Source organism: Pinus tabuliformis, chromosome 5_2, assembly GCF_031772625.1.
Source record: "Pinus tabuliformis cultivar Carrire ecotype Pingquan chromosome 5_2, CPIR1, whole genome shotgun sequence".
NCBI classification, from domain to species: domain Eukaryota; kingdom Viridiplantae; phylum Streptophyta; class Pinopsida; order Pinales; family Pinaceae; genus Pinus; species Pinus tabuliformis.
In genome coordinates, this window is record NC_142306.1 from 390658520 (window position 1) to 390730608 (window position 72089).

Below are 72089 nucleotides of genomic sequence, written 5' to 3' on the forward strand. Positions count from 1 at the left end.
TTGTCAAAGTTATGTCAGGGATGGTCTCACTATATCATCCGTTCACCTTTGTTTATTTCGGTAGACATTGCCAAAGAAGTGTTTTGTTTGCGCTGTGAATAGAACAATCTTTGGGTAACCTGTAAGAGGTTTACCCTTCCTGATAAAACAAATGTTTTGTCAGCTCGAATAGAGGGTGACCTTGAAACTCTGTTTTATACCTGGGGGCATGCAAGCCTTTTGGCGTGCAAGCGAAGAGCGACTATTTATTTTTTAAATTTTTAGGACCTCTAACCCTTTAAACCCGTAGGATTAGTCGTTTCCTAACTTGCATAAAGAAACGATGTGGGGCAAAACTCTAAAAATTGTCGTTTTTATATGAGACATTCTTATCATATGACTGGATTGATCGAGCAGTGTTTACCGCGAGGTTCAAGCTCGTTAAAAAATAAACCCGGACCGAGCAAATGTTTCCACCCGCGTTTAAGCTCGTTAAAAAATGAACTATTCCCCGGTAAATAACCACCGTGAATGTAGTACTTCAGCCATTAAAGCCTTGGTCGTGTTTGCACCGTCACCTCCACTTTTTCATTGGCCGATCATTCACCTCCATTTGATTGTTTACCCATTTTGAGGAACAGCTGCAAAGAGTGATTTCACTAGCCATCCTTGTGACACTACCGTGATTGGAAAATTCCAAACCTTACCTGGAATCAGCTGCTACCCATTTTATCACTCGTTCCTCAAAAGACGAGTCTTCTTTAAGCTCTTTTCAACCGACTCGTAAAATATGAAAAGATTGCCGAGTCCTTGGCCTTCCAGCTTGTTAAAGGGACAGGAAGTGCTATCCCTCCTCTAGATTTTAATCTTTTTGGACCTGAGGGATTATTGCACAAAAAGATCGAGCGCTTGTTTTGTTCGGCTCGTTAAAACTATCGAAAATTCATCCCTTCTGTATTGTTTTATACTTTTTCGGACTTAAGGGATTAGATGACAAAAAAGGAATTTTGGAGTTACCTTTACGTACCTTTTCAGACTCTCTAAAAATGAAAAGGACCGAGTTATCTTTGTCGTTAAACTCGTTAAAAAGATTAATAGCGACAAACTTGTCTTTAGACGAGAACGAGTTCCACTATCGCTAGGCTCGTTAAAACATAGCGATGGGTTTGCCCGAAGGGCAAATTATAGAACAAGCATATGTTATCCTCCTCAAGCTTGACAAAAATAAAGAGGTACTAGTCAGCAATGACTGGGGAAAAATTGGGAAGAAAACTCAAAGAATCTTTGTTGGTAGCAAGTCGCTCTTGAACATGACACTTCCACTCCGTGTCCGAGTCGGGTTGGGTTGTTTCATTCACCGGTCACATCACCATGGTCACGCCATACCATCCACATTTGGGGTTAATGATACCAATCCATCACATAAGTGTCGCCGACATGTTCAAGAGAAGTCATCCAGAGAAGTCACATGTGTCCCACCCACTACCATACATTATACTCCATTCTTTCATGACCTCCATCTTGAACCGTATATCATCAGATTGTTTTCACCTCCATCAAAATCATTTGCTCCGTTCCGTGTCATTGATGTGGGATTCATTAAGGCCCTCCTTTGACGGATCACTTCTTGTCGACATCAGCTCATTATCCAAGAAGTTGGTCTAGGAACACCCCATTCATTACTTTGAAGCTTGCATGCCTCAATGGCAAGTTTCTCACTTCCGGCGACAGGTTTACATCAATGGCCTTCGACCGAAAGATTTTGCGTGGTGTTCGATGCCAAGTCCTTTATTCACACCACGTGAATTGTACTGTAGTACCTTGAGGATCATTATCATTATCGGTGATTCATCTCGCGCTTGTTAACAGTTTACATCATTGACTGGTAATCAAGCGATGTCTTTCCATGTTCGACTTCAGAACATTTCTCGCATGGATCGACTTGTACTTCGAGTGAAGATTGGACGAGATTGAAGACCCCGGATCTAGTTTCATCCATCCGGGCTGCGATATATATTCAGGAAAATAAAGACATTAAAATGTACAACATTGCAGCACAGATAATCATCCTACCAAAAGGATGATGGCTCTATCAGAATCATCAGTCTACACTCAGACAATTGTCTGTCCTATGTACATGAAAATGAATTTATAAAGTTGAGCATGGGAATGCCCGCCTCAGCTAGATCATGAAAAACAGTATGAATATAATGTATTGTATTGTATCTTATTATAGGTCTCCTCCCAGCATTGAAAGAACTTCGAATCCTCATAATAAAGCATTTCACCCGATTAACGGCCCCATACTTTAGGGGGCAACTGTTATAGACATTTTTGTGCCTTGCAGCTCCAAGCATGAAATGTCCATAAACCAAGGGCTCCTAAGTCCCTAAAAGTGTTGTTCCAACCCCTAAAGGAACAAGGTCAGCAAATTACAGCTTCTCCCAGAAGTTCTCCACCAGAAACTGCTCAGAATCAGTCAAATCAGGATCATTTCAGCTGCTCCACTGGCTAGCTGCGTTGCATAGCACCTAAATACACTAGCTGGGTGCATTGCAACGCACCTAAATGCACTATCAGGGTGCGTTGAGCGGGAAATGACAAATGGAAGTGCCATTCCGCGAGGTGGAAAGACAATGGAAGCTTCCAGAATCTTCTCCTATGACACTTGCCTCACTAAGTTCGACCAAGGATGAGTAAGAGGCTTTCAGTCTCCAAGTGGAAGCAAGAACTGACAGAGAGAAGACACTAATCAAATCACAGGCTGACTCATCCTCCTTGCATACATCTATATATGGATCCCTCATCCTCGAGATCCAGAGGCTGGAATTTTGTACATTGCAAGGAATTGCTGTTGGTTTTGAGATAGATATTAGAGTATTGGGTGATTTATGCTTTGTTGGAGGTGAAGAAGGGGCTTCTTTGCTGGGAGGTTGATGCTGGATCAGGAATCATCGGTTGTAACTCCTCCTGGATCTTCTTGTTATATCAATAAAACTATTTGAGTTTTTCCTACATGTTTGTGTATCATTGATGCTTGTTACATTTGTATGTTTAGCTTAAATCTGATCCTAAGCTTTTTTTGAATATAGATCCATGTCTTTGTGTAGTTTTCTCCTTCTGTGATCTTACAGGAACTTGGTGAAGCTGGGCAAGTAAGGGAGCAGGTAGCTGGAAGTTGTCAAAGAAGAGAGGGATTGGATCAAAGGATTAGCGCAAGACACAGGTCAGTTCTTTCTATCCCCCTCTATCTTTAATTCATAAAGGAAATACAAAAGTAGTTTTCTCTGTTTGTTTCTAAGGCAGCTGTCACACCTTAGTGGGATAGAGCAGTTCTAAATAGACACTTTTCCCGGTAACACTCTCTGGCCCAGTGTCAGTCTCTCTGGCCCAATGTTGGCCTCTCTGCATCAGCCTCTGGACCCTCTCTGTCTCACATGCTGGCTCTCTCTGGCTTTCTGTGGCCTCTGGATGGCTCTATGAGGCCTTTAGCTAGCTTTGCGTCAACCTCTCCTGGATTTTGCACTGATCCTCTCGGTACTAACTCTGATCTCTGCTATGTATTCACTGCCCCTCAGCTGCAACTCTGATCACTCACTCAATTTCCTTAGCAAACCCTGCTCCAGAAAATTGAGTTCTTGATCTCTCTCGGTGTGTTCTCCAACTGACCCTCAAGCCTCCTCTTATACTTTTCTCATTGGTCCATCAACTACTGAGATTAAATCTCTAATCAATGACTAATATTATATTTGGCTTGATCCATGACTTTTGGACCTAGTTTTATATTAATACCCATTAATATTTTATTTTTCCTAAGTTTAGACTTAAGAACTCCATTAAAAATATTAATTATTGTAATATATCCCAAACCGGTTAGAATCTGCCCAAACCATTTTTGGGTCTTGGATATCTCATGTGATTTAGCTTCTCCACCAATTTTCGTAGCTAGAGCGCATCCGATGCTACCCCAAATCAACACTCCATCTTAGCGAGGATTGTGCTCTAGTAATACTCCTGACTGAGTATCACCTTGATGATTCAACATCGGTCCCTGTGCTGATGCTAAGCCTCCCCACCCAACATCCTCTGAATTGCTACATCATGTACTACTGCCCATGACCCTGCCACTACCACTGCTGCATCTGAACGACAGCTCCCTCTACATTCATGCTGCTACCCATGGCATTGCCACTGCCACTACTGCTTTTGCAGTGCATGCCTTCTCATCATGCTGCCCATAGCATTGCCACTGCTAACCGCTGCACTGCAACTCAGTTCTGAGAAGTAAGTAACTGATCCTCCCAACTCTGACATCATTGTCAGGCTAGAAACACTCCCGATGTTGAAGCTCCCCCTATCACTCACAAGTTCTCCCTCTACTGACCTCTGCGTTGCTACAAAAACTCCATGCATCTTGCATTGTTGCCTTACACTGTCCCGGGACTCCTAGACTGTAACACCCTCTGTCATTCCATCCACATCCATCTCCACCGACATCCTCCAGTCCTGCTACTTCTTTCAGGGCTCCCATAGCAAGGTATAATCCAAGAGGTTGGGTACCTCAAGGATCTTGCCCCTCATTGTCTGTAGTCCGTCTGACTAGAGATCGATGTCTCCCCAGTTCATCTCAAGTGATGCATGAGCACTCATGGCATAGTCGTCATTTGTCTCCACTTCTTTCTCCACCCTCGCTGGCATTGCCTTGGTCTCAAAAGCCTCTCCCTTGCTTTTCTTCCTTGGATGCTGGTTCACATAGTGACCTAGTTCCCCACAGTGGAAGCACTTGACCTTGGAGAGGTCCTTCTTCTTCTGTTTCTCCTGCTTTCCCACAGATGCTAGAGCAACATCCTCCTCTTCCTCCTTCTTGATTATGACCCCTTTACTGCTACTCCCTACCTTGGTCAGCGGTCTAATCTCTTCTTGACGAAGAGCTGCCCAGAGTTCCTCCCATTCCGGAAGGTTCGACCTGCCTAGTAAGATCTGGACAAATACCTCCCAGTCCTCTGAGATTGCATCCAGTGCAGTCCTCACCAACATATCCTCATCCAGCATGGCCCCTATGGAAGTCAGCTGGTCCCAGATTTATGTCAATCACCCAAGGAAGATATCTATCTACTCTCCCATTTGCATCTGGTATGACAAGAGCTAATTTTCTAGAAGCATCTTCCTCTGCACGAAAGTACGCTGATACAACTTCTTCAGGGCATCCCACATCTCATTTTCCGTACCCTTCTCAGGATTATGTGGTACCACATGATCCTTGACCCCATCAAGGATGATGCACTTAGCCCTAGCCATTGCTTCTTCGTACTTATCATTTTCAGCCGGGTCAAATGGGATCACTAACGTTTTCAAGGTGAAGTGCTTGATGCAATACTTGTCTAGAATGGGCAAGATCCTGGCCTTCCAGACTACGAAGTTGGAAGCTCTGTCCAGTCTATCCTGATCTCTCAGCCCATTCACTATCATTTCACTGCTTCTCTTTTGAATCTTTTGAGTCTCTCAACTTCCCATCTGGAAGTTCTCGGTTTGACTCCGTTTGAGTCTTGATTTCCATCCTAGAAACCCCTCTACCAATGTCGAGATGCCCCACTCCAATTGTTTGTACAATTGCACCACTGATCCAAATTTCTTGGCTAGAAATACTCAACAACAATTCCCTCCTCCTTGGTCTTGCCCTATTAGGTATTGTTCTGACCACAATACCGCACCAGCTTCACTTCGCAACTTACCCACATCCTCCTATGCCTCAACAATTTGAAGGTCTGAGCCTCTAGGCTCCGCGCAATCCTAGCACCGGTAAAATACGCACCTCCTGGCCACAGTGTCAATCCTTCCTGGTTGAGAAAAATGATTGGGCACTGCGTAGGTCAGGTCTGCTCCTCTCTGCCACTACGCTAATCCTCCTCCTGACTCAAACTGATGACATAGACACTTTGCGTCACCCCTTCCTTGCTGCTTTTTGCTAAGAACAACTTCTGTCATTTGGGACAACCATGTTTTGCTGCTACTTCTCTTCTCTGTTAATGCCTTCAATTATCCTATGATCTGCAACCATGCTCTAATACCATGTCGGAATTTCTAAGTTTAACCCGTTAGAAATTCTTTCGATACTATCTGATTTATTTCTTCCTACTTGTTCAATTAATTAACAAGTTATTTACCATGTAAATACTGAAAATAAATACAAGTACAGTATCAACACATAAAGATCATCAACTGAAAGTAAACAAGCACACAAGTGACACTATTGTTTTTGGACTAAAGTCCTCATAAAAATCCAATGCGGGAAAACCGGTGCAGCTATTTAGAGGGTTTTCTTATTATGAAGTTTCAGAATACAACCTGGGTGCCAGAAATGGCTCACCCAACAGAGAATGCCCTCGACAGTAGTACCTCTCAGTCAGAGAGAAATATTCTTGCTAAATCACCGGATGAACGATCCCACAGCAACAATGCAACTTCTGCTGCTCTTCGTCACTCTGATAGGGAATGCGTCACCCTATCCAGGTCTCCAGCTCCAGTCTGTCTCACGAAAAAATCTTCCAATGCTGCCTCCAAGCCCTGTGTCAGCCTCTCTAGTCCAACGTTAGTCTCTCTGGCCTAGCGTTAGCCTCTCTGGGCTCAGCGTTAGCCTCTGGAGCCTCTGCATCTCACACGCTGGCCCTCTTTGGCTCTGTGTGGCCTCTGGCTGGCTTTGCGTGGCCTCTAGTTGGCTTTGCGTGGCCTCTAGCTGGCTCTGTGTCAACCTCTCCCAAATTTTGCGTTGATCCTCCCAGTACTAACTCTGCCTATCTACTATGTATTCACTACCCCTCAGCTGCAACTCTGATAACTCATTCAATTTCCTTAGCAAACCCTGCCCCAGAAAATCGAGTTCTTAATCTCTCTCGGTGTGTTCTCCAACTGACCTTCAAGCCTCCTCTTATACTTTTCTCGTTGGTCCATCAACGACCAAGATTAAATCTCTAATCAATGGCTAAGATTAGATTTGGCTTGATCCATGACTTTTGGACCCAGTTTTATATTAATACCCATTAATATTTTATTTTTCCTAGGTTTATACTTAAGAACTCCATTAAAAATATTAATTATTTTAATATCTCCTAAACTGGTTAGAATCTGCCCAAACCATTTCTGGGTCTTGGAGGTCTCATGTGCTTTAGCTTCTCCACCAATTTTCATGGCTAGAGCACATATGATGCTACCCCAAATAAACAGTCATATGTACATTTGTCAGATAGTCATGAATGGTAGTAACGTGTGGTTATATGCGTTGTTGTTGTTGTTATATGATAGTTAGCTTGATGATTATATTGATAAGTATGTTATATTTTAACTTATTGAAGATGGTTATGGTTAAAATATTTAGGTATGAGTTGACTTATTTGTGACATTGTGTTGTACTAATCTAGACTGACTATGCATATGCGATTGATATTTATGAATGACAATTGTTAATGAGCTTATGATGTGAACATGTTAGCTAGTTACTATTATGGATATCATGACCTTATTTATGTTTAAGTTGATGTGTTGTGAAGTTATATCGTGTTAATCTAGATTGATTGTGCAAACAAAATAACCTCCCCTGAGATACATCAAGGTATGAGCTTGCTTATGTCGTCTATCTATTGTTTGAATGTTTGATTACTTGCATGATATGAGTATGTGTCTATAAGATTGCATGAATGAATGGTCTTGTGTTAAGATGGTTGTACTAACACAATATGTGTTGAGACAATTGATATGTACTTGAGTGTAAGTAGGTGATAGTTGTAGCATTATGTATTATGAATGATGAATGCGAGTTTATTTTTGATTATGACCTGATTGTTCACCTTGTTAAAGGTTGATTTCAAATTAATATACATGATGTCTTGATATTTGGAACATGTGGCTGACATGTGTCGGCATTTGTAGGGTAACATGCTTGCTATTAGCATGACAAGTTAAACATTGATTTGTTTATATAACTAATAGTTGGGTGATGTGACAACGCATGATAAGACTCAATTGCAACAAGGGAAAGGGTAAAATAAAGGAATTGGGTAAGAATTCCTCTAACTATGTTTGGAAACTGCAACTCCAAACGAATGAGTGCTTTGCATACATGAATGCTTCTTAAGCTTGAATTTGTCTGACATTCTGTGGATATATGCTATATTCGTGAACATATATTTGACAGGTATAACAATTGGTTTCCATCTATGGTCGAATTCCTCAAGGAATTGGAGTTCCCTGAGAGGTGTACGTGTTCAGTTACAAGGCAACGTTCTTAGCACAGCAAGGTAAGGTAACCATTATATTTCTATGTTTATTTATGCACTAACTGTTATGTGTTTATGGCAACATGATGCAGGGGATTGCATAGCAAAGAGGTTGCCATGAAATCTTGAAGAAGGCTCAGATTGAGCTTTCCTTGGGAGGGCATGGGGATTGAGTCGTGTTTGTTGCTGGTCTTGTGCTCTTGGTCTTTTGTGATTTGTTGCGCTTGATTGTGGCTTTGTTTATGTCTAGTGTATGGCCATACCACTTTGTTTGTGGTTTTGTATTTCTATTGGTCTTTCATGGATTTCTTCTTGTTTGTTTCTTCTTCTTGCCTCTTATGTTTGAGGGTCTTGGGAATTGGTTTGGGAAATAGGAAATTTGATGGATCTCGGGGAGAGCTTAATGAATTCCAACAGGTAAGGTAAGACTTGGATGAAGCTTGGTGCATGTGTAAGGGTAGCTGAAGGCAAGAATATGAAAATTAGTTGGATTGGTTGGGTCAATTGATGTAAATAGATGATGGCAGGAAAATCATGAGAAAGGTAACAAGAAAGGTGAAGTAAATGGATTTGAGGCATCAAATTCCTTGGCTATGTTGGGAATGATTTTTCTCAATGTTGTGCATGAATAAAGGGAGTTATCTTAGCCTTGAACTTATGATATTTGGTAATTATGTTGTGATCATGATTATGTTGATGTCTATATATGTATACATGTATGTCATTGTCTGACAGGGTCGTTAGGGAACATTCTTGTGGAGGAATGATTTCTTATGCAGGTGAATAACATGAAGAGGTTCTTGCTTATGAGGAATCAAGTGGGAAGAGTAACCTTGAAAAATCTATAAAGTTAGTATCATGTGGATATGAATTGAATTTATGTGTTTATACTATGTCTAAGTTTACGTTATGGACAGGTAATGCTAAGAGATACATCAACACAATGAAAACAACGCGATCCGCGACATGATAGGATACACATGTATGGCAGAGAGACACTGAAAGCAAGGTTGCTTGGTAGAGACAGTGTGGTTTTGTATGTGCAGTGCTACTGTTGTGTATATGTAGTGCATATTGTATATTTAGTGATTATACCTATGGTGTTGTGTGCCAGCTGTATATATGGTGTTGTGTGCATATTGCATATGCAGTGCTGGGTATAGATGGTGCTATGTACATGTTGGATATGTGGTGTTGTGTACATATTGTACTGTGCGCATGATGGATATGTAGTATTATGTTCATGTTTGATATGCGGTGCTATGTACATATGGTTCTATGTACATTTTGTATATGCAGTACTATGTACATATGGTGTTCTGTGCATGTTGTACATGTGGTGTTATGTACATATGGTGTTGTGTGCATGATTGTACATGTGGTGTTGTGTACATGTTGTACATGTGGTGCTATGTGCAAGTGGTGTTGTGTACATGTTGTGCATCTGGCACTGTGTACATGTGATGTCGTGTACTTGTCGTGCATGTGGTGTTGTGTACATGTTGTACAGTTGGTGTGGTGTACATGTGGCACTATGTACATGTTGTGCAGGTGGTGCGGTGTACATGTGATGTTGTGCATGTGGTGTTGTATACAGGTGGTATTGTGTACATCTTGTTGTTGGGCATGGAATCCCCCCCACAACATGTTTTGGGGCTCAAAGCCCAAGTTTTGGTCAAAGATGGTGTAGAACTCCGCGAATTGCGGGCGCAGAGCACGAAGTGTACAATTGAGTCATAGGGTTGTCCGCCCTAAGCTTTGTATTGTAAATTAGTGTAAAGTTGACCTACTGTGGACCATGGGATTGTATAAATAGAGCAAGGCTCTAAGTTGTAAAGTGAGTGATGAATAGCAAGAATAGCAAAGGAATGGTTTGAGATTAGAGTAGAAGTCTAAGTGTCTTGGGTTGTAGTAGTAGGAAGAGGCTTTGCAGCTGAGTGTGCAGAGGCCTAGTAGAGTCCACAGCTGGGTGCGCGGACCCTTGCAGCTGAGTGCGCAGGGCGGAGTCGAGTCTATAATCTTGACAGAAACCTAATAAATAGAAGTTCATTCTTAATTCTGTGTACTTGTTGTGCTTATCTTCTTTATGATTATGATCATTTATGTATCGCGTGCACTGATATAAATGCTGGATATGTTGTAATAACCCTAAATATTACACACATAAGCTATGTAAACGGTTAATAAGCGAGGAACTTGGGTATTATACGGGTCGCACCTCGAGCAGGGCTGCATGGGAGCCGCATCGCAGGTCACGAAGGGATCACAAGTGTGCGCAGTGATAGGTCAGACTGCGGACCTCCAGAAGCCCATCATACATCCCAAGGGTGCGAAATCCTGGTTCTAGCACCCTCCCATACAACTTCGGGTGAGACCTCAGTCTCTGCGGACTATTGCCGAAAGGGCCAGTAGTACCAGGATTTTCTTGGCTAAATCATCTCCAAACCTGGGTCAGGCCCCACTAAACCAAAAAATGGTTCTGTTGCCGAGACCGAGATCTGCATAAAGGATGTCAGATGTCATGCCACTGGAACCCTACAAAGAAAGAAATTGAAGAGTGGTTGGACAAGAAGATTCACGAGTTCGCGGCGCAGGAAAACAAAAATTCGCGAGTATCTAAGGAGCAGTGGTTAGATCGCTACTTGTACACTGAAATCCACAAAATATTCTTTGCATCCTTTCCATCTGAGTTGTATGAGTGGATCTCAAAATTGGTAGACAACCAGGGAAGGTATAGGCTTCACAAACCAATAGTGTGGACTCCGGAACTAGTGCACAGACTAGAAGCCTTAGAAGAGAAGATAGCACGAGCTATGGACCATTGGATCGATTGAATAATAGTAGGATTTATCACTGAGTTCGCGGTAGACACGACCGTCAGCTATAGCATGGCAGAGCGATGTTTTCTCAAGGGACCGCGATGTAAGTATGTTAAATATTTGAACACTTAGATTAAGATGCTATTGTGTGAAAAACGGGTTATGCGAATAAATTAATGTTTGGGACTACGCGGAGAGGAAGGTTCTACAGAAGCAAAAGTAGTGGAGAATTAGAAAACACTCCCTTAATTTCACCCTCATGGGAGAGCGAGGGTGAGCTCGCGAAGGTTTCTTTGAGAAGCGCGGTCAGTTTGATAAGACAACAAATTTTGTGTTTACCAACTCCACCCACACCACCACCCGCTTCACCCCCCTCACCTCCATCTCCACCCACTCCACCTCCACCACCTCTACAGTTCAGTATGGTGAGTGAAATCAAACTACCAGTATTAAGAGGAGTAGGGAGTGAATATTTGGACCAATTCTGGTTTGTAGTAAGAGCAGTATGGGAAGCACAGGGCATCGTGGATGATAATATCAAAAAAGCTACATTAGTGAGCGCACTGTAGGATTGTGCATTAACGTGGTATATCAAGAATTCTAATGACCACCTGAACGCAGGAATTACAGAGATCCAGAATGCATTGAATAGGGAATTTAGTAGGCCAAAATCAGAGACGCAGTCAATCATTGGGTTTAAAGAGATCACGATGCTCCCGGGCGAGACCCCTTGGGATTTGGACCAGGATGAAGCGTTGGAGATGGTAATGAGGTTGCGTGAGACCCCTATATAAGACCCTGGATTGGGAGTCCAACAGATCCACACGCAGCTACATAATCTGTGTCTGGAAATGAAGAGTTTGAAATAGGATAGGGCACCTCAGCTAGAGGCACGTGAGGAAGTATGGTGCATAAAATGCAAAGGCCAAGGCCACGACAAAGATCATTGTTCGGTATTCGCGAACTACTTGGCAGGAGTAGGGCCAATTCCATTAAGACCAAAGGCACAGGCGGGGCCGAGCGTGGCATCTGCATTATGGTGCGTGATCTACCATATAGGAGGAAAACATACCACGGATAATTGTCACCTGTTGCAGAAGTATACGCAAACGTCCTAGCATTTGTTTTGTAATTTCTGCAGGTTGGTAGGCCATGACGAATGCACCTGCCGAAGCTATGAACTAATGATGGACCAGACTTCTGCCTACAAGGTGTAGGCTGAAATGCGAGCCCTCGACCCAAATGCAGGGATGGTGCGCGCTGGGTTTCAGGGGCGTGGTCATGGTCGAGGTGGAATGGGACCAGGAAGGGGTCGTGATCAGGTAATTTGCTACAATTGCGGAGGGCCAGGACATTATGCCCGCGATTGTATGAACCCGACTAGGATATGATGTTGGTACTATATTTAGTTTGATCATGAGGCAGAATATTGCCCTTTGATGATAGCAAAGATGCGCGAAAAGGGGGTACTCTAGCCCCCTCTGACCCAGAATTTACAAATGATGAGGTCTGAACTCCGCGTGGAAGACCCGAATGTAAACATGATGCTTAGAAGCGGTATGAAAATGGGAGATGATAAAGGGAAGCAACCAGAAGAAAGTGTTGGGTTCGCAAGGCTCCTACAAAGGAACCCGAGTTTGATTTAGAACGCACGAAGGAGACATTCATGGAAGCTAAGAAGAGCTTGACTGAGGCCTCCACTTCAGGTACTAAGGATCAACTAGAACCAGGGATGGATCCTTCCATGCTCACTACCTTTTTTGAGACATGCATGAAACTGCTACGCGATAGAAAGGAAGTCAAAGGGCTACAGGAACTGATCACTAGGTGTGCGGGGTCAGGAGAACCGCGTGTGGTCTGAAAACTGGGAAAGCATGCGTTGCACACAGGAAGGGAGATGAGGTTGACTGCGCAAATAGGCGAGTACAAAATGGATCAGGTAATCGTGGATCTAGGTACAGACGCGAATGTACTACCAAAGCAAACATGGGAACGCATGGGCAGACCTGTGTTGCAATGGCCCCCTATTCAGTTACGAATGGTGAACCAACATAATATTTTTCCCATGGGAAGATTGATAGGAGTGACAGTCAATATTGAAGGCGTGAGTGCACAGGCAGATTTTGAAGTGATAGAGATTGTCGATGACAGAAATCCCTATCCCGTGCTACTAGGAATAGACTGGGCTATCGATATGAATGGAGTCATAAATATGAAGAAGCGCAAAATGACCTTTGAGAAAAAGTCACTATGCGTAGTAGTACCACTGGATCTAGCCGAAGGAACGCGATACACTGAACTGGTGCGTGATGACGATCTCGACTGTATCTATAAGATCACTGCACAAGGAGAGGATTGGGTGAATCCGACTACGGATGGGAGGATTTCATGGGAGCACGAAAGCTCCTGCACTTTGGATTCAGATGAAGAGATAGAGCGATGGCAGAATCGACTGCACGAAGTAGCAATGCTGAACTGAAACATGATGATCAGATTATTGCGTTGCGTGAAAAAAGAGACAAGGGAGCTGTCGACATATGATGGATTGTCAATGGTGGATGAATTCCTGATCAAATTCAAAAATGCAGGACTAGAGCAGTAGCGGTTCAATGCACTGAAGTGGGCACTGCGCGCAACACCCACATGATGGTGGGGTATGCATCAAGGAACTTTTGAAGACTGGCGCGGATGCAGAAGGATGATGCCCCTACATTTTGGAAAGCCCCAACTTCGAACGAAAGCCAATCGGTTGGGGTGGAACAACTTGCACGCCCACCTTTCCTGATGGGTATAGGCATATGCTGTACAATGCGCACAAGCGCACAGCCTAGAGAATCGGAGAAAACCACAACGGTAGGAAGGACTACGCGCGTTACCAATTCTCCAAGATGAGGCATCCGATAGGGTGTGCGGAGTATTGAACAAGGTTTACCAGATAAAGCGAATTGATTGGCACTTGTGCGTGCTAGCGGTTCGATGGGCTTATAGAACCATGAGAAAAAATCTAAGCGCGAAGATGATTCCAAAGGTGCGGAATGGAGTAGAACCCGAGATTTCTGAAGGGAATACCAAGAAGAATCCACACATAATAGCTCCAACAGTAACATCAACGCGCGAAGACCAGGATGAAGGAATCACACAGCTACGAGAGGACGACCATAGAAGGATTCGAGAAGCCATTCAATGAGGGAACCTTAGGCTTTGTGAACTCGAAGAAGATTGGGTACGATTAAGGAAGAGAAGCATGTTGATGGATGCTGAGATCAAAATACTGGAAAATAGGGTCATGCAAGCATGTCTCGTCAATAAACCAAGGATGACAAGGCAAGATACAGATGGTCATGCCACTACATTGGAAGATTGTCGTCGAGAACTTGTGATTCGGTTATCATTGCTTAGACCACACCTTACCAAACATAGTAATAAGGGAAGCGCACCACATAAGATAAAGCACATAGCGCCAGCTGTCGCAAGGGCAAGTGAGGAGTGTCTATGCGCTATGCTGGAAGGCGAGTTATAGTCTTGCGCAGGTGCGGTGACCACCTAACTAACCGTAGGGAGCACAGTCTCAGCACTCTAGACGGTTGAAAGAGAGTGAAAGACTCTAAATGAGTCTGTTTCGGAACTGCGCGGTAAGGGAGGTGCGTGCAGACTCAGCATGGTACAAGGGTCGCGCCCGTGCATGGGGGGCTGTGCTGCCACGTGGGTAGGCTGGAAAGTAACCATTGATGTCACTGTTCATGACGAGATGTCCAATTTAAGGAAAAAGGGAGCGGGTGGCGGGCAATTAAGATATGAATTAAGAGCTAGATTTGGGACAATCCACTGCCAAGAATGAATTAATGACTCAGAAGTGGGGGGAACAACCGAATTTAAATTCAAAAGCACTATAAAACTCCAAGAACTAACCACGAGACAACACTTGGTTGTTTGAGATTTGAGCAATTGTAGAGTATTGAGCGCTGAGCAACCTTACCATCTTTAAGTACGCGACAGAGCATATCCCGTGCAAACATGATGACTACTACTAGGCTAGGTGTGAGATTTGCCGAAGATACCGCTGAGCCCGGAGATGTGGCGGTTGCGCCAGAAGTTCCAAAATCACCGCGGATGTCGCTGTCGAAGAAAGATAAACAAACTATGGGACCAGTCTGCGTGTCCCCAAGAAACCCATGGTTCGGCAAGATATCAATGGAATAGAAAGGAAAAGCCGTCACTGTTGAATCAAACGAAGAGGAGGAGGACTTACAGGCCCTAATTGATCAAATAGAGATGCTAGACAACGTGGAAGAGGACGTACCACCAATGCCTTCCGCAGTGAAGTTACCCACGTACGTCCCTCTTTGAAAAGGGAAAGTTTGGGTGGACAAAGACCTGGAGGCCACGAAGAGTGCGCTCCAGACCCTGCTACTTCCCGACAGAATTACTTTTGAAGGTCCGCCCCTAGCCCAGGTGCCTACCCTGAAATTCGAAGATTGGGACCTCGCAGACAGCGAGAAGTTCTCACACCTGGCGACGGAAAGCTTGATGAAAGAAAAGTTGGAGGGGCCACTAATCACATTGGAGCCACGAAAATGGTTGCGTGGTGTGGAGAAGGCCGTGTTACTTCATCTATGATGGATACCCCACTTTCACCGTGCGCCCATCACCATTTTCGTCATCAGGCAGCTGCTGTGCTTGGTGCATGATCGGTATTTATGGCTGGAGGAGTGTATTCCCATCACGACGGAGCTTATTCATAGGATTTCTCGACTTCCTTGTGAGGGAAGGGACCCCACAGAGATAGCTGGTAAAGGTAGTGATTTTGTGCTTGCAGAAGCCATGAAAACTAAATACAAGTTGGAAAAGAAGAAGCGTGGCTATGCGATTGCGAGTATCAAGGACAAAGGTGTGCACGTAGCCACCCAGCTCCTGGACAGAAAATTAATGCGGAAGTGCCGTGTCGATGAAGTACCAGCGCCTGTGGTTGCGTTGGCCGAACAGTGCACAGAGGGGGTCCAGTTCAACTGGGTTGAGTTCCTCTGTGAGGAATTTTTGATGAACTGTAAGGAGGCCCAAGAGCATGGTAAGACCTTCCACTACACGTGTTTTCTCTTATCCATATTGTTGGTAGCAAGCGAACTACCAGAAGATAGCCAGTTCCCGCCTATCGACCAAGACCTACCTGAGGCCGCGAAGTATGCTTCGCTCTGGGCCACTAAGGACGCGAAGCGGATTCATGCAACCAAGGTTTTTTGGGTGTTGATGGAGGCGAGCATCCGGATGTGGATCAATAGAAGACCATGGTTGTCTCCCACAGTGTACGCCACTCTGCAGAGATTTGCAGCAGACATGCACAACATTCATGTCTGGGTGCGGAAGGATCCAACAAAGGAATGGACAAAGCTCCCATTCATTGCTACTGACGATGCCATCTTCACAGCGTTGGAAACATGGCCTTCGGAGTGGCGCACCCTAGACTTGGCAGGAATGGAAAGGGCCGCATCTCAACAAAGGAATAAGGACACCAAGCTGCACATCGCATAGCTAGCCAAAAAGAGGTGCTAGGAAAAAGCAATAGCAGAGGCAGCCGCACAGTAGAAGCCGGCCTATCCAGCAGCAGTAGCAGCAGATACAAAAACAACACCAACGGAAGAGGCCAAGGAGGGCCATGACATATCCACAAGACAGGGGGCTGAGGACATACACTTGGCTGAAGAGCACGCAGACCCAGAAACCACATCACAAAAGTTGAAGCAGCCGCGCGTCGTTGAGAAACCGGTCCCTAGATAGAAGGTTAAAGTATCAAGGACATCTACCGACCTGATCACGCTTACAAAAGGTGATCTTTTTGACATCGGTGAAACGGTTTGCGTTGTCACCAAGGATGCGCTCCAAGAGGTGATGATGGCGCAGAACACTATGTTGGGGGTGCTAAGAGCGCAGGTACATGAACTACAAGTGTAACCCCCATAGACAGGAATGATGGCCCCTTATGTCGCCGCAGGTACATCAGAGGTAGAAAAGATGTTGCATGCCCGAATGACCAACACCTTTGTATTCCCCGAAGCTGCGTTAACTACAGCGAACGAAGTTGACCGAGCTATGGTGGGCAGGATTAAGGGACTAAACTTAAATTTGGTTGCCCTTCTACGGGAAGCCTTGTATCAATTACAGGATGGGGTCACAGCCGAGCTCCACGCCAGGAAAGGCCGCGCACTACAGGTCTTGAGTGAAAAAAATATCAATATGGAACAACTCAGCCGACAGCGTGATGAACTGGTTGTGCAGACTCAAGGGCTAGAGTAGGCAGTAGAAAATGCCTGTAGAAATGTCCTAGAATTGGCCGTCCCGACAGATCTACCAGTAGCAGAGCAGATCCATCGATTGATGACGGGATTCCACAAGGCAAAGGAGGAAGTGACAAGGGTACAACTAGACCTCAACCTTCAGATTGCTAAGCTGCGATTAAAGGCACAACCCTCTACACCCCTGGAATTTAGGGAACAATGCGGTTGCACTATTTAGAAAGGGTTGGAGGAAATAGGACAGGCAGTACAGAACTGCACCAATATGTTGGAAGAATCCTTCACGGTCCTCACTTCATTACAGGAGGACCCCAACATACAGCGCTTGGAAACAAAGGCATGGGAGCTTCAAGTACTGTATGACAGTGTGCGCGAAATGGCACAGACAGTCCTGACCCAATGGCTTGTGAAGCTACAACAGAAAAAGGCATTGAAGGAACAGGTGGATGCCACATGGTAGAAAGAGGCAGTCCTGAAAGCGTGCTTCCAGCCTTGGATTGATAAGGCCTTCCTTGTCACTGCAGACATCAAAGGAAAGCTCGCAAGATGAAGGCGATGCATGCCTTAAGATAGGGAGCTGCCCCTGATATCGAGACCTCAGCCGAGAGAGTAGAGCAGATCCAGCAGACTACAGATCAGTGTGCCACGGACCTTAGGGAAGCAAAGGAACGGTTGGAAGGGCTTCGTGCCAAGATCGTCGCACCAGCAGAGTGACTCGAGACGAGTCATGTTGATTGTGTTGGGGGTCTGTTGGGCATGGAATCCCCCCCACAGTAGGTTTTTGGGTTCAAAGCCCAAGTTTTGGTCAAAGATGGTGCAGAACTCCGCGAATTGCGGGCACGGAGCACGAAGTGTACAATTGAGTCATAGGGTTGTCTGCCCTAAGCTTTATATTGTAAATTAGTGTAAAGTCGGCCTACCCATGGTTCGAAAACCATGGGATTGTATAAATAGAGCAAGGCTCTAAGTTGTAAAGTGAGTGATGAATAGCAAGAATAGTGAAGGAATGGTTCAAGCTTAGAGTAGAAGTCTAAGTGTCTTGGGTTGTAGTAGTAGGAAGAGGCTCTGTAGCTGAGTGCGCAGAGGCCTAGTAGAGTCTGCAGCTGAGTGCGCGGACCCCTGCAGCTGAGTGAGCAAGGCGGAGTCGAGGCTGTAATCGGGACAAAAAGCTAATAAAGAGAAGTTGATTCCTAATTTTATGTACTTGTTGTGCTTATCTTCTTTATGCTTATAATCATTTATGTATCGCGCACACTGATATAAATGCTGGATATGATGTAATGACCCTAAATCTTACACACATAAGCTAAGTAAACAGTTAATAAGTGAGGAACTTGGGTATTATACAGGTCGCGCCCCCAGCAGGGCTGCACGAGAGCCGCACCGCAGGTCGCGAAGGGATCGCAAGTGCGCGCATTGATAGGTCAGATCACAGACCTCCAGAAGCCCATCAGACATCCCAAGGGTGCAAAAACCTGGTTCTAGCACCCTCCCATACTACTTCGAGTGAGACCTCAGTCCACGCTCCACAGACTGTTGCTGAAAGGGCCAGTAGTATTGGGATTTGCTTGGCTAAATCACCTTTGAACCTGAGTCAGGCCCCACTAAGCCAACACTTGTACATATGGTACTGGTGTACATGTGGTATTGTGTGCATGTTGTACATGCTGTGTTGCGGGGATGCGGTACTATGTATGCACATTGTGTAATTATGGTATCATGACATGTGTATTCGTTATGTTGTACTATGTGTACGTATGTGTATTGTGTTGTACACCGGATGTGGGAGTATGTATTGTGTTGTGTTGTAAACTTGGTGTACGTGTATGTGTCATGATGTATATTAGGTGTAGGTGTATGTATTGTGTGGTGTTGTATGCTGTGTGTGAATGTATGTGTTGTGATGTACACTATGCGTATGCGTATGTGATTAAAGAGAATCAAAGGCACTGGGTGATTTTTGGGTGTGGCAACTGATCTGGTGTGTGTACAAAAAGAACAAAGGAAGAAGTAAGGATCGATGAAGGATAAGTATTGATATTTTATTTCATTTTTATTATGCATATAATCTATGATTCTGATTTATGATGGTTACATGTGATCTATGATTATGGTTTATGACAATTTTATGTGATTTATGATTTTAATTTATGATGGTTGAGTTTGAGCTAACCGGAAGTGGTATGCTTATACATGATGATTTGATCAAAATACTAGTTTGACTTGTGACAAGAAGTAAATAGGATTGCAAGTGTACCTTATTGACAAACCATCGATGAGGTATGGTTTAAATTTATTTCAATTGATTTTGAGTTTAATGGAAATTATGTGCTTGGTACAGGAAAGCATGAAATTCCCAATTGGGTGGTTGAAATTAACTGCAAGAATTAGCAGCGTCAGTGAAAGGAATTGGAACATGTAGCAATATGATGGTAAAGCACTTCATGAGCAGGGACATTGTGGGACATTGGTACCCAATAGTGTCCATTGATTTCCATGAGCATGTTATGACTGATATGATGGTTTTCAGGTAGGGATATGCCTTGGTTTTTGGACCTTCCAATGTGAGGAAACCTTGCCAAGGGATGGATTGCATAGGATGGGGGTGCTACCAGAACTTGGAAGGTGTGTGACTGCATGGAAGGGGGTGAACGGATTGCTCAAGGGATTGTGTAGTAGAGAAGGGAAGGTCAGGGATGGATTTGTTTTGGTAATTAACATTGCCAGATGGAATTAGATGCACATTGGGAGTGCGCTCTGGAATAATGAGACGATAACTGTTCACTTAGAGGACAAGTGGCACAAGATTGTAGCGCTAGACATTGGATGTAGCTTTGACTTTGGCAGTGGATTCTGGACTTCTTGGGAAGGAGGTGAATCCTGGTATTACTTTGAGGGTGGAAAGGTGAGCCTTTGGATTCCCTTGTTGTGGATGAAGACATCATATCATTTTATTTGCTGGTTGAGAAAATGTGCATATGTATATGTGTATATTATTGTAAATATTGTATCGAGCTAAATTATAAAGCTCCATAAACAATATGATTATTTCTTGGTTGAAGCAAATGTTCAAGAGTATATGTGATTGACATTGTAAATACCGTAATGGGTTGTGTTATAAAGCTCCAGTGAATGGTATGATTGTCATGTTTTTAGCAGGATGTTATTGTAAATACTGCAACGAGCTGTGTTATAAAGCTCCATGGGAAATATGTTTTGTTTTCAGCAGTTTGCTGGTTGTAGGTGTCATTGAAAACTAAGAACGGTGCTCCCCCAAGGCGGAGGGTTTTGTAGCAACCCTAGTTAAAATTTCATGTAAAAAATATAAGACCAAGGTCATGGGACACATATTCCATGCTGAATGGTGGGAAAAACATCTTAATGGGTGTTCATTTCAGTTTATTATGGCTAAGTGGAATTGGCAAAGGTAATGGCAAAGGCTTTGGAAAGGCATGAGGCATTAATTTACATTTTATTTATGAAAATAATGGAAATATGAGAAAAGGAAGTTGAAAGGTCACATGTTGCATGTGAGGACGAAAATGAAGGAAAATAATGGAAATTGAAGAAATTAGAGAACTCAATGATAAAAAGGCTTATGAGGATCAGTTCACAAGCTTTTTCTTAGACTTTTGTCAGTTCGGTTTTGGAGCTCTCATTCTATTCTCTCTCTCATACTTTTGGACACTTAGAGTTTCTTGGAGCACTCTTATAGGAGTGTGTTATACTTGGGATATGGAGCAATAAGGAAAAGAAAAAGTAGGAAAGTAGAAGAGGACATCGGGATCAACAACTACAACAAATTTTTCTTGCAGGTACTGAGTTCCATGTATGATTTCCTTGCTATTTTTGGCATGCATGGCATATGCATGTGGTTATTTGGTTATAATTTGTCGTTGGCATGCAAGATATCCTAGATTGATAGTGGTTTTTCCTAGCCTTGACATTTCTTGGATAGCCATGGTGTTGTGGGTTGTACTTTTGTTTTTTGGTTGGTTTTCATGTTCCTTTGGTTGTGGGTTGAGTTATTAATTTCTAGAAGCCTTGGTTGGACAAACCCTCTAGAATCCCTGTAACAACTTGGCTTGAGTTACTAGTCCTAGCATCCTTTGTTGGAAAAATCCTCTGGAAGCCCTTGGTGGGTTGAGTTACTAGTCCTAGAAGCCCTGGTTGGACAAACACTCTAGAAGCCTGACAATAGCTGCGGGTTGAGTTACTAGTCCTGGAAGCCCTGGTTGGAACAAACGCTCTGGAACCCTGGACAACTTAGGTAGAGAACAATATGGTGATGGTTAGTGATGTCTGACTGTGAGGTGGAATCAACAATTGAGGGTTGAGGTGGTTTGGCCTCTGGAAGCCCTGGATTGGTTTTGATTGATTTGTTTTATGAGATCACACATTTATGCTTGGAATATGGCACATGGGTGACTGGCTGAAAGAAATATTTGGTTCACCCTAGTCTATGGTCGGGTGGTTCATGGAAGTCCCATACTTGGTCGGCCTATGAAATCATCAATAAGAGCTCTCTTTCTCCTTCGTATTTTATGAGTAAATATAATTTTTTATACGTGGCTTATATGGTTATTATATCCTTGATATACCTATATGCTAGTTATGATTGAGTTTCATGACAATGAAAATATATGGATCTCATCATGTTTTTCTTAATCACTGAATGTACAATGAATATATGTCTTAATAGATGGTAATGATGTTATTGTGATGAAGCAAAAATTCTTCTTAGTGATTCTCAGATAAGTGAGAGACCTATATTCTCAGATCTGTTGTTTAAACCTATAGAATGCATATTTGTGACATGTTTGACGAAATTCCTGACATGGCTAGTAGGGGTCCAATCAAGTCCTTGTTCAAGTATTTTCATTTGTATCATTTTTTTATATTACTTTTCATTTCTATAAGTTTCATGGAGTTATGGGTAGTGGCCTGAGTCCTGGCCCTGAAAAAGTGGCACATAATCCAGAGTCGTTGACACATAACTACTTGGAAAAGTCCCTAATCACAGGCATGCCTTGTTGTGGGAGCAATTAGAGGTTCCTAGTCACATGCATGCCCATGTAAAGGGATCGACTGAGGCTTCAATGCAACAAAATTTTAGTTTGTCTCAAGGGTTGGTCGCTTGAATGGGTTGGATGGATCCAGGGGGTTTTGTTGCATGTGTAGAAGGTTAGTTTGGTTGTGTTCCGTCGATTCCACTTTCTTAATTAATACATAGGGAGTTGAATCATATCATAGTAACTCTTTGTCACATTTTTACCCCATTTGGTCAGTTACTTGGGTAGATGTGGGAGGAGGGTGTTAAAATTTCCCCTAGGAAAAATCATAGTTTCCATCATATACTATAATGAAAATTACATGTTGTAGATGCTTATAACATATCATGATATTGGCTGTTAATCACTCAACAAACATCTGAGTGATACATCCATGTATAAAAATGTCATAAAATTGTTATGTGACTATTTTTATATCTATATTTATATAAAAAAGTACTAGATAGTCACTGTCCATATACAAATAAAAATCTCTATGTAGCCACTGTCCAAAAAACAATAATTGAAGGTCTATCTGATCACTACGGCATATATATATCAAAAGAGTAAGAGAAATTGTTAATCTGATCCTTGATCTGACCACAATGGATCAATGAAGGGGCGATGATAATATTGATAGTGATCATCACCATTATTCTCGGTAATCATCCATGTCCCATGAGCTTGTTGCGCTCCCTCCTTGGAAAGCTAGTCAGAAAGAGAGTTCCTTTCCCTGTAAACATGTTGAAAAATAATAACATAAAATTGTGATTTAATCATGAGGACATCCTCCAATAATGACCTGAGTGTGTGCATGTGGCAAGTATAACATATATTGAACCAGTTAAGAACAACACGAGAATCACCAAAGACCTATAGTTTCCGACAACCCTTTTCATGTGCGAATAACAAAAGTAACTTTAGGCTATATAATTTGTAAAAATTATTTGTGCCAAACCTCAAACAAAATTGTAATTTGAAATAATGTTCATGATTGAGATACAAAACTTCCCCCCCACTGCATTGTTCATTTTGTGTAAAGCCATCAAAATATGCCCAAGGAAAGGTATGACCGATGTTCTTAGGCAGAATAATGCAAGGTCTGTTCCTTATCTCCTCGTCAAGTAAAATATGGTAGATACCTAGGATCTGAGAATCGATAAGTTCAGGATGATTAACAACTTTTGAAAATATCTTGTTATTATGACCAAAACATATTCCCTAGCAGACCAAAAGAGGCAAGTTTTTTAGTTTTTCGGGGCAAGCCTCATTCCAGCAACTATTCCAAGCATCATTAAAAGAGTCACCTCTCCACCTGGAGTTGATGTTTAGAGCTTGATATACAAAATCCCATATAGTAACAGTAAAATGACATGTGATGAACATATGATCTACGGATTCTTAGGCACAACGACTGAGTGCACACAAAGAAGGTATGTGGAAAGATCTCTTCGTTTGAATATTGGTTGTAGGAACATTATTTTCGAGGAGACACCATATGAAGAGTCTGGTTTTGTTGGGTCCTTCATTTTTGGGTTGTGATATATTATGGAGGTTGAACACATTTCGACCAGAGGTAACCGTTGGGAAGTTGCAGAGGAGATAGTTAAAGAAGAAGAAGGGACCCACCAAAGACTGGCAGTTGTGGAAGGAAGGCCATCGAAACCTAGACTTAGGCAGTCACAGTCGAGTTGAGAAGAACGTTGATAGCTAAGGAAGAAGATGTAGCCGAGGAACAGAGGTAGACGAAAGAGGAAAAAGGTGGAGCATACGAGGGAGAAGTAGTAGTTTAAGCAAGCACAGGGTTTAAGAAGGTCGAAGGGAAAGTCAGGAAGGGAGAGAACAAAGAGTATACTGAAATGTTGTTGTAGAGCCATTCAAGCCCACTATATTTCTTATTATCTTATTTCCATGTTTCTCTATCATGTTAGTTTCTTATTATTTCTATGAGTCCTTCGAGCCAAATGAAATGTTGTAATGTTGCAGGATTTAATAGAAGAATAGATTACAGGGATATATGTGTACCTTTGTGTATGGTCTTAAGTGGTTTAAAAAAAAAATTAATATGATTTTACCTGTGTGATATTACTTCTCTATGTGTGCTTGATCTGTTATGGTTGGGTCTCTAACTGTTATAGTTTAGTGTTTATGGGGTATTGATAACCTCCATGTGGTTCATTCCTACACTGTATTCCAACCCCTTACCTAACTAAGGTCACAACACGCCTCATGTGAGACACCATATTCATTCTTAATAAGGTGAAAATGTTGACGTTGTGCTAGACTATGATGGAGCCTTTGTTGGCCCCTATGCCTAAACCCTAGGTCCCAACCCATCCATTATTTTTCCGCGAACAAATGGTTCCATTGGCGGGACTTGAAATTTTTCAAAGGAGTATGGAATATGGTGTCGAGGATGTTTAAGAAGGAACTACAAGATTGGTGGCATGAAAAAATAGAACTATTCACCTCTCAATAAGCTCAACTCCATCGATGAAATGTGAAGTAGCTAAAGGAAGAAGTCCTATACGCGGAACCTGCAAGTGATCAATATAAGATCTTCTGGTGCAGGTTCCCAGAGGAGGTCTACAATTGGTTAAAGAGATTGCAAGTAAAAGGAAAGACCAGTGGACATAAACGATCTCATCATACTTGGACTCAAGATGATCTTGTTGAGCTACATTTACCTGACAAGATCTGAAGAGAGCTGTAGATTTATGGGTGCATGCCATATTAGAGGGGTACATTATTGAGTTTTTTGCGGAGGGTCATCAATCCTTCTCTAAGGTTGAGGTTGTGTTCAATTCAGGGTTGCAAGATAGACTACTAAGGGAAATTCCACTGTTGGTTAATGTTTTGATGGTGGAATAAAACTTGTTGGTGTTCTAGAACCTAATCTTGGCACCTTAAAAGCCCGATATTTTGGGAAGGATCTAAAGGGAAGGATGCTACCCAATGGGGAGATATAAAATTTTTGAGGAAATTGACGTAGATGACTTCCGTAGGGCCATAGATTTGAGAGAAAAAGGGAGAACATGAATAGCTAAAAAATGGCGAGAGAGAGATCTGCGGAATATTGATAAAAGGCAGAAATAGCTACACCAAGAAGGAGCGGTGTTAGGAAATCTAGGAGAGAGAGAAAGAGAAGGAATTTCACTGAAGTTGTGGAGCGATGGGGATAGAGATAGAGTGGGGGTTGGCCCGTCAGGAAGAGTATAGATGACCATAGAGATAGTGGGTCAAGCAAGATATAGGGACTCCATCAAGCCAACAGGTATGTGAACATTAGATGGAATGGGCTTCATAGGCCCCGAGGAAGGCCCAGATGATGCCATGCACTTCAACTTGAGAAGGTTTTTTGCTGAGAATGATGTGTCCCCCATGAGTAATGATTCGCTTCCCCGATTAGGTAGTATCGTTCCCAACCTTCCCCTAGTACTTTATCACAATCCTGATCCATTTTTGTCTAAGTTAATCAAAGTCATAAAGGTTCACAGTGTGCACGCTACCTACAAGGTTGGTACCAGTAGGGTAAAAATAGTAATAGTAGTACATGTCTCCAAGGTTCATCACAACCAGGTTCTCAGGGATTTATACTCCTCCCACAAAGTCAATCAAGCATGGAAGGATCCTTTACTCAATATCCTGAGTTCTTGGGAAGAGGGAATGAGGACGTAGAGCAACACTGGTACTTATGCAAAGCCATCTAGAGGGCTCACCAGACCCCAGACACTACAAAGTTGATTGAATTCCAAACCACTCTTCGGGAGAGGGAATTGAGATGGTTCATCAAATGGTCTGCATTACAATAGAATCCAACAGTAGATGAAGTCAAATGAGAGTTTGTTCAAGAATTTAAGCTTCCCCAAACCAACCAGCAAGGGTTGTATGAGTTATGGGAAATCAAGCAATGGGAAGGGGAAACTGCCTAGGAGTTAATGCAGAGGTTTAAGGATGCGATTGGCAAGCTGAGCTACCTAATTGACCCAAATCATCAATGAGATTGGTTCATTAAAGCATTATTACCCCTTACTCGCACGCCGTTGACTCAACAGAAAATTGATACTCTGCAAGATGCCCTAGAGCAGGCGACTCGAATCGAGGCTATGGAAGGATACCCACATGAATACAGAGGCGGGAGAAGCCTCACATGACCCCTCTATATTAGGTTTGGAACATCAAATTGTAGATATGACAAAGAAGTTAAGGGACTTGCAACGAGAATGACCTACGCGACCGCACATATGGTGTACCAACTGCCTTGTCGAGGGGCATCATGCAGTGGAGTGCCCAAGGTTGAGGGGCTTGATCAATCCCTCTGCATCGGTGGGGCCCCCCACATCTTTAACTATCATAAGAGTTTTGTAGATCAGGACGCAAGGTTTATACATAGGGCACACTCAATTTCGTGCATTTCCAAACCAGCAAAGTACAACACCACCAGAGTATTCTGATATATGCTGAACGTATGGGAATATCCCTCATCTCTATCTAATTATACAGAAGTATTCCAACGTTTGAAGCAACATTTTTTGTGAATTATGCTCTTCTCCAACTCACCATATTGATTAGTATAGAGCGCTAGACACCCTAGATGATTGATTGGATCAATCAAACTATCGAATCAATGAGACTTCTTGAGGACGAGGAGGTAGATGAACAAGGGGGGGAAGAACATGAGGCAAAGGTCTAGTCTATTGTTACAATTTTTATCAAGAGGGGCATGTTGCAAGAGACTTCCCGCTACCCAAAAGACCTTGGTGCTCTCAGTGTAGGGTTAACACACATGCAACAAAGGACTATCCATAGTTGACCGCTAGATGGGAAGAGCGCAATCGTCAAAGGGGAGAAAATTTAATCAATGTTGAGCCAAGGCTGCTGGAGACAAATCCCATCTCAAACATCAACATAGTCACCCGTGGAGGGAAGAAGACTGGAGCTGACATTGGAGCCACTGAACAACCTATAACCATAAAACCAACATCGCCAAATGGTTCATATGATTTTGAACAATGGAAGCGGTACTACAAAGAAGTTGCGGGGAATTTTAACAAATTAACTTTAAGTGGTGGACCTCAATAAAAAAAACCAGGAATTTCAAAAGCTAGGACCCCAGACCTACCACAATCCAATGCTCGATCCATAACATAATGGTTCAGGCTATTTTTGCAAATTGTGAATGATGATCAAATGCTTGGAAAATTGCGGGAAAGTCTTAAATATGTTGTCAAGGATGGAGCGGACGAGGAAGGAGTCATTTCTGCCAAATTACCTAAGAGACACTCTAGGAGGGTGCAAAGGAACAAGAAGAGAAAAATAAGGGAGTTCCAGATTGATGCTCATATTGCGGGCTTCCAAATCAAGGACACAATGTTGGATGGGGGCTCAGATGTGAATATCCTATCGAGGAAAACCCGAGAAGCTCTAGGAAGGTAGAAGTTGATGTATTATCCAATTCAAATATGTATGGAAAATCAATGTTGTATCATTTCGGTTGGAAGGATGGAGTATGTAGAAGTTGACATAGTAGGGGTGAAAAAATATTCTGACTTTGAAGTAATAGACATTATGGGTGACAAAGACCCCTATCCGACATTGCTTGGAATATACTGGGCCTTTAAGAATTACACAATAATTGATATAAAGCATGAGTGGATGGCATTTGAAGTAGAGGGAATTAGTGTGATCCATCTTCTAAACCCATACCAAGGACCAAGGTTCACCAAAACGACATATGATAGGGAAGAACATGAATTGTTAGATCAACTATACTGGCTGACAGCATGGAAAAGAGAAGACTATATCAATCCACCGACATAAGGTTCAATCAAGTAGAGGAAAATTTAGAGCTCGTAGGTTGGCTATGAGGCTGCTTGGGATGACTAGTAGTAGGGTGGGTACAAGATCAACATATACCACTGTGGCACGATCCATCGTATCAACTGGGTTGATACTGAGGTACAATAATTCCCTATTTTCAATGACATGGACTCGGTTAATGATTATCTCAATAGAGTTGATGCAAATGTATTTGAAGAATAGAAAGTTCCCTTATTGGATGTTTCCTTACAAGCGACACCAGCAAGGTGGTGGGGATCTCACCACAACCATCTCAAGGAATGGCAGGAGATTAAGACAACGATGAGAGTCAGATTTGGGAATTCAGAGGATTACCCACAAAACTTCATGAAGTACAGGGGGAGCTCTAACCCTCGGCAACACCTGAAAGATTGTAAGGCCAACTAGAGCAGGGAAGAGCTCCCGGATGACTTATGGGTGCACATATTTATACATAACCTGGGGAAATTTCCAAAGGCATGGTATGTAAAGGAGGAAATAAGGATGTAGAACAATGATTGGGATTGTATGGAAGATCAATTTATCAAATATTTTTCCTTTACCGATAGTGATGAATTAATTGTGACTACTTTACAAGCTGTTAAATGGGTTTTTCTCATGGAAGGACAGTTGACAAAGGGATGTATAGAATAGGACACCCTTGAGTAGCTATATGAATCCAGATTCCATGAAGTCATAGCTTGTGGAAAGATTGAAAGAGATCCGGATGAGGATGACTTGGAGGAATTGATACATATGACATTCAAGGAAACTAATGGTGAAAGGAGTGTAGAATATGGGCCTATAACTAATGGTCTGTAGCTATTACCCTTGAAGTTGCAGAAACATGACATCGACATTGATCAGAATCCGAAGCTAGCCTCAATCGAAGATTACTGGGATGAGAAAACTACCAAGGAAATATTCGATCTCTTGAGAGAGGATGAAGATTTGTTCCTTGCAATTGTTGCGAAGCTTAAAGGGATTAGGGGGGATTTAGGGGAGATGGAGATTGTGCTTAAACTTGATGCAAATCCAGTGAAACATTGATTGATCGTATAGGATAAATTTGAGATTCAAATAGAGAGAGAAGAAGGAGATGGATATAATGATGGAGGCAGGGCTTATATTCCCAATTGATGAGGCCGATTAGGTCAGTCCAATTTTTATACATAACAAGGACACTGAAGAAATTTAGGTCTACGTATATTTCTGGTGTCTGAACAATGCCTGTGTTCATGACCCCTTCCTTACCATGTTTAGCAACAAATTTCTAGACAATGTGGCAGGAAATGAAGCTTACTCATTTATAAATGGATTCTTTGTTACCATCAAGTTCAGATTGCAGAGGAGGACAAGAATAAAACAAAATTCACCACTGAATGGGGATCCTATGCATACCATGTTATGCCTTTTGGACTCAAGAATGAATCAACAATATTCTCAAGAATTTTAATTGTTGCTTTCAGGGATTATATTCACAAGTTTCTACAAGTTTACATGGATGACTGGACCATCTACAATTTTCTAAAGAAGCATTTCGGTTTGCTCTGAGTGATGTTTGACCATTGTAGACAACTACATATTTCTCTAAACCTGAAAAAGTGCATATTTGTTGTCCCTTTCAGGACACTTCTGGGTCATATAGTCTGCCAAGACGAAGTATGTGTTGATCCAACTATGGCCATAGTGATTCTAAATATGGGGTCGCCAACAATCGTTAAAAAAATGAGATCCACCCTTGGTCACGTAGGATATTACAGGGGGTTCATATGCAACTTTGCTTTGATCACTATGCCACTGGAGAAGTTATTGAAGAAAGCTGAAAGGTTTGTCTAGTCAAATGAATGAGAAGTTTCTTTTAATGTGCTGAAGGAAAAACTGACAAGTGCACCAATCTTAGTTTATCCAGATTGGAACATGCAATTGCACATCCACATCGACACATCAGGTATTGCCTTGGGGGTTGTCCTGGCTTAGCCTAAAGACAAAGATATTGATCACCCCATTTACTTTTCTAGCATAAAATTATCCACGACAAAAAATAATTGTACCATGACGAAGCATGAAGAGCTTGTGATGTTATATTCAATACAAAAGTTTCAGCACTATCTCTTGGGGGTCCATTCAAATTCTTCACTGATCATTCTGCCCTGCAATACTTGGTGAGTAAGTTTCGTACTTGAAGGAAATATTTGCAGATGAATTCTTCTATTCCATGAGTTCACATTTGAAGTAATTGTCAAGACAAGAAGACTTAATGTGGGGCCTAATCACCTTTATCAATTAGAGTTAGGCGAAACTGGAGGATCAATAGATGATCAACTACCAGATGCTGACTTGTTTCGAGTTGAATCCATACTAGATTAGTTGGAGGACATTGTAGTATTTCTAGCCATATGTAAATGCCCGAAGGGGTACACAACAACACAATGAAGCCACATAGTGGTTCATGCTGCAGATTACACATTGATCGCAGGACAACTGTACAAGTTGAGCCTTGATTAGATATTGCAAAGATGTGTTATTGATCATAAGAGATAGGATCTATTGTGGGAGTTTGATTCAGGGGTTACGGGTGGGCATGTTGGGGGGGAGGGCCACCGCGAGGAAAGCTTTGCAGGCGGGACCATGGTGGCCCACAGTTTTCTGAGATGCAAAGGAATACGCCAAGAGATGTGATATTTTTTAAAGGGTTGGAAACCCATCGCACCAGGATAAACTGCCTTTGCAACTAGTATGAGCACTGCAGGCTTTTGAGAAATGGGCAATGGACTTTGTAGGACCCATTAACCCATAGGATCGCCACTCCCATGCCAGATATATTATCGCTATCACAAAGTACCTTACAAGATGGGATGAGGCGACACCAGTTAAATATTGTACTGGAGACACTATCGCCAGATTCATTTTTGAAAATATCATCACTCGATTTGGGTGCCCCCGAAGTCTCACTAGTGACCAGAGTACCCATTTCATTAATGAAACGATCACCTCATTACTACAAAACTTTATGATACAACACCATAAGAGCAACCCGTATCAACCTCAAGCAAATGGTACTATGGAATATTTTAACAAAATCTTAGAGAGGGGACTTACCAAGATATGCTTGGCCAACAGAGACGATTGGGACGAGTGGGTGCCAACTACACGATGGGCTTATCATACAACTATCAAGCACTTACACAAGTATACGACCTTCGAGTTAGTACAACATTGTTGACACATTTCAAACTACCAATTCGATGTGACACTGGTACTGAACTATTGACATCTCTAAAACAATCAAAATCCACTTACATTTTCTATCATCTACATGAATGGAGATGTAGGTGACATTTAGTCAAGGTTTTTGTTCCAGATCAAATTTTAGCTACATGGTTTACAAAATAATTGCTTCCCAATATTATCGAGGATGTTTCTAAGGGAGGTGTTGTGATAGAAGAGTAGGTAATTTCTCGTGCCCAGTATTTACATTTAGTCTATACCTAATCTAGCACCTTGTACAAGAAAATTCCGAATCTACCTCGCCCAATACTTTTAAATGATCAACCATATTCAACTCCTATAGGACCTAACACCATTGATGGTGTAATTGGATCTGTGAGCCATTAGTTTAAGTGTAAAAAGAAGAATTCTAAAAGCACTCAGACTTTGGCTATAGAATAGTCACCTAGTGAAAGCCTTTCTCCAGAAAATATTTATGACATTAATGTCATAGAATCATCTACTAGTAAGAATCACCCATCTCAGGTAAAAACAAGGAGAAATGTAAAACAAAACAAAATGCTTCTAAGAAAGAGAACCCAGCGAAAAATGAACCTATTCAAGAGAAAAAGAAACCTCTTTATCCTTTCCTAATCTGTAGTGAAGATCATTATACAAAGGAATGCCCACATTAGCCAGAGGTGACCAAATTCATAAAAGGTTCTCCAACTCCTGCTATTTTGAAGGATCCTTTTCCTTCTCAAGACAACAAAATGATTTCACATAACCCATATTCTTCTTCCACATCAGAAGATATCAGGATGATGTCTTCACAACAAGTTATGGTAGCAACATGATTGAAATATTATGGATCTAAGGGTGTTGTAGTAAATTGAAACAATGCTAGTTCATCTAGTCGACCTCCCGCTTCAATTCCTCCTCCTTCTGAACCATTGGAGATTTAGAAACCGAACCCTAACATGATGATTCAACTGCCTCTAAAAGGCGTTCTTCGAAAATCAACTTTTAACCCACATGTTAGAGTTTTTAAGAACTATAACATTGTCGAAGACCTGACGATGTCTGCTTCAACAACGTTAACTCTTGAAGTTCTGCAAACATTTCCAACACAAAGAAAGTTACTCTTGTCAGCTATTGGAGAAATTGATCCTCATGATTCTAATCTTATTATCTTTTATCTTGAAAGTCATATACCTAGACTCCCGCATCATCTGAAATTCCAAATACCAATTTTTGTCAAACCCAAATGAGTGTTTCACACAGTTATTAAAGAAGGAGCTTCTACTATCATGTCTATTTCTTGCTGGAAAACTTTAGGTTCTCCAACTATCAATAAGTCACCTACCACTCTAAAAGATTTTGATGGAAGTGATTTTCATCCTTATGGAATCCTAAATTATCTACCTATAGAGTTAGAAGGTAAGATGGTCGCAATTGAAGTTGAAGTTGTTGATGCCCATCTCGATTACAATCTTTTACTTGGTCAAAGTTGGACCTATGCTATGTCTCTAGTGGTCTCATTGCTTTTACGCATGATAATTTTTCCCCATCAAGGGATAATAGTAAAAGTATACCACTTGTCTTACTACACTTCTGACCCTAACTCTACAGGTAGCGTGCCTTTCATCAGGAAAAATATTACAACTTATGAGGATATTAGTGTTGGTTTGCTCAAGGATTCATCACTGATGAGAAATTTTGCACTCCCTCCACCGAATCTTCCTTTTAATGTTTCCCAGGTTAACATGATCACATCAAGCACTATGAAATATTCTAATCCGTGGATTGTGCCTTTAGAATCTAAAGTGACCTCCTACGACAACAAGATGCCTTTGAACCCACTTGAATTGGCTTATGAGGCAGTTCAATCATTTTCTGATCAACCATCTTCTGATATTGATCAAGTGAATGCGATCAATGATGATTATTCTTGATTACCTTGGCTGTAACCAATTTCACTTCCTGATCCTTTTGACAACATGTTTCCAACTGATGAAAGTATTATAGAAATCATGACTTTGGATGAAATTCAATGGGATGATTATCATCATTGCTCATCTTTTATTCCTAACCTTGATAGTATCGAGAATTGTTTTTCAAGTATATTTTCGACTGAGATCGTAAATATTCCGGAATGGACAATGTTAGTTCTTCAAGTTGAATCTGAAAAGAATTTGGGAAACATATCTATAACCACTGCAATTGATATCTCAATCAAAACAGGAATTATTGAGAGCATTCACATAGGTGCTTCGTGCTCACTTGAATAAATTCATATGTACAACCCTATTTCAAGAATTTTGTGACATTTTTGCCTTGTCCTATGAGGAAATGCAAGAATTGACCCAAGTATTGTTATTCACGAAATTAAGACTTACCTAGATGGAAAACCTATCAGACAAATATTACATCCAGTGCATCCATGAAAGGTTGCTATTATTAAAACTGAGTTTGAAAAACTACTTAAAGCAAGTTTTATCTACCCAGATCCCTTGACTGATTGTGTTTCAAATAGTGTTCCTGTTAACAGAAATTAAGGGACCATCAGTGTATGTATATATTATAGGGATATTAATAAAACTTGTCCCAAAGACAACTATCCTACCCCCTATATCGATCAAATGATTAACGATTGTGCTAGTAACAAAATATTTTCATTCATGGATGGGTTTTACGGATACAACCAAATCAACATACTCCCAGTTGATTATCATAAAACTGCGTTCATCTATCCATGGGGGACTTTTGCTTATCGAAAACTCCCATTTGAATTAAAGAATGCCAACACAACCTTCCAACGAGTTATGTATTACGCATTTCACGATATCAAGCATATTGTACAACCTTATTTAGATGATTTACAAACTCATTCTTTGAAACAGGAAGATCGTCCAATGCATTTGAGAGCTATCTTTATCAGGTGCCGACACTACAATATATGCTTAAACCCTCATAAATGTGTTTTTTGTGTGCAATCTAGTCGATTACTGGGATTTTTTGTATCAAAGGAAGGCATTCATGCTGATCTACTCAAGGTAGAGGCTATTCTGACTTTCCCTCCTGCTTATGACCTCCACCAACTCCAAAGTTTGCAAGGAAAAGCAAACTTTTTACATCGATTCATTTAGAACTATGTTGAGCTAACTAGAGGTTTTAATCAACTGTTAAAAAATAACATCTCATTTACTTGGGATGAAGATGCTCAAGAAGCTTTTGATGCACTCAAACACGCGTTGACTCATACACTATTGTTGTGTCGTCCTGATTATCATTGAGACTACTTTTTGTATTTAGCTGCATCCAATGTCACCACTGGCATGGTATTAGTTCAGGAAGATGAATTGAACAATGACCATGTGATATATTATTTGAGAAGAAATCTTACGAAAACTGAAGTAAAATATGCACATGTGGAGAAATTGGCTTTGGAAGCCATTCAAGATCTCCAAAGATTTCATCACTGCATTCTCTTACGCAAAACAACAATGATTTTCGATTACAACTGTTGGCCTGTTGGGGCCTGACCCAAGTTCGGAGTTAGATATCCAAACAAATCCTTGTACTACTAGCCCTTTCGGCAATAGTCCGCGGAGCGCAGACTGAAGTCTCACCCGAAGTAGTATGGGGGAGTGCTGGAACCAAGTTTCTGCACCCTTGAGATGTCTGAGGGGTCGATTTGGTCCAATCGTGAGTACCTTCACACAGGTCACTTTATGCGCTTTCCTAACATGTGAGGCCTTCCTGCCTTTGTTATACTTGACTTCGCGCAGCCCTAACCAGGGGCTGTGTGACTTTCGCGCTGCTGGAGCAAAAATCTGCACTATTGGTGGGCTCCAATATTGCAGCAATAATGCTGCAACTCCTCAGACTCCCTTCTTTACTCTTATCAACCCGGTAGTTCGTAACAAACTTGGAAGCGACAGTGCTGTATGCACAAGTACTAGCTTTTGTTGCAACTGTCACTTGGTCAGCTGGCACAAGTCCGCTAGGAGCTTAAGCCAACTTCTATGAGTTATGAGAAGAAGCTTTTTAACTGATGGATGGAAGCTAACTCAAATGAGGCTAACTTACTTGCTGAAAGAAACTGAAAAGCTAGAAGGAGATGTAAACCCTAGTAAACCCTAATGTTACTAGCTAGTCCTACTGATGCAAGAAAGAGGATAAAAGCTACTAAAAGAGATTCCATTGACTTCTAATAATGTGAGATGCATGTGTCAAAGCTATTTCTACAGTAGAATATGGAAGAACCATCTTTTTTGTATTTTTGATTAATTTTGGAAAATTATTATGCATGTGCTTAACTGATTTGACTATGCAGAGGTGGATTGGCGAGAGGAAATCCTTGGAGGAGGTCGGGAAGGTTCAGAGAGGGCATAAGGGGTCCCTAACACCCTTCCAGAGAGTTTCACAAAGTTTGGCTATCAATAAACCTCATTCGTGAGCTTCTACAGGAAGTCTGCAGGGGTTCTACAGGATGTTCTGGAATTTCTACAGGATGCCTGTGATTTTCTACAGGATGTTCAGAAATGGGATTTTGGAGGATGGATGGATGAAGAAAGATGACTGAGTGGGTATGGAGGTGAGGTAGGGGTGTGAGGCTCTTCTCTCTCTCTTGCTGGTATAGTTGGATGGTAAACGCCACCTGAATTTGACTTATTTGGTGTGGGGGTCTTCAATTTACCATCTCTTGCCCCGCCGTTCAAACTCTCTATCATCTCAATACGCCACTTTCTTAATCTTTAATTTACCACCAGGTTTGCCGACCCCTCACCAAAGAAGTAAATTGAGGGACCTTACCTTCGCTATGCGTAAGACCTAGACGTAGCGAAGGAAAGGCAAGATCTATAGTTACAGAATTACGGCACTATGGATCGATCGTAGTTGCCGTAACAAATTCACAAATGAATTCTAGATAGTGCCCAATTTAGAACCTTGCGGAGGGACCGTAGCTCCGGGAATATCTGGGGATCTGCCGAACAACCAACCCCCTAACCCTTTTGCAGCAAATGCTTTGGATGTCCAGGACTTGGTGAATGAGGCTGAAGAGTGGCTAAGGTGGGTTGGTTCAAGGATAAGAGAAGCAATGTTGTGTGAGAGTATAGGGATTAGGGCAGAGTGTGAAAATGGCAAACGTGAGGTAGGAATCCAAGTGGATGATGGAGCAGATGGGATTGATGGATTATGGGTGGATAGAGAAGTGGCACAGGTTCTCTGCAAGTTGTTTCTCCAACTGAACCAACGAAGACTTGGAAAATCAGAAACCTAGTTACGTTAACCTAATCTGATCTAGCTAACAGTAAAGAGAATGAATCTGAAGTTTATTTGCAATGAAACAATGTATACTAACTATGCAACAAAGCAATCAAGAATCTGAAAATGTAACCAACTTCTGTAAATAAAAATCGAACACTAATGATTGCATGGCAAAGAAAAGATGGTGTTTTTGGGGCAGCAAGGTCCTCCTGATCCCAGCTCCTGATCCCACTGAGGGAGAGGTGAAATAAAAGGTGCTTGTTGGCCTTTTTTTTCTGCAACTTTTCCCTGTTAATAACCTATCAACTAAGTCTGAATCATAAACAATCTTTCTAATCATCAACAGTGACCTATATAATCAGCAAGACTTTAATCTATTTAGCAGAAATGATTTTGCAAAGACATAAAAATAAAATAACAGTACATAAGGAGGCCTTGGCTTTTAGGTTGGGCCCAACCCCAAGAGCTACAGGCTCCTATAAAGAACTCAAAGCTGATGCCAAATAGAACTGCTTTTCATTACCCAAAATAATCATGTCACAAGAAAGTTATACAACAGGAGCTACCAAAACGCTAAGAAGATGACAACACTATAGTGCAAAAAAAATAGTTAAAAAAAGTAAACTTTGAAGGCTAAAGGCCTCCCTATTTATGCCTACAAGGTTCCTCAGTAGCCCTCCTTGACTTAAGGGACTCAGTTGTTCAGACTGCTAGTAAACAGTCACTCTCCGTAAAGCTGCTCGGCTGCCTATAAGATTCGTTTAGGTGGCCTGCTGAGCTCCAAGTTGAGGGTGGAGATTTCGAGGAAGGGCTATTTAATGCAAGAGACAACCCCCCTACAAATCCTCACCCTTGTTCCTTCATGCTTGGCTGTTACCTGGTTCATAATTGCTCGGCTTTGTTCCAAATTTTTTCCAAAAGACCTGAAACAACCACGTATTAGCCATCTTGGTAATGTGACCAACCTTTTTCGTTCAATTAACATAAACATACTCAAAAACATGCATAAACTATGAAAAATGGTGGATTGATCAAGGACAATTAGGCAAAATGAGCCTAATAAGTTACCCAATTCGGGGCTCATCATCACCCCCCTGCTAAATGGGTTGCTCATCCTCTGAGCAACTAGTCCAGCTCCTCATCCTTGATTGCCTTGATCGCTTCTCTCACATCCCAGGCCTCTGAGGTGATATCTTCTTCACTGTCATGAAATCCAGCCTTTCTTTCCACTTCTTCCCACTACCTATGTTCCTCCTCTTCTTTGCCTCCTTCCAGCATCCCTAAAAGCAAAGGAGGACTTAATTTGAGGCCTATCCAGTTGGCCTGAAGGTTCTGCATGGAATTTTTGTAGAGAGGTACTCGTGCGAAGGCCTTCCTCATCCTAGTTGGGGTGTGGTATTCTCTAATTTTTAGGCTATGGGACAGTGTGTTCCACCTTCGTCTGCAAGCATGAACACAGTTTTCCCGCAACAGTCTCTCCATGTCCTCAAAATGGGCTATGGCTTGAGCTTGTCGATCCATGTAATCTGGTAGGGCCTAAGGGTCATTGGCCAAGTGCTGGTGGGCGGAGATTAATGCTGTGGGATCCTCTGGCTCTGCTCTGAGCAATAGTGGTTCCTTTAGTTCCCTGTCCATAACATTTCTGACCTCTACTGCTCTCTTTTCTTCATGATTTAGCCAAGAGGCCATGGCCATAAGTTGTATGTCTCCTACCGCAGTGTTGGGGTCCCACAAGTTCATGTTAGGAAGGGCCAAATTATGGAGGTAGAACTCTGATAGTTTGGCCTTGTCCTCTGATGAGTTGTTGTCACATAAAGTCATGAATTGTTGGTAGTTTTGGAATGGAGTGATGCCCCTTTGGGCCAAGGTGTTGATCTGAAATTGCAACCACTGATCCCTAAGGTATAGGGCATAGGATTTGGCAGGTTGCCTACACTACAGAGCTTCCATCGCCCAGCTGGCCATGCAGGCCAGTTGGGCCTCTTTTTCTTGCACCTGTTGTCTCAGGGACTGTATTTCCTGTGCTGCTTGCAAGTCATTTTCCTATAGCTGTCTGGTGAGTGTCTCAATTTTAGCCTGCAACCCATCTCTTCTCTGCTGTTCATCAGGGGTTTCTTTGTCTATTTTGGGCTCCTCCTGTTGCCTCTGTTCTCCCAAGGTGTGGTGCTGTAACTGTAGCTGCTGCTTAAGCAGCTTGTTTTCCTCCTGTAGCTTGGCCCGCTTAATGCTCTCCACATGCTTTACCATGGCCACTTCTACCCTTAACTCCTTGAGTTGTTCCTCTAGAGCGCCTATATCTGCCACCCCCTTGGTCTTGGCGATCTTCATCCAAGTGTGGGTCCTTACCCTCTCTTCTTCTAGTGCAAGGAAAAGTGGCACTGCGAATTTTTGTGGAATGATCTTTCCGGCCTCTAACAAGTTATAGTAGGAGCCCAAGCTGGGCTAGGGGCTAGGTCCCACAATGTTCTCCATATTTTCTTCCTCCTGTGGTGATTTAGCTGCCTCTCCTTCCATTGCTTCGGTCTCTTTTAGCCTAGCCAGTGTTTCCTGTAAAACAGTCTCAGCATCCTGTAGAGAGGCCTTTGTGTCCAACATTTTTATTCTTTCTCTCCAGGTGGATGTCTTCGAGCTTCCTCATTCATAGGTGATGGATGCCTTTGAGGGAGACCTCTCCTTTTGTGTAGCTGGGGTGTCTAAAATCGTGATTGGATCTTTTGATGGTGGCTGGGGTCTGCCAGTTTTTATCTGCATGCTCCTTCTTGCCTTAAAATACATGGAAGGATCCCTATTTCGCTTACCTTTTTGCTTTGGAGATGTGCTCAGGGTAGCCAGCACAACTGCTGCCTCCCTAGCTAAAATCTCAGGCGATTTTTCCTTTTGTTGCCCTGTTTCTAGATTTCCTGTAGAAAGTCCTATGTTGACTGTTTTCTGGCTTCCTGTAGAAACTGTCTTCACTCTTTTGGTCTGCTTGGCTGGGGGTGCCTTCCCTTTTAATTTTGGTGTGGTTGTCTTGGTTGTGTCCTCACTTGCTTGGACTTTTTAAAGTCTTTTCTGCCCTGATCTGCAATCGTTTCTCCCTTGGTGTTTGTGCCTCTGTTCCACCCACAGTTTTGGGCTCAGTAGCTTGGCCTTTCCCTTGTTTCTCTTCTTATTGTTTCTGTGGTGGTCTATCCCGCGTTTCCTTACCACTGACTTTCTCTTTTGCCTTAGTGTGTTCCCTTTTTTCACTGCCAGATGAGGTGAGTTCCTCGGCCAGAATTCTTATATCATCATCCTTGGACATGTTGCGGAAAATCTCCCAGGAGAGAGGGACAGTATAGGTATGGAGGGCATATTCCACTAAAAGCTTGATAAGCCCATGATGGGCTAACTGATCCAGTGTTCCTTACTTCAATTTTGTGCCACACTCAATTAATGATTGTAGGAGGAAATAGGGGATGTTTAACTTCTGTTCTAGGGGTAAATCCATCCTATGTCTGAGTTCACTTAGCAACCGGAAGTGATAACCGTATACAATATTGAACCGCCCCTCACAGGTAATGTATTTCATGATCTGAAGACTGACCTCACTCCAAAAAGGATGTAGGCTGGCTCTCCGGACTCCATTCTTATCTTCTAAAAACTATTCCTCTTGTAGGAAGAATTCTTTCTTGGCTTTTTGGCCCAATGCCCTCTCCTCTTTGCTCCAGGGTATCCCCAATGGCAGATCAGTAACCCGACTAATGAGTTGTGGGGTAAGCTTTAGGGTCAACCCTCTGAAATTCACAGTGGCCAGTGTCTTTGATCTAGGCTGCAGGGACATTAATAACTCTTCTGTTACTTCATCGTCATGACCTTGAATTCTGTCACAAAAGGTCATCCGATTGGCACGGGTGAAGAGGTTCACCACCTCGGGAGTTTCACGCAATTTTTTGGAATCCGAGGGTTCCTTTCTGATAAAACCTACTCGCATGGTGAGAGTGCTCTGTTTTGGTTTGCTCTGATCAGAAAGGGAAATTATGTTTATGGTTTCCTCCCGTGAACTTGAAGACAATATCCCTCAGGTGTTTACGTTTTAACCTTGCACCAGTTCCCTGGTTTTTAAAAAACTCGACTGTCCGTGTACAAAAGGAAGACTTTGCTTTCCCCAGACAGAGGGAAGAGCTCAATTTCCACCCCCCAGCATACATATAACCATGTAAAATTCACATTTTTCTTACACGCGTTAGTCTAGACAGTGCTTTAACTTTTCTACAGGAAGAATTTTTTAATAGGAACTGTGGAGGAGAATTTGACGCAGAACCACTGAAAAATTCCATGTAACATTCAGGCAAACTACTATTCTTGACCCACAGGTAGACTTGTCTCTAATTCTCCTACTCCAGACAGCTCAATTCACCATGTTTTTGACATATACCATGCATGGGAATGGTGTTTTTGAGCCTACCTTTCTTCGAAACTCCAATTTTGATGCAGACAGTCCAGGTTTCTCTACTCCTGGAGGTTATGCCATGTTTCCTGTAGAGCCTTTTCCTGTAGAACACTTTGCCGCCTTCTGGAGGATGTTACGATGCTTCTGAACAAGCCTGGGACGTGGGGGAATTTTGAAACAGGCCGAGAATCTTGGGCTAACAGACTGCGGAGGAGGAGGACACGTACTTTGCTGAGAACGGTTGCAAGTGTAAATGACAGCGGTTAACGTGAGTTCTTCGGCCGAGAATTTTTGAATTACGGCGCAATTCATGGCGAGGGGGTGAGGTGGCCAGGTTGATCCGTTAGCCAACGTCACAACCATCATTCCTCTGCGTGTCTCTGACCGCCATTACCTTTCCTCTGCCATTAACCGCTGCCATCACTACCAATCCGCCGATTTTCCCCGACTGGACACTTCCCACATGTTGGCTGCACGTCTCTTTGGCAAGTTCAAACGTAACTGGGCCTGTTCGGATCCCACGAAGCTGTGTGACTGGCTGTGAGTGGCCAGTTGACTGGCCATCGAATTCGTTCCATCCAAACCATTTTTACAGACATGCAGTTTTGGAAATATAGTTCATGCAATTGAAGAACAAGGTTAGACACTTACCTGCGTGGCCGTGGACGTGTTATTTAGATTTCGGGACCTGGAACCACTGCCTCGCTTGCTGCTGCCTTGTGGACGGGTGCTAGAGCCCATTCTTTCATTTGCTGATGTTGTCTGCATGGCTTTGGAACCCGATCCTTTGGATTTAAACGCTACATGCACCGGTTCTGTCTGGTTCAGCTGTCAAGGATGTGCTCACGTCCAAGAGGAGCCTTTTTACATGTCCCCTGTGTTGATTTCAGCTACCACTGACTCCAGAGTTTGTGTTTCAGACGGATCAGCTGCTACAGGATTCTTGTAGGATGTCCTGTAGCTGCTTCTCCTCCTGGGATGCAGGATAAACGAGCAGGGCTACATTCACTGATGAAGAGTCTAGATGGGGCTTTGAACAGGTAGGGTGTGCGAGCCTTCGCTGCTTGATTTGTCACTTGGAAAAATTTTCAATCTAAGGAAAACAAGGCACTTTGTATGATTGTGCAGGAATACGTAGCCTGGTGGGTGTAATGGAGGTGGAAAGAGATGAAACAATGGTGGCATATGGTGATGGATTGAATAGAGGGGTGGCTGCAGGCCTATCAAACTGATCCCAACCATCAGATTCCCTTTCAAAATCGAATGTAGCTCGTCCAAAGGTTCTATAGGATGTTTCCTGTAGAAATACATAACTTCCTGTAGAAAGCCCATAACTTCCTGTAGAAAGTGGAATCTCAACCTGAAATGTGTTCAAATCCTAAGAAAGGCGAGTGGCCATGGAGGGAGTGTCTGTAAGGATGTCCTGTAGCCTGGTACGGACCCCTGTCCTCATTTTGCGTGACCTTCTTTATCTGCAATGTATTCCTTGCAACCTGCAATAATTTTTACAGAGATTAGACCTGTTTCCTTCTCTTTTTTTTCTCTTTTTTCTCTCTCTCTCTTTTTTTTGAGAGACAGCAGGCGCGCCTCCATGAGGTTTTCACCCCCACTATCTTCCCTGGGCACCTTAGAAAGGTTTTCACCCAAGGACCTTTTTTTTTTTTTTTTTCATTTCTTTTATTTTCTAAGGGACAACACGGGCACCTCCATGAGGTTTTCACCCCCACTATCTGCCCTGGGTGCCTCATACAGGTTTTCGCCCAGGGATCTTTTTTTTTTTATCAAGGTGTGGGTGGAATAGATGCAGAGCCCTGCTCCACTACTAGCACCGATTTTTCCAAAGTTTCAATGAACTCCTGCCTTGAAAGGGGTTTCCTGTAGATTTTCAATCGATGCCCATTGACAAGCATGGGGATGGCTTCTTTATCAATGGTTTTGATAAGGACTAAACCATTGTCATTACATTTCTCCACTGTATATGGTCCTAACCATCTTGTTCTCAGCTTTCCTTTGAAATCCTTGTATCTTGAGTCATACAGCAGCACCCAATCTCCCGGCTAAAATTGATTTTCATTAAGGTGTCGGTCATGCCATATCTTCCTCTGAAGTTGAACTACTTCTGAGTGGAGGATGGCCTGCATTCGCTGTTCATCTAATCCATTCAGCTGTAGTAATATTTCATGTTGAGCATGGATGAGATCTAAGTCCAGCTAAGCTACCACCCTCAATGTATTGTACTCAAAATCTATGGACAGCAAAGCTTTCTTCCCGTAGACCAGCTCATAAGGTGTGAAACCCATTGTAGTCTTCCAAGTGGTGTTGTAGGCCCGAGTGGCCTCAACCAGGCGATCTGCCCAATCCTTTCTACGGCTGCTCACCACCTTAGTCAAAATCCCTTCCAATGCTCTATTGGTGTCTTCCACCTGCCCATTTGCTTGAGGATGATACGGGGTGGAAGTCCCGTGCTTGATCTTGTGGTGAGCGAGCAAGTCTTCAATCAGGTTGGAGGTGAACTGGCTTCCTTGATTGGTGACTAACTCTCTTGGGTAGCCAAACTTGTAGAAGATGTTTTCCCTTAAAAAATCAGCAACCTTTTCTTCTGTTTCTACTTTAATTGCCTTTGTTTCTGCCCACTTTGTCAGATAGTCGGTGCACACAATGATGTAAGACCTTTGCTTTGAAGGAGGGTTGATAGGACCCACAAAATCCATGCCCACTTCTCAAATGGCTCGAAGGTCACTTTAGGTTGGAGAGGCATTTCATCTCTTGGAGTCGGTTTCCCCATCCTCTGACATCAGTCACACTGGCCGATGTATCTTCTGACATCTTGATGAAGAGTAGGCCCATAGTAGCCTGTCTGTAGAATTTTGAAAACAGTCCTTTTTGCTACAAAGTGGCCTCCATAAGGTCCGTCATGAAATGTTAGGAGGACGTCAAAGACTTTCTCCTCCCTAACACAACGCCTCAAGATCTGATCTGGGCCAAGTTTAAATAGGTTGCCCCTGATCCAAGTGAATGGGGCATTCTTCCTCACAATTCTGCTCTTCTCCTTTGGGGATAGATGCGGAGGGAACTATGCTGAGACCAAGTAGTTTGCTATATCAGCAAACCATGGAGAGAGTACTGAGATAGCAAACAGGTGTTCATCTGGCATCTGGTCATCCACTGTCCCTTCTTCACCTGCAGGAAAATCCAATCTGGACAAGAAGTCAGCAACAACATTTTCCTTACCTGGCTTGTCGACAATAGTCAAATCAAATTGCTGCAACAAAAGTAACCATCTAATGATACGAGCATTGATATCAGGCTTATTCATTAAATATCTAATCGCATCATGATCAGTGTGTACGAATGTTTGATAACTAGTGATGTAGTGTCTGAACTTGTTTAGGGAATGGACTACAACTAGGAACTCTTTCTCAGTTACAGTATAGTTCATCTCTGCCTTGGACAGGTTTTTGCTGACAAAGTATATGGCATATGGAAGTTTCTCCTCAACTTGTCCTAAGGTTGCCCCTATGGCTTTGTTCGACGCATCGGTGTGGATGTGGAAAGGTAGGGCCTAGTTTGGACCTCTCAAGATCGAGGCGGACACCAGTTTATCTTTCAACTCATCCAGAGCCCCTTGACAGTCATCAGTCCATTTAAACTCAACATCTTTCCTTAAGAGGCCAAACAATGGCGAGGCTAGCTTACTGAAATCTTTAATGAATCTTCGATAATATCTTGCCAAGCCTAGGAAACTGCAAACATCTCTTACCTTTTGAGGAGGTGGGACCTTTTGGATGATAGCAATCTTGTTAGGATCCACCTGTAATCCTTGCCAAGAGATGGTATGACCTAGCACGGTCCCTTCAGTCATCAAGAATTTGCATCTTTCAGGACTGAGGGACAGGTTCATCTCAATGCACTTGTTTAAAAATTTTCCTAGGTTGGACAAAGCTTCTTGGAAGTTGGACCCATAAGGAGTAAAGTCATCCATATAGATTTCCACCGAATCATGAACCAGCTCAGCAAATATGCTCAATACTGCTCTCTGGAAAGTGGCAGGAGCATTGCATAACCCAAAGGGAAGGACACGGTAGGCAAAGGTACCCCATGGACAAGTGAAGGTGGTCTTATCTTGGTCCTCCGGGCTGATTTGTATCTGATTATACCCGCTGAACCCATCTAGGAAAGAGAAGAACTTCTTCCCTGCCAGTCCATCCAACACTTGATCTATGAAAGGCAAAGGGAAATGGTCTTTCTTCGTGGCTTTGTTAAGTTCTTGGTAATCTACATAGATTCTCCACTTCCCATTTTTCTTGGGTACAAGCACCAGAGGAGAAACCCATTCGCTATCTGAGATGGGGTAGATGAATCTTGCATCCAACAACTTTTGCAATTCTTCTTTAACGATGTCCTTAAGGGCTAGATTCATTCTCCTCTGAGGTTGCCTGACTGGTTTACAATCCTCTTTAATGTAAATGTGATGGGTACATATTGACGGATGGACTCCTTTCATTTCCTTATAGCTCCAGGCAAAAGCCTCCAAATGGCGGTTCAAAAGGCTACATAGCTCCTTTTCCTGAGAGAGAGAGGAGCTGATCTTTAAAGTTATTTCAGGGCCAAATTCCACATTCTTAATTCTGGGAGAGGTCGGATCAGTCACACAGAGGTCCACTAAAGCACTGGCTTGGGTATCTTCCACCAACTCCTCTAAGGACAATGCACTGGGAGGAGGATTTTGAATCAAATTCTCAATCAAGTCATCCTCGGTTTGAGGGCCTCCCCTGGTGGCTTCGACTGTGCACAATGGTGCAGAGTAGACCTCATCCTCATCTCCCTCTTCCAACCGAAGTGGTAAGTCATGTTCTAACAGAGGTTGGGCAGTAGGGTATAGGACTAGCTGTTTAGACATAGGCCCATTCTTGATGGTCATGCTTCCATCTCGACAGCTGATGTAAGCATCCACAGTCGCTAACCAGGGCCTTCCCAAGATGAGGGGGTATCCAGTGAGCTTTGCCTTTGGCTGAAGGACCAAGAAGTCCGCCGGGTACTCCCAAGAGTCAACAGAGACCAGGACATCTTCCACAATCCCTTCAGGAGTCACGGTGGAGCGGTCTACTAACGGAAGTACTGTCGAGGTCTTCCTTAAGGAACTCTGAAGGTTGAGTTTAAGCATAGTGTCCCTGGTCATCACATTAATGGTAACCCATAGATCAATCAAGGTGTGGGGGATTATGGTGCCATTGATGTGGACATCAACTACAGGACTCCTAGGGTCCAAGTATTTTGGACAGATTACTTGCCCCAACATCAGATTGGACAGTTGTTCTATGACATTGATAGTTGAGGCATCTCTCTTCTGCCTGCCTGGGTGCCTAAAACACTTCTCCTTAATCAATTTGTTGTATATTGGTACATCTTTTATGGCCTGGAGAAGTGGTATTTTCACACACAACTGTTTAAGTTCTCCCAGAAGTTTAGTCTCCTATGGGTTTGGTTGCGTGGTTACTGTTAGTCGCTCAGGAAAGGGTGGAATGGCTTTGGGTTCACTTTCCTATTTCTCTTCCTCATCCTCTGGGGGAGGAGGTTAGCGTTCTGGAAGGACCTTCCCAGATCGCAGGTTGATCTCCTAGATCTCCACAGCATAGGTAGGGCATGTTGTTTCCCCAGTATATACCTACTGGGCCTGTCTGTTGTTGGGGTTCGGGTTCGGTTGAGCAGGCATTTAGGGTTGCCTTGGAGGAGTAGGAGGTAATGGTTGTGGTTGAGCCGGTGGTGGAGGCAGAATGGTGGGAGGAGAGTTGTATTGGGGCCTCCACCTCAGTTGAGGTGCATTCCATCGAGGTTGCGGCTGGACATGGGAGTGAAATGAATGAGCAGCAGGTTGAGTATGGTATTGAGATGGATAAGACCAAGGAGGAGGTGCGGACCAAGAAGGATGAGCAGGGGGGCCCCAAGAAGGTATATGAGCAGTTTGGTTGGGGCCATAATAAGCTTGGGATGTCCCTTGCATCCCCTGCTGGTAAGGTCTGGGTCCATGCAACCTCCTTTGGTTGAGGAAGTAGGGAGGTTCAGTGGTTGCCTCAGTCCCTTGGTACATGGCTTTAAATCCGGGTAAGGTTGGGCATTGGTTTGTGGGGTGGTCTTCCTCACAAACGAAACATACCTCCATTGAGTGCAATGGACACTTGTTTTTACGGTGCTTCCTCGTACATCGGGGACAGAAAATGGCCAAAGCCCTCTCATCTTCCTCTTTCTTTTGTTGGATTTGGAAAGTATCAAGTTGCATGGCAAGGGTCTGTCTCATCTCACTTTTGAGGTCTTCCATCTGATTGGCAAACTCATGTTTGGAGAGGGTGGTATTAGCTGAAAGTGGATTCCCCCTACCTCTTTTCCGGGCTGCCCTAGAATGATTTCTAAACACAGTCTTTATGTCCTCATAAGGTAGTTGGTAGATGTCTCCTCCAGCTAGCATATGGAGGGTATCTAGAAGGTCTTCAGGGACTCCTCGGAGCAGAACCAGCTTCAAAGATTCAGGGTCAAGTGTGCACCTGGCCCGTTTGTAACTGAGTTGGAACCTTTCCTCGTAGTCTTCTAAAGACTCATCATTACCCATGGTCATCCGAAAGATCTCCCCCTTCATTTCTTTTGACCTACAGTAGTCCCGGTATTTGTTGTTAAAGGCTTGCTGCATCTGAGCCCAAGTGGTGATACTGTTTCCAGGTAACCCCATGAACTAGCGTAGTGCTGCATCCTTGAGGGTAGAAGGAAAGAGTTTCAACTTTTTCTCGTCTTCTGCATAGTCATAAGTTCGGAAAAGGACAGCAAACTCAAATAGGAAGGTATCAGGGTCTTCAGTGGTCAATCCATGAAAGTGAGGTAAGTCTGAGGGACTTATGTTTTTCATTTTCATGTCCCCATTGGTCTCTCGGATGGGAAAGGCACCTTCTATTCTCTCCCCATTTTCTCTACCATTTCTGTTTTCAGCCATGGTCTCAAAAGGAATGGTTTCTGGCTCTTCTTATGTTATAGGATCTTCGTATATTTCAGGAGGTTCACCTATAGGGTCTTCTGGATCACTACCACCAAAGAAGAGAGAAGGGTGACTCAGTGATGTGGCGGGGGTGTTGGGTAGGAATTTTCCGGTATTGTCTCTGTTCCTACGAGGCATGAAATGAAATATTTTTGCTTGCTTTTGTTTTTTTCTCTTCTTGTACCTGCAAAACTGAAATAGATTGAATTGCAACTAACTAAAAGCTATTTGCTGAAATGAAAATGCGAAATTGAAATTAAAGCAGGAAAGGACTAATCTATTTTGCTGCAATAAAATTGCCCGAATGAAATGCTAGGCTACGCTTGCAGAATTGAAATGCGGAATTGAAAGGCTAATCTATGGAAGCAGGAAATGTCTAAACTCCTTTTCCAGAAATGAAATTGCAGAATGGAAATGAAATAAACTACTTAGAAGAAGGTTGTAGTAGAAAATAGAAGAAAAGCAGCAATATCTAATAGTCTGACGCTTCCTCGGCAACAGCGCCAAAAACGATGGTGGGCTCTAGTATTGCAGCAATAATGCTGCAACTCCTGGGACTCCCTTTACTCTTATCAACCCGGTAGTTCGTAACAAACTTGGAAGCGACGATGTTGTATGCACAAGTACTAGCTCTTGCCGCAACTATCACTTGGTCAGTTGGCTCAAGACCGCTAGGAGCTTAAGCCAACTTCTATGAGCTATGAGAAGAAGCTTTTTAACTAATGGATGGAAGCTAACTCAAAGGAGGCTAGCTTACTTGTAGAAAGAAACTGAAAATCTGGAAGGAGATGTAAACCCTAGTAAACCCTAATGTTACCAGCTAGTCATACTGATGCAAGAAAGAGGAAAAAAGCTACTGAAAGAGATGCCATTGACTTCTAAGAATGTGAGATGCATTTGTCTAAGCTATTTCTATAGTAGAATCTGGAAGAACCATCTTTTTTGTATTTTTGATTAATTTTGGAAAATTATTATGCATGTGCTTAACTGATTTGATTGTGCAGAGGTGGATTGGCGAGAGGAAATTCTTGGAGGAGGTCGGGAAGGTTAAGAGAGGGCCTAAGGGGTCCCTAACACCATTCTAGAGAGTTTCACAAAGTTTGGCTATCAATAAACCTCATTCGTGAGCTTCTACAGGAAGTCTGCAGGGGTTCTACAGGATGTTCTAGAATTTCTACAGGATGTCTGTGATTTTCTATAGGATGTTCAGAAATGGGATTTTGGAGGATGGATGGACGAAGAAAGATGACTGAGTGGGTATGGAGGTGAGATAGGGGTGTGAGGATGTCCAGGACTTGGTGAATGAGGTTGAAGAGTGGCTAAGGTGGGTTGGTTCAAGGATAAGAGAAGCAATGTTGTGTGAGAGTATAGGGATTAGGGCAGAGTGTGAAAATGGCAAACGTGAGGCAGGAATCCAAGTGGATGATGGAGTAGATGGGATTGATGGATTATGAGCATATAGAGAAGTGGCACAGGTGCTCTGCAAGTAGTTTCTCTAACTGAACCAATGAAGACTTGGAAAATCAGAAACCTAGTTACGTTAACCTAATCTGATCTAGCTAACAGTAAAGAGAATGAATCTGAAGTTTATTTGCAATGAAACCATGTATACTAACTATGCAACGAAGCAATCAAGAATCTGAAAATGTAACCAACTTCTGTAAATAAAAATCGAACACTAATGATTGCATGGCAAAGCAAAGATGGTGTTTTTGGGGCAGCAAGGTCCTCTTGATCCCAACTCCTGATCCCACTGAGGGAGAGGTGAAATCAGAGGTGCTTGTTGGCCTTTTGTTCTGCAACTTTTCCCTGTTAATAACCTATCAACTAAGTTTGAATCATCAACAGTCTTTCTAATCATCAAAAGTGACCTATATAATCAGCAAGACTTTAATCTATTTAGCAGAAATGATTTTGCAAAGACATAAAAAGCAAATAACAGTACATAAGGAGGCCTTGGCTCTTAGGTTGGGCCCAACCCCAAGAGCTATAGGCTCCTATAAAGAACTCAGAGCTGATGCCAAATAGAACTGCTTTTCATTACCCAAAAATAATCATGTCACAAGAAAGTTATACAACAGGAGCTACCAAAACGCTAAGAAGATGACACCACTATAGTGCAAAAACAACAGTTCAAAAAAGTAAAATTCGAAGGCTAAAGGCCTCCCTATTTATGCCTACAAGGGTCCTCAGTAGCCCTCCTTGACTTAAGGGACTCGACTGTTCAGATTGCTAGTAAATAGTCACTCTCCATAAAGCTGCTCAGCTGCCTATAAGATTTGTTTAGGTGGCCTGCTGAGCTCCGAGTTGAGGGTGGAGATTTCGAGGAAGGGCTATTTAATGCAAGAGACAACCCCCCTACGAATCCTCACCCCTGTTCCTTCATGCTTGGCTATCACTTGGCTCATAATTGCTCGACTTTGTTCCAAGATTTGCCCAAAAGACCTGAAACAACCACGTATTAGCCATCTTGGTAAAGTGACCAACCTTATTCGTTCAATTAACATAAACATACTCAAAAGCATGCATAAACTATGGAAAATGGTGGATTGATCAAGAACAATTAGGCAAAATGAGCCCAATAAGTTACCCAATTCGGGGCTCATCAATTATTTCCCCAAGTCACACTGTGGATCTTACTTATCTTCTTATGATAGTTAGTTATCTTTGCATACATAGTTACCTATTATTATATTTACTTACTCAACACATTTATATAAGTTTGTGCATCAATATAATAGTAAACTTGTGATTCATACCCAATATATTTCAATGCATAAATAGGAAAAGATACACAGAAATATGGTAAAACTTCTCTTTATTAATGCTTCCAATCAGTTATAGACTTGACCTACCTTGCACACTCAGCTGTAGAGGTTTGCGCACTCAGCTGCGGACTACTAGGCCTCTCGCACTTAGCCGCAGAGCCTTCTCCTACTTTATGACCCAAAGACACGACCTACACTTTGAATCAGTGCTTCATTGACTCCTTAGATTCATTGATCCATCCTTCGATGATATCCCTTTACACCTAGAACCTCGCTCTATTTATACAATCCCATGGTCTGCGAACCATGGGTAGATCTTTCAAACCGACATTACTTTACAAAAACAAGGGCGGACAACCCTATGACTCTACTATGACTTCACACTCCGCGTCCACAAATCGTCGTGTCTTTAGAATGGACTTAGTCAAAACTTGGGCTTTAAGCCCCAAAACATGCCTTGGGGGGATCCCATGCTCAACAAGCCCCAAACACAAACGTCGTGACTCGCCCTCAAGTCACTCTGTTGGTGCAGAGATCTTCGCGCGGAGATCCCTCAACTCTGTTCAGACCACTGCAAGGTCGGCAACGCACTGAGCGGCTGCCTGTTGAATCTCCTGTACTCGTTGTTCCGAGACCGCGGTGTTGGAACTACTCCCCTAGATCTATTCCTACATCCCCTGCATCTGCATGAGCTTGCCTTCAATTGTTGCTATGATGATGAAGGCCTTGTCGATCGAAGGCTAAACGCGTGCCTTCAAAACTGCTTCTCGGTGTCGCGCTGTGTCTACTTTCTCTTTAAGTGCTTTGGCCTGTTGCATTCGTGCGAGCCTCTGAGTGAGGGCCACCATCTGCATGGTCCCTTTGACGTTTTCACACTGCTACTGGAGCTCATGTGCATTTGTCTCTAAGCGCTGGATGTTTAGGTCCTCCTGTAGATTGGTGAGGACCTCGAATGATTCCTCCAACATTCTGGTGTAGTCCCTTACTGCACTGCTGATCCCCTCCATTCCTGATGTAATAACGCTGGCGCACTATTCCCTTACTTCTGGAGGAGTAGACGGCTGCACCTTCAACCACAGCTCTGCTATCTGAAGGTTCAACTCCAGCTAAACCTTGGCCATTTCTTCTCATGCCTCGCGCACCCGGCTACTAATCTCTGGATGCGTGCCTCTACTGGTGCTTCTGCTGGGATGACCAGCTCAGGGACCATTTGGTAGGCTTCTTCAAGTACCTACGCCATCTACTGGTGTTGGCTTGTAGGGGCCTGACCCAGGTTCAGAGGTGATTTAGATAAACAAATCCTAGTACTACTGGCCCTTTTGGCAACAGTCTGCGGAGCGCGGACTGAAGTCTCACTCAAAGTAGTATGGGAGGGTACTAGAACCAGGTTTCCACACCTTGAGGATTTCTGATGAGCTCCGGCGGTCTACGGTTTGACCCTACGCACATCTATCAGTCCCTCGCAACCTCTAAAGCCGCCTTCAAGCAGCCCTACTCGGGGCGTGATCCGTATTATTATCCACGTTCCTTACTATTAACCTGTTGTTCTCTGATTAATTAACTTATCTGTGTAAGTCTAGTGATATTTAACAGTATATTCAGCCTTCATATAAGTGCGCGTGATAAGAAAAACAGTATAAATGCATAGAATGTAATGCAAAAGCAAATACACAAAAATTGGAATCAACTTCTCTTTATTATTCTTCATTCAAGGTTATAGACTCGAGACCTCCCTATGCACTCAGCTGCAAGGGTCCACGCACTCAGCTGCGAACTCAACTGCAGAGCCTCTTCCTTCTACTACGACCCAATACACTTAGACTCTTACTCTATGCTCCAACCATTCATACTCATCTATCTCTTGTCTCTTCGCTAATTCACTATCTTTACAACTTAGAGCCTCACTCTATTTATACAATCCCATGGTCCGCGGACGATGGGTAGGCTGACATGACATTACATTACATTACAACACTTAAGGCGAACAACCCTATGACTCAATATACATTTCGCGCTCCGCGCCCGTAATTCACGGAGTCTTACAACATATTTGACCAAAACTTGGGCTTTGAGCCCCAAAACATGTTGTGGGGGGATCCGAGGCCCAACAACTGGTTCTGAGACAAGACCTCGTCACACTGCAAGCTTAGCTATTCCATGTTGATCTTCTGCTCACTCAGCACTTGCAAAGCACGACTTTCCCTAGCCTGTAGTTCTGCAGTAATCCCATCCTGCAGAACATAGAGCGTCTCCCGTGGGAGCGCAACCATGTTGATCCCTATCCCCTTTAGTGTACTAACTGTAGGCCAGTCGGCCTCATTTGTTGTAACCAGTGCCCCTTCTGGTAGCACTATTGTGTTGGTTGTACGAGCGCACAACATTTCTTCGGCTGCAGCTGTCTTGAGTGCGAGGCTAGTCGAGAGAGTACTAACCTAAGGAGTGTGCACCTGCAACTCTTGAATCTATGCTCGGAGGGCCCCTAACACAATCTGATTCTCTACTGCAAAGGTTTGGAGGGCCTCTGTGGTGACGTCATGCACCGTCTCTCCTATATCATGCAGATCACCCTCACTAAGGGTGATCAGGTCGATCGACAGCTTGGATCCTTTCACCTTCTTGCACGGCCCCATCCACTTGCTCGGGTGCGGGCGCTTCAATTGTGTTGATGCCATTTGTGGGTCCTCGTCGCCCTCCTCTTCCTTTGTTTCCATCTCTTTCTCCTGCTCAGGAAAAGTCGACTTCTAGCCCTCACGCGCCTTCTCTGCTGCCTCCTGTGTTACTGCTGCTGCGGCCTTTTTCTGTTCTGTTGCTCTCTGTGCAGTGTCCCATGCCTCCTATGCTTTTGCTACCGCTACTTCTTGCCTTCTCTTTTCTGCCAACTGTGCCATGCATAGTTTGGCCTCCTCCTTCTTCTTCTGCACAGTAGAATTTTCCACCTCGGCGATGTCTGGGGTGCGCCATTAGGTGGCCACATCTCTAGTACATTGAAAATCACATCATCTATGGCTATGATGGGTATCTCGCTCCATTTCTTGGCTGGGTCCTTGTGTGCTCTGAGATAGATGTGATGAAATTCTACTTTAAACTCTGCTAAACTTTGCAGGCTGTTGTAGACAGTGGGTGATAACCGCCACTTGCAGTTATTCCCCATTTTGATGTTCATCTCCATGATCACCCAGAATCTCTTGCTATTGTGGATCTGGTTCGCGTCCTTAGTGGCCCACATCGAAGTGTACTTTGTGGCTTCCGAGAGATCCCTGGAAATCGTGGGGAACTGGCTGTCCTCCGACAACTACCCTACCACTATTACTATGGACAACAGAAGCTATGCATAGTGGAACGTTTTTCCTTATTCCTGTGCCTCACGACAATTCTCCAGGAACTCTTTGGACAAGAATTCAGACCAGTTAAACTAGACCCCTTCTACATACTGTTCAGCAAGTGCCACCACTGGCATGGGTACCTCATCCGTGCAGCACTTCCGCATGAGCTTACCGGCCAATATCTGGGTCGCAACTTTGATGGATTTATTGTTGATGTTGGATATAGAGTAGCCCCTTTTCTTCTTCTCCAGCTTGTATTTATTTTTCATGGCCTCCGTGATGGCCAAATCACTGCTCTTTCCCTCTAAAATGTCTGTGGGGTCCTCTCCTTTACACGGGAGCCAGGTAATGTGATGGATTAAGTGGTTCATGATGGGGATGGGCTCCTCTAGCCACAAACACCCACCATGCACCAGGCAGAGAAACTGCCTGATGAAGAAGATCGTTATTGGGGCGTGGTGGTAATGCGACACCCAGAGTAGGTTTAATAACCATGCCTTTTCAACTCCGCGTAACCACTTGCGCGACTCCAATTCTATAACTCCCGCCATGGTGTTTTGCTTCGGCTTCATGAGCTGCGCGGTCTCGAGGTGAGGGAATTTCTCATGGTCATCGAGATCCAAATCTTCAAACTTTAAGTTCGGCACCTGTCCCAGGTATGTGCCCTCAAAAATGATATCATCCGGGAGGAGCGGAGTCTGAAGAGAGATCTTGCTCTCGTCGAGGTCCTTGGGCACGTTTTCCTTCCCCTTCCATGGAGGGACATACGCGGGAAGCTTTGTTGGAGGGTGCGAAGACTTGGCTTCTTCCTCCATTCCCTCATCCTCGTCTTCTTCAATTATGAGGTCCTTAAGGTCTTCTTCCTCCTCGTCGGTTTCCAGGTTAACTGCTTTCCCTTTTTTCTCCATCGTTAATCTGGTGTGCAACGAGTTTCGCGGGGACACACGCACCGAAATCATTGGCTGTTTATCTTTCTTTGGTCTCGGTGTGCGCGGTGATTTAGGGATTTCCACAGGAATCCCGGTGCCTTCAGGGGAATCTTCTATGGTGAGGGCCTGCACAGCTTCTTCAGGCGGTCATCTCTGCGATTTCCCTGGCTTATATAGATGCTGCCATCTCCCTTGCCCAAAAATTTCTCAATCGTTCACTCAGGTGCTCAACCAATGCTCTCCATAGGGCAAATAGGTCTCAGCTCAAAATACGCGGGGCATATGACAACCCAATTCGCAAATGACCAAGTGTTGTTTGCGGGGCAGCCCTTTGTAATTTATAACACCTTTTGAATTTGAATTCGATCTTTCCCCCCCAAATCTGGTTCATTAATGTTCCCTTGGCGATAGATTTTCCCAAATCTTTCCCATAAAGCACGTCTTAAATGCCTGCCGCCCGCTCCATTTGGTCTCAAGTCAAGCATCACATCATGAATAGTGACTACAACGGTCACTTTACAGCCAACCCGCGCGGCAGTGCATCCCCCCTTGCACAGTCGCGAACCTTGTGACACTTTCCTCCTCCGCGTAGCCCCAACATCGCGCAGTTCCTGAGTAGAGTAGTTTATAGTCCCGCACCTCCTTTCAACTGCCTGGAGCGCTAAGACTGTACTGCCCATAGCTAGTCAGGTGGCCGCACCACTTGTATAGGGTTCCAACCAGTCATCCATCACCTTTCCTAGAACAAATCCAGCTTTTGGTTTCATTGTCTGCGTCACGCACTTCACCATCTGCCTCGTGCTAGCATGGGTGATCCCTTTAGTAATATACAGTCCAATCCAAGGCATCAAGCTGATTAACTCCCGATGGTAGTCCCCAAATTTGTCAATGTAATCGTGTGCACCCTGTTTTATCACCCTGATTCTCTTATCGAGAAAATCCTTCTTTATTTCTTCCTCAAGCTTCTCGACTTCTGCTTCCACCAGAGCACTTTTCTCCCTTAATCGCACCTTTTCCTTCATGAGTTCTTGGAGCCTAAGATCACCCTGTCAGATTTCTTCTTCAGGTCCCAAGCATTCTTCTTTGTTCAACTGTGCTATCCCTCCTTCCAAAGCTTCACGAGCCGTCATATCCACCGACGCTGCTATGTGCGGACTAAGCATATTATCCTCTGTTGGGACTACAACATTCGCTCCATATTTTAGTCTCGGAGGCGTCTACCCCGTCAATTTCTTTCATGTTGTCCTATAAGCCCATAGAACTGCTGGTACGCACAGGTCCCAATCCCTCTGTTGCGCCTTATATATCCTGTTCAGTGCTTCACATACTCCACTAAAGGCTTCTGTATGGATATCCTCCTACACAGTCGTTCTTTCCCCACTCCATCGTCCCAACTAGAGGGACCGTTCACGCAATTTCCTTGTCCACCCATGCATATTGACCGTGTTTCCAAACACGAAGTCCATGTGCATCTGTGCAGGTTTTTTAACATGGGCCTGTACCCAATTGGACAGGTGCACGTGCAGACCGTTCCGTCTAGCCTTCTTGTCTATTAATCGTGCTTGAGGCTTCCCGAATGCATGCGCATCATTCTCCTGCATTCGCGCCAGTCCTCAAAGCTTCCTCAGTGCATACCCCACCACCTCCCGTGTGTAGCACGCAGTACCCATTTTAAAGCTTCGAATCGTTGTTGTTCCAGCACTTCTCTTTCAAACTAGTTCAAGAAACCATCTACCTTACTTGACCCATAATAAGTAGGCAGATCCCTTACCTCTGTCGCTACGCAACGCAACGATATCGTCATCATGTTACAGTTCAGCGTGGTTACCTCATGTAATTGGTTCTGCCATTGTTCTATCTATTCATCATAATCTGATGTACAGGAGCTTTCATGCTCCCAAGAGATCCGTCCATCTGTGGTGGGATTTACCTAGTCTTGCTGTCGCACGTTTATCTTGTAGATGCAGTCTAAGTTGTCGTCACTTTCATAGTCGTGCACTGGCTCCGTGTAGCGCGATCCTTCTACAGGGTCCAAAGGGACGACTATGCACCGGGATTTTTTCTCAAATATCATCTTGTGATTTTTTAGGTTTATCACCCCATTCATGTCAGTGGCCCAATCTATTCCTAATAGCACAGGGTAGGGATTGCTGTCATCTACAATCTCTATCACTTCGAAGTCTGCTAGCGTGCTCGCTCCTTCAATATCCACTGTGATTCCCTGCAATCTCCCCATAGGTATTATCTTTTGTTGGTTCACTATTCGCAGCTGGATAGGAGAACATTGTAGAGTAGGCCTTCCCATGCGCTCCCAGGTCTTCTTTGATAGAACGTTCGTGTCCAATCCTAGATCCAGAATCACTTGGTCCATCTCATATTCCCCAATCTATGCAGTCAACCTCATTTCTCTTTCCATCCTCGTCGCGTGCTTTCCAATCTTCCAGACTACGTGTGGTTCTTCTGGCGCGGTCCCAACACATATATTAATGAGTTCTTGCAATCATTTTACAGCCTTACTATCACGCAGTAGCTTCATGCATGTTTCCAGGAACGTTGTGAGCATCGATGGGTCCATTTCTGGCTCTGGTCTGTCTTTGCTTCCTGGAGTGGAGGCATCAGTGAAGCTCTTCTTGGCTTCCATGAAGGTTTCCTTAGCACGCTCCAAATCAAACTCTGGTCTTTTGTCAGAGCCTTGCGAACCCAAGTATTATCTTCAGGCTGCGTGCCTTTATCATCCCCTGTTGTAATTCCACTTCAGAGCACAATATTCACGTTAGGGTCTTCCTTGCGTAGCTCAGACCTCATCATCTACAAGTTCTGAGTCGGGGGAGGTTGGAGCACTTCTTTGTCACACAACCTAGCTATCACTGTGGGACAATCCTTCGTATCATGGTCAAACAATGTAAAATATAGACATGACGGCCGCATTGGATTCATACAATCATGGGCTTAATGTCCTAGCCCTTCGCAATTGTAACATATCAACTATCCGTGACCCCTTCCAGGTCCTCCTCCACCTCGGACTCGTCCGCACCCCTGAAATTTGGTTTGTGCCATTCTTGTGTTCTAGTCAAGGGGCCGCGTTTCGGTCTGAACTTTGTAGGTGGGAGTCCTATCCATCACCAACTCATAGCTTCTACAGGTGCGCTCGTCATGTCCCAGATCTATAGAAATTACAGAACAACTATTGTGAATTTTGCGTGTACTTCTGCAATAGATGACAATTGTCCGTAATATGCTTCCCCACTATTTGACAAATCACGCACCACAAAGCAAGCGCTACGCTAGGTTCTTCTTGTGCCTCCTGTCTTAACGGCATTGACCCTCCTCCCGCGAGGTAATTTGTGAACACCGGGCAATGGTCCTTGTCATGACCCTGACCCTTACATTTAACACACCATATCTCCTCGCACACCTCTAAGTGAGCTGTCTTGACCTGTTTCAGACTCTGCATCTCAAGGCATAAGTTTTTCAACTGCGCGTGGATCTACTGAACTCCTAGGTGTAGATCCTGTATTGGGGTCTCATGCAGTCTTATTGCGATCTCTAAGGCCTCTGCATGAGTCGTTAACCTTTGTTGTGACAGTGCATTCCTTAAATGTGGCGTTAGCGATGCTACAAACCATTCACCATGCTATCCATCTGTCAAAGTCATATTGGCTTCACGAATTGTGCACTTCAGTATCTGATCCAACTCCCACGGAGTCTCACCAGGAAAAATTTTGATCTTCTTGAACCCAATGATCGACTACACCTCTGACTTCGGCTTGCTAAATTCTTTGTTCAGTGCAATTTGGATATCCGCAACCCCCGCATTCAGATTGTCATTAGAATATTTAATATACCAGGTCAATGTGCGATCTTGTAGAGCGCTGACCAGCGTTGATTTCTTTATATTATCTTCTGTAACTCCCTGTGCTTCCCATACAACCCTTATCATGAACCAAAACTAGTTTGGATCTTCATTTCCTATTCCCTTGAATACTGGCAAAATTATCGCGCTTGCGATATCGACTCATGGTGGTGGCGGAGGTGGTATGGGTGAAGATGGGGGTGAAGGTGGTGACACTGGTGGTGTGTGGGTGGTGATCGCACTTCTTGGTGAGACCTTCGCGAGCTCTTCCTCGCCCCCTTGCGGAGGTGAAATCAAGGGGCTAGTTTCTACTTCTGCACTTCCTTCGTTTTTGTAAATTCTTCCACTTCACGTGGCCCCAAACATCAATGTATTCGCATAATCCGCTTTTCACACAGTAGCATTTTAATCCAAGTGTTCAGAGACTTAATGTACTTACCTCATGGTCCTTTGAGAAAGCGTCATTTTGCCTCATTATAGCTGACTAAAGTATCTACCACGAACTCAGTAATGAATCCTCCTGTAATCCAATCGAGCTAGTGATCAACAACGCGCGCAACCTTATCCTCCAATGCTTCCAATCTGCGCACCAATTCTGGAGTCCGCACAATAGGATTATCGAGTCTCCACCTTCCTTGGCTATCTACTAGCTTCGCAATCCACTCGTACAACTCAGTAGGGAAATATGCAAAGAAAATTTCATGGATTTCCATGTACAAGTAGCAGTCTAACCACTTTTCCTTTGATAGTCACGGATTCCTATTCTCCTACTTTGCGAACTTTTTAATCTTTCTATCCAAATAGTCTTCAATTTCTTTCTTAGTTGGATTCCAGTGATACAAAACCAGACATCTCTATGCATATTCCGGTCCCGACAATGGAACCATTTGTTGGCTTGTTGGGGCTTGACCTAGGTTCGGAGTTAGATAGCCAAACAAATCCCTGTGCTACTGGCCCTTTTAGTGACAGTCCGCGAAGCGCGGACTGAAGTCTCACCCGAAGCAGTATGGGGGGCTGCTGGAACCAAGTTTCCACACCCTTGGGATGTATGAGAGGTCGATTTCGTCCAACCGTGAGTACCTTCGCGCAAGCCACTTTGTGCGCTTTGCTGACCTGCAATGCCTTCTCGCCTTTGTTATACTTGACTTCGCGCAGCCCTAACCAGGGGTTGTGGGGCTTTCATGCTACTGGAGCAGCAATCTGCACTGTTTCCCCAAGTCACACTGTGGATCTTACTTATCGTCTTATGACAGTTAGTTATCTTCACGTAAACAATTACCTTTTATTATGTTTACTTACTCAACACATTTATATAAGTTCACACAACAACATAACAGTAAACTTGCGATTCATACCCAATATATTTCAATGCATAAATAGGAAAAGATACACAAAAATATGGTAAAAATTCTCTTTATTAATGCTTCCAATTGGTTACAAACTCGACCTGCCCTGCGCACTTAGCTGTAGGGGTTTGCACACTCAGCTGCAGACTACTAGGCCTCTGTGCACTCAGTTGCAGAGCCTTCTCCTACTCTATGACTCAAAGGCACAACTTACACTCTGACTCAATGCTTCATTGACTCCTTAGATTCATTGATCCATCATTCAATGATCTCCCTTTACACCTAGAGCCTCGCTCTATTTATACAATCCCATGGTTCGCGGGCCATGGGTAGATCTTTCAAACTAACATTGCTTTACAAAAACAAGGGCGGACAACCCTATGACTCTATTATGACTTCGTGCTCCGCGCCCACAAATCATGAAGTCTTTACAATGGACTTAGTCAAAACTTGGGCTTTAAGCCCAAAAACATGCCTTGGGGGGATCCCACGCCCAACAACAACCCTATGGTTTACATTCTTATGAGACAGTTGCTAGGAGGAAAATATTCTAAATGGATAGTTATCCTGCAAGAATTTGATTTAGAATTCATAAAATATAAATCCAAGAAATCATTAGTGTTTGCCGAATTGTTATGCGACTCTCCCTATACTAAAATGGAAACTATGGTAGAGGATTCTCTTCCAGACGAATCCCTCTTTCTTATCAGTACTTTAGACCCCTAGTATGGAGATATCATTGTGTATCTTCAAACCAAATATTTTCAGCCAGAATTGACTTGAACCAATTGTCGTCGTATTTGGTACCAATCCCAACAATACACTATTGTTGGTGATACACTTTATCATTGTGGTGTTGATTCCATATTCAGACAATGTTTGTCTCATGAGGAACTTGAAAAGCCATTGAATGAGTACCATTTAGGAGCTTGTGGCAGTCATATGTTAGGGTTTGCCACTACCCAAAAGATTTTGCGCACTGGGTATTTCTAGCCTTCAATTTTCAAAGATTGTATAACTGTAGTCCATAAATGCCACAATTGTCAAATATATGATTGCAAAATGTGTGCACCCCAAATCATCTTCACCCAATCATTATTGTTGGTCCTTTTTCCAAATGGGGCATCTATTTCCTTACATGTAAGACTCACTCGGTCGAGGGGCATGGGTACATTATCCTAATAGTGGATTATTTTACGAAATGGGACAAGGCGATGCCTGCATATAAGGATTATGGTGAAAAGTAGCTATTTTCATATTCAATCATGTGATTGCTAGGTTCGGGGTTCCACAAGCCATCATCACAGACCATGGTAGCCATTTTTGAAACTTTATGATGACCAAACTTACTGCAAAGCTAGGCTTGCGTCATGACAATTTTACTCCATATTACCCATAGGAAAATGGCCAAGTAGAAACCGTTAATAAGGTTTTGACCACCATGATTAAACGGATTATCAAAATTCATAAACGAAATTGGCATATGATTCTTTTTCCATGTGGGCATATCATACCTTAGCAAAAACTTCAACTCGTTTTACTCCCTTCTAGTTGGTTTACGATTTGGAAGCAGTTTTTCCTATTGAATGTGAAATACCATCTTTGAAACTAGCAATTGAATTATTACCAACCACTTTTGCAGAGGAGGAACGTTTTTTGTACTTAGCATGACTAGATGAGACTCATCGTGATGCTGGATTAGATAGTGAGACTCATAAGAAACGAGTTAAGGCACAATTTGATCAAAATGTAAATCCTCGCTCATATTGAAAAGGGGAGGAGATCAAGAGCATGATAAATTAGGTGCTGGTAAATTCGAGCCCATGTGGCATGGTCCTTATATTATAAGACTCTAATCCTTTTGCAAGTAGGATTCTCTCATTCACTCATTGTTTGGATGGAAGCATGTTTCAATTCAGTTGTGTAAGTGGTTTAATAAATGGAATAACCATTGAATTTGTTCACCCTTGGAGAGTTCTTAACTAGACTTGTCCCTTCTCGCACGAAAACCCCCCTAGTCCTGGTAGTATAAGGGCTCAGTATGCTAATCAAGCAAAGGTTAAGAGGGGAAGATAGTAAAGGAATCAAGGTGGCCAAAGGAGAAAACATAACCCACCTAATGTTCGTGGATGACTTATTTGGTAATGGCACGGTGGCAGAAAAAAGAAACCTTGGAGGCATCGTTAACCTCTTTTGTGATGCAAAAGGAATGGAGGTCAACCTGAACAAGTCCTCCATTAGATTCAATCTTTTTAGTCAACCCCAAGGGAAAATTAGCCTTGGTTACCTCCCTTTGACTGTGCAAAATTTTGAGCCTAAACTCTCCTGCTTGGGTTTTCATTTGAAGCCATACATTTATGGGTACAGGGATTGGATGTGGTTCATGGTCAAAATTAGTGGTAGGATAGAGCACCGAACTCACAGATGGATCTCAATGGCTCGTAGGATAGTGCTCATCAAATTTGTTCCAAACTAGAATCTAGTGTATTGTCTTTAGTTAGCCAACATCTCCAACTAAATCCTAACATGCAATTTCAAATGGTTTGGGTTTGAGTTTGGGTTCAACGTCAAGGTTAAATTTCGATGAACCTTGTGACATAACTAATAGGAATGAAGGAGATCATCTTCAAGTATATGTGGAGAGGAAATAAAGGGTTTTGAGGAATACCTCTTATTATCTAGGAGGTTGCTTCAAAGCCAAAGTATCTAGGGGGCTGGGGAATAAAACATATTTTGCATTTGTCCAAAGCCTTAGCTGCTAAAGGGGGTTGGAATTTGGACATTACTCACAAAGAAAGTGATTTGTCATAGTATTTTATTTCGTAAGTATGTTTCCCCGAAATCAATAGAGGAATGGGTTAAGGTAACCCAACGGGCAAGTCAAAAGAGGATTAAATTTATGGAAGCATTTGATTAAATCTTACACATCTTTGACTCCTCACTCTGTTGGAAGATCAGGGATGAGCATCCAATCAGATACATGGAATGAATGGGTTGGAAAAAATGCAAATTATAAGATGCCCAAAGTTCACTTGGAAAAATATAGGAGCCAAAACCTCAAGTACAGATCATATCTATCCATTCCCATGGATCACCACTCACATAAGCAAGAATGGCTCAACAGCTAGGTCACGGGCCTCACTGGGGAAGAAGAGGAGCAATGGATATTATTTAGAGCTCAAAAGAGAAGGGAAAGAATAAAGTTGAGGGAAGAAGAAGACATGCTCCTTTGGGGCGTCAATCACATCTAGGGCACTTAGTCAAACTGGGGTATGAAACATTGTGGAGCCCCCAATCTACAAGGGTGTCTCCTTAGTGGTGGAAACATATTTGGAAAATAGAGATCATTTCAAAGAAGATTATCTCACTTGGTTAGAACTAATCAATTCGACCTCACATTGGATAACCTACAAATATGAAGCGGGGAAGGCCTGGGAGATGCCCTCTTTGTGAGGAAGCAGGGGCGATGGTAACCTAGTTAATGATCCATTTTATTACCCAAAAGAGATATTGAGCACGATATGAAACCTCTCTACAGTCAAAGGACATTGGGAGGGCGCTAACCTGGAATACGATTTAAGCCAATGGTCAACAGGGCCATAGGGGGAGGCACTTGATTTAATAATGCACGCTTTATATTCTATATGGATTGTCAGGAATGCGGCCATGTTTGAAGAAGTAACCTCCACTAGGAATATACTATAGACTAAAATCAAGCCAAAGCACAAACCCAGTCTTTGCTAAAATGAAGCAGCCAAGAGTCCAAAGAGTCCTATGATAAGGGAAGGTGCACATCTCAGAGTATTTTTGATGGGGCAGTCAATGAGAGCCATGATAGAGTGGGGTAGCAGGATGGTTGTAGCTATAGAACAACATGAAAATCTGCTCCAAACATGAACTGGGTCAAGGTAATAATAACCAAGTAGAGCTAATGGCAGAAAACAAACTGATAGCCATGGGATAACTGGCAGGAACCCTTCAGATAAGAAATATTAATCATCAAGCAAGTGTAAGGGGAATAAAGTAAAATGTCAACAACTTTGGACACATATCCTTTCTCACATTGACATAAAGGAGAATGCTAAAGCAGACTCTCTTGCAAAGGCGACAATGAAATTGGAAGAATGTCAGTTGATAAATACTCTTGCAATGAAGAATGGCACTTAAATTCTCAAGATTTATTTTCTAGACTATAAAGTAGCTAGATTCTATTTAGAAACAAATGATAATTTCTATTCTTGATCTCTCTAGTTCTTCAAATCAATCTCTAATGCAATTTATTAAACTTCTATTGAAGAAAGTATGTTTTTTTCTCTTGAAAATCCCTATAGGTCAAACTACTAATTCTATAGGTACTCTAGGTTAAACGAATAATTCTAGAGGCAGATTAATGACGCGTTGAGGATAGATTCACATATGTATTTTTGTTTCAAATTTCTAGATAATGTGGACAAATATATATATCAGGTGTATATGTTGTAAAACGTACTCTTTTTACGCAATAAAAAGAGTAGAGTTTTTTTCAATCTGAATCATCTAATGAATCATGAAATTGAGACAATTAGAATCATATATACAATAAATTTCCTTAAGCCGATGGAATTTAAAAAAATTTATGTTCAAAATGGCATTAACAATGTCTGCGAAATTTGGACTACAAGAAAATTTCCAAAATTTTTAAACAGGCACCTAGACATTTGGAAGGTTATCAACAATTTGTTAATACAAATTTTGCAACTTTGCAACTTGTTTAAGCACACACACACACACACACACACACACACACACACACACACACACACACACACACACACACCTTTGCTTTCTAAATAAAAATTAGTAAGCAAATAAAGTGAGTTTTGAACTCATTTACAACTTTTTTTAAAGGCTCGAAAGTAATGAAATGACAAAGAATGATCGGATATCCTACTATCTCATCTAAGTAAAATGTATAATGCAAGAAATTTCTTACATAAACTACCCTTGCGTGCCAAATGAAGTGACGCACATGTTTCTGCATGGTTGTACAAAATTTTAATTGCATCTGAAAAGCTTTGAAAGATTCATTTTCATCCTCAGATGCACCTCTCAAGTTTAAGGTTGGCCAAGTTAATTCTTCTAGATTCCCGCCCATCTTCCACTTTTTGTATCAAAATTCAGTTTCAGAAATCTCATCTTGCATTCCTTCCTTAAAATTATGCTTATGTTGTGCTTTCTGTCATACACAGTTGTGACCTAACACGAACCAAAGCATGGGGTTCTTGCCTCCCCAGTCAAGGGGCACTTTCGTCACAAGCTTCCGTTGCTTGACATTAGGGTTTGACGCCCACAAACCCACTAAAGTGCGGAGGCATAATGCTTCGTCAAGGATGCCTAGTAGGAATATTTGGCTGTTACAGGCCCCATTCCAATTGTTTGCACCCTCTCCAACCTTGTCTCTACTATTCTCAAAAGATTCATTCCCCATATTTCTTCAATCGTGGACATAAGGGTTTCTTTGTTGTAACTCAACATTCGACAAGGATCAGCCTAATTGCATCCACCCTCCTCCTAAATTTAAAGAGCATTAAGAACATGTTCAAACAACTTGTCATTTGGCGTCTTAAAAACATCGTTAAAAGGCTGAGTGCTCTCGACATGTCCATCCATTTCCTCAGTTGTGTGAAGGTGGAGACTCTACTTAGTTTCAGGGCATTGAATTCGATTTCTCAATAGTCATGGTGCAAGAACATGGGCGGTCTAGCAGAGGTAGCTGAGGAAGGGGAATACCACCCATCTCTCCCTAGCATGGACAAAGGGGCAGACATTTTGAATGCACTATTCCACATCATTATTAATGAATGGTGGCAGATGCAGAAGCTCAAGAGCTCAGGGTAACGAGAAACCATCTTTGGGCTTTGCGCAACCTCCTTGGCCACCTGTAACACCCCCTCCTCCTAGATCCACCCAAGAAGCCAACTAGCCAGGAAAAAATTTGATGAGAGAGGTTACTATATGGGATTCAATCTCCTTGATGACCTTAAGGAAATAGAATCAATGAAACTTATCAAACAAACCTATCCACAACAGCAATTACACCCCTAGGAAACCACTCAAACATCCCCTCCCTATGTCCCACTAATGTTTTAAGCCTCTTAACCCAAATTTACTCTCATGCTATAAGCTGGATAATGACCAAAAACTAAAAGTAGCTCCCATAGGCGTCTATGCCAACGACTGTGGACTTTTCTCAGCAAACTTATGCCAACGACCCCACGATTTGAGCCACTTTTCTAATCTAGAATCCCAGCCTCTGCCCAGAACTTGCTACAACCTTCAGAATCCATCAAAGACATGATAACAATGCTGATAAATAAAATTCAACCTCAGGACTAGGCTTGAGCATCCCCAATCGGGACTGACATTCTGTCAAACACTTGGCATCAACGCAACCTACAGGTCCAGGATACAAGAAAACACATAAATGATTGAAAGAGCTTATGAAACATAACCAGAAGGATCAACTCATTCTCCATTGGACTATTATATCATCAATTAGGTTTTGCATCCATCCATTTAACAATTACAAGTAAATACATGAAATAACCATGACATGAACCAGTCACATAACCATGCGCATAACCATCGTTAAACAATATAAATATCAGAGATATGACAACCATTAAATACACATATAAACAAGTACAAAAGTACGAGAACTTAGCTTTTATTAATCATAGGAAAATCTGATTAGGTTAAGGACTTCCACGTACCAATTGACCATAGACATGGTTAAACCAAATCTCTTTTTCATCCAGTCACCCCCGTGCCATATTCCAAGCATGAATATGGGATCTCATAGAACAACCAATCCAAGAAAAACCAAGGGAATCCAAAGGTTAAACCACCTCCACCCTCACCAAACTGTGATCACACCAAAACTGGTGCTCAGATAACAACCGAACTGAACTTGGAATGCCATTTAGAATCCATAACTATCCTTGAGGAATTTTCTGTCTCCTTGTCTCTCATGCTTTACCGCAATCAAATCCTGGATCACTAGGCCCTAAACTGAGACCAGTCTCTCAAGCTTTACTGAAATCCAAACTTGGATCACTAGGCCCTAAACTAAAACTTCTCCCTTAGTCTTTACCATGTATCCATCCAAAATTATTCAAGGGATTCCTAGGCCTTTGGGAATGAACCTTGAGACCATCTCCACCCCAGATTCTGAAATCCATCCAGTAAACCAAAGCTCAAAACTAAAATACACATCCCAACACCATGGCATCTAGAAAAAAGCAAGGCTAGGCTGAAAACCACTGTCATAACTCAGAAAAACCATGTCACCGATAACAAGAGAACCATACACCAACATGCAAATCCATGCATGTCCAAACCAGCTAGGAAATCACACATGCAAAAGGTTACCTGCAAGTATTCCTGCTTTAGTTGCATTACCTACAAGTATTCCTGCTGAAGCTACTTAATATTTCTCATCTTCCTTGATCCTTGCTTTCCTTCCTTTCCCTTTGCTTTCTTTTCCTTCCTTGGTCCAAAGCTAGAGTGCTCCAAGAAAACTCTAAGTGACCAAGAGTGAGAGAGAGAGAGAGAGTAAAGAGAGAGCTCCAAACTTGAATTGACAAAAGGATAGAAAAAGCTTGCCCACTAATCCTCGGAAGCCTTTTTATGAATGAGGTCTCTATTTTCTTCATTTTCCATTATTTTCCTTCAATTTCCTCCTCAAATGCAACCTGTGAAATTTTACCTTCCTTTTCTCCTATTTTCCTTTATTTTCATAAATAAATGTGCCAAAAGTGTCTGTTTTCATTTTAATGCCTTTTCCTTTGCCTTTGCCAATTTCCTTAGCCATAAACACACATCCAAGGATGCCCACTACAATATCTTTTCCCAACATTGAACTTGGAATAAGTTTCCCTTAATCGTTGTCTTATTTTTCCTTGATTAGCTTTTATTACATGAAATTTTCACCAAGGCTATTACGGAACCCTCCCCCTTGGGGAACACCATCCTCGGTGTTATACCACACCATGACCTTAGAAAAACCTTTGAAAAACAAACATACTGTCCATGGAGCTTTAGAACTTAGCTCATTGCAGTATTTACAATGAAATACTTGCTCAAAAGAAAAACATCATGACAACATGACAATATAATAATCATACTGCATACTCGAGCTTTATAAGACAAATCATTACGATATTTACAATAACCACATATACACATATGCACATTTTTTCAACCAATAAATAAGAGGATATGATGCCTGTATCAATCAACAAGGGAGTCCAAAGGATCACAACTCCACCTTCAAAAGTAGTACCAGGATTCACCTCATTCCCAGGAAGTCCAGAATCCATTCCCACAATTAAAGCTACATCCAATGTCCAACATTATAATCTTGCACCACTTGTCCTCTTAGTGAACAATTATTGGATCATTGTTCCAGGGTGCACTCCTAATGTGCATTTGATTCCATCTAACTATGCTAATGAACAAAACCAATATTTCCATGACCTTCCCTTCTCTGCTACACGGTCCCTTGGGAAACTCGGTCACCCCCTTCCACGCAGTCACTCACCTTCCAAGTTCCCTGGAATCCCCTATACTGGGCGATCCATCCCTTGTCAAGGATTCCTCACATCAGAAGATACAAAACCAAGGCATATCCCTGCCTCATCATACCAGCTATAAGATGCTCATGGAAATCAATGGATACTATTGGGTACCAGTGTCCCATAATGGCCCTGCTCCTGAAGTAATCTACCAACATACTGCTGCATGTTCCAATTTATTTTATTGCTGCTGACAATTCTTGCAATCGATTTCAACCACCCAACTGGGCATGTTCATGCATTCCTGTTCCAAGAAAATAATTTCCATTAGATTCACAATAAATTGAAATAACGTCAAATCATACCTCATTAGCAGTCCGTCAATAAGGTATACTTGCAATATTGTTTGTTTCTTATCACAACAAGTCAAACTAACTATTTGATGAAAACATCATTTATAAACATATCACATCTGGTTAGCTCAAAACACAACCATCATAATTCACATGTAACCATCATAAACCAGAATAATAAATCACATATAATCATCATATACCATAGGCATAAATCACATGCCTAAATAAAATTGAATAAAATGCTGATACTTATCCTTTCATCAATCCTTGTCTTCTACCTTTTTATTTATTCCATATGCACTCCAAATATGTTGCCACACCAGACAAACACCCAACGCCTTCTCCTCAACCATGTGCACATATACATAGTGCACATCACACACATACAACTACAAATGTCATACAACATCATGAAATACATGCATGTAAACCAGTACCATATGTACCACATGTACACAGTACCACCTGTACACTACAACTACCTGCACAACATGTGCACAACATCACATGTACATGATGCCACCTGCACAATGTGTACACAACACCACATGTACACTGCACCACTATACAACGTGTACACAATACCACATGTACATAGTACCACACACACATCATGTATGTGAAACCATATGTACACAAAATCACATGCACGACATGTACACAACACCACATGTACAACATGTACACGGCATCATATGCTCACAACACCACTTGTACAATCATGCACACAACACTATATGTACAATCATGCACACAACACTATATGTACATAACACCATATGTACAAAATGCATAGAACACCATATGTACATAGCACTACATATCCAACATGTACATAACATCGTCTGTACACAACACTGCATATCCAACATGTGCACAACACCACATATCCACCATGTACATAGCACCATCTATACCCACACTGCATATGCAATATTCACACAACACTATTTGTACCATCCTGTACCTAACATTGCATAAATAGCATGTACACATGCTATGTATACACAACACCGCATGCACACAACATCATAGATGCAACATGTACAACATATACAACAGATGCACAACAATAGTACTTCACATCCAAAAGCACAATGTCTCTACCAAGAAACCTTGCTTCCAATCTCTTATCCATGCTTGTCCTAGCATGCCGCAGACCACACTGCATTCATTGTTGCTAATGTATCCTTCCACATTACCTGTCATAACACAAACATAGGCATAATATAAGTATACAATATCAATTCATAACCACATGATACTGACCTTATATATTTTCTAGGCTACTCTTCCCACTTGATTCCTCCTGAAGCAAGAATATCTTCATGCCATTCACTTGGATAGGACATCATTCCTCCACAAGAAAGATCCCTGACAACCCTCTTAGACAATGACATAGATACATAGATACATACATGTATAATCATTAGCATAAAACAATCATCATCCTGTCACAACGACATACATATATGCATGCATGTATACCTATATAAACATCAACATAGTCATGATCATAACATAACCACTAGATAACATAAGGTCTAGGTTAAAAGAAATTCCTTTATTCATGCACAACATTGAGAACAATCGTTCCCAACTTAGTCAAACCATCCAACAACTCAGGTCCATTCACTTTACCTTTTCTAGTTACCTTTCTTATGTCCGTACTGCCACCTTCCATTTACCCCAATGGACCCAAGCAACCCAACCGACTATCATAGTCTTACCTTCCACTGCACTTACTCATGTAAATAACTTCATATGAGTCTTACATTACCTGTTGGGTACGACACAAATCTCCCCGAGATCCATTAAATTTCCTCTTTCCCAAACAATTCCCAAGACTCAAAACATAAAATGCAATACCAAGAAACAAACAATAAGACAACCATGAAAACCAATAACAACACGACATCGCAATAAAGTGTCATAGCTATGCACCAGACACACACAAAATTGCAAATCAAGTTCAACAATCACAAAATATCAAAAGTACCAGACTAACAATAGATACCATGACTCAATCCCCATGGTTCCCAAGAAAATATCAACCTGAGCCTTCTTCAATATTTCATGGAAACCTCTCTTGCCATGAAACTCCCTACATCATGCTATCAACACATAACTGTCAGTGTATAATTAAACATAAGAATACATCGGTTACCTCATCTTAGTCTGCCAAGCACGTTGCTTAAAACTGAACACATCCATGCCATCTCTCAAGGGACTCCAATCCTCTTACAAATCCACCTGTAACTAGAGACTAGCTAAGATGTTCATGAATCTAGCACATATCCACATAATGTCTGTTGGGTCCCTATAATACTAGTGATTACCCCATTACTATTGTAGTTATACCCCTTATTAATATTGTTGTGCCCCTATTTCCCCCATATTGTTATTATTGTGCCCCATAGAATCCCTCTATTGTTATTTTTGTGGCTTTATATTATTATTGTTAGGTCGGATGGATTATATTGTGACTCCTTAGACTCCTATATATAGAAAGGAGGTTTTTTCATTTGAATCATCAAAGAATTGTTCATTTATGTAATGTAAAGGAGGTTTCCCCCTCGAAGAGGCTGAATTCTAAGGCGTTGATCTATCTTTTCTTGAGATGGTTTCATAACATTTGGTATCAGAGCTTTGGATTCTATGGTTTCGCTGCTCCAAATAGGTCACCGTGGCATTTTCACCATAAATTTTTTCTGTGATGTTTTAGGAGTTGCAAAAAAAATCCATTTTAGAAGAAATCACGCTGAACCTTGGGTCCAAATTTCAGAGCTTTTTGCGCTA